General features: G+C 40.0%; 2 protein-coding genes and 2 long non-coding RNA genes across 9 annotated transcripts in view; 1 reads left to right on the forward strand and 3 right to left on the reverse strand.

The window, feature by feature from the left end:
- Positions 1-12,669, forward strand: part of LOC107314376 (uncharacterized) — a 15,826-nt gene extending 3,157 nt beyond the window's left edge. For 2 of the 3 annotated variants that reach the window (XR_014946958.1, XR_014946959.1), the window contains exons 2-8: positions 4,311-4,498; positions 4,588-4,637; positions 9,042-9,187; positions 9,604-9,759; positions 10,619-10,651; positions 11,589-11,679; positions 12,494-12,669. This is a non-coding gene — a long non-coding RNA (uncharacterized LOC107314376). The remainder of the gene's footprint in view (positions 1-4,310; positions 4,499-4,587; positions 4,638-9,041; positions 9,188-9,603; positions 9,760-10,618; positions 10,652-11,588; positions 11,680-12,493) is intronic. The other variant, XR_014946960.1, reaches the window with a different exon arrangement.
- A 17,349-nt stretch (positions 12,670-30,018) lies between these two features.
- Positions 30,019-36,480, reverse strand: LOC146760628 (uncharacterized). Its single transcript, XM_085547893.1, has 7 exons — positions 36,315-36,480; positions 35,326-35,748; positions 34,898-34,945; positions 34,570-34,790; positions 34,089-34,432; positions 33,881-34,010; positions 30,019-30,483 (listed from the first exon to the last, which is right to left on the reverse strand). Exons 1-7 carry the CDS (start codon positions 36,478-36,480, stop codon positions 30,310-30,312), a joined length of 1,506 nt encoding a protein of 501 aa, XP_085404019.1. The 3' UTR covers positions 30,019-30,309.
- Positions 36,481-38,048: 1,568 nt separating this feature from the next.
- On the reverse strand, positions 38,049-45,798 carry LOC146760629 (intestinal mucin-like protein). Of its 4 annotated transcripts, none has more exons than XR_014946322.1 (7): positions 45,592-45,798; positions 45,320-45,483; positions 44,528-44,632; positions 43,916-43,956; positions 41,887-42,017; positions 40,762-40,891; positions 38,049-38,149 (listed from the first exon to the last, which is right to left on the reverse strand). XR_014946322.1 is itself a non-coding variant. In XM_085548192.1 (5 exons), the coding sequence occupies exons 2-5, from the start codon at positions 45,357-45,359 to the stop codon at positions 41,970-41,972; spliced, it is 237 nt and encodes a 78-aa protein (XP_085404318.1). In that variant the 5' UTR covers positions 45,360-45,483; positions 45,592-45,798; the 3' UTR covers positions 41,105-41,969. The 4 variants fall into 4 exon arrangements, 1 of the variants encoding a protein (XP_085404318.1); XR_014946321.1 differs by having other exon boundaries at positions 43,916-43,959; positions 45,592-45,797; XR_014946323.1 differs by lacking the exon at positions 43,916-43,956.
- A 4,512-nt stretch (positions 45,799-50,310) lies between these two features.
- Positions 50,311-51,601, reverse strand: LOC146760630 (uncharacterized). Its single transcript, XR_014946873.1, has 3 exons — positions 51,488-51,601; positions 50,707-50,780; positions 50,311-50,536 (listed from the first exon to the last, which is right to left on the reverse strand). It is a non-coding gene; the product is annotated as an uncharacterized LOC146760630 (long non-coding RNA).
- Between the last annotated feature and the right edge of the window lie 19,954 nt (positions 51,602-71,555).

The raw sequence follows: 71,555 nt of genomic DNA on the forward strand, positions 1-71,555 counted from the left end.
CAAAGATAAATGATTTATGTGGAGAAGTGTAGAGTCTGAGTGGTAACTCTGAGAGCACTCTACCAAAGGGATGCTGCACAACTTGGAAATTCTGAGAATTTGCTTTTGATCTCTTTACAGAGGACAATGGAAAAAAGGAGAGTAAAAGAAAGCAATTACCGAAGAAGCAAACCCCATACTTAGTTAGAACCTGAGAAGTGGTGGATTAAAAAATGTTTTGACATAGATGGAACAGAATAGGATATGCCACACTCCAGCTGAGACTACTTGCTTTTGCAAATTGGAAGTAATCTTCCCTGTGTGTGTAACCAAGGAAAAACTGTAACTACTAGAAGGGAGACAAAGTGTTATTCTGAGGATCAAAGAGAATTACTCATTGAAAGTGCAAAGACAGGAGGTTTTTTTTTATGTTAAGGACCAATATTTTAGAGAATGTTTAGGAAGACTTTGGATCAGAATGCGTGCCTGCAACATGCAGAAAACTCTATTTGTTATGGCATCTCTGTGGCAAGAGTTTGAGCTAATCCTTGTGCCAAGTTTCTGATTGCTCACTTGCTGGCTGATGCTCTGACTCCAGGCTGAAGTGTTCCTACTGTCTCCCCAGGCAATGAAATGTTGGCCCTGTGCAGGAGATGGCTGAAGGGAAAAAGATTGGCGTAACTCCATCCCTTTTTGCAGTGTGGATGCAGCCACAATTAAGTCTCTGAGGAAGACTCAGCACAGTGTCCAGTGAGAGGTTTCAATGTAGCCTGTAATAATGTGTTTCAGAATTGGTTGGATTTGACTTGTAACAAGCCTAAATTTTGAGGAAAAGGTGAAATCTCTTAAATATTTGAAATGTGAAGGATTATCACACTTCAGTCAATCTTCCATAGTTTATTTTTTTAATAATTTCTTTTATTAATATGATCATATACAGATATTGCCTATTGTCTTTTCAGTGAGTAGCTTAAACATCAGTAAAACTGTGATGGATTCTACAGAAAAAGTTACAATTTCTTCAGCTCACAAAACATGGATCGCAAAGAGCAAACCTTTCAATGTAATAGGAGAGTAAACCAACACAGATTATGTTACAATGTTGATATTTGTCACTGATAAGATTTAAAGTGATGGAAATATCTAAATCCATTTTTTATGAGGCAGCTCTTTATCCTGCCTACCATATGGTCTTGCATCTCTTTAATTACAAAATTGTGTTAAGTAAACAAAAAAATTCTATCGTGGGTCATATATCACATTTATCGAGAGAAAAGCCTTGGTGACTTTCTCTAATATGTATTTGTAGGCTTACAAAAATTAAATTTAGGAGGAGAAGATCTGTTCAAAACTAAATAAAACCTAGTGACTTTGTTTCTAATAAAACAGTTAATTGTGGTAGGTAGGTGTTTGTATACTCAGAAATTTTTCAGAGAGCAATAGCAGGTGGTCTATGAGTGCTTGTATAATACGTGTTGCTCTTCCTTCCAGATTTACAGCGCTGCATGATATATTGCAGGAGTTCTTCAATATTGTGCTTAAGTAATGAGCATTAATTTTGTTTTTGTCCATTTGGCTTTCTGATTTTCTGGTGAATTTATAGTAATGTTCCATGTTTGTACTAGTATTTGGACAGCTGCACCAATTGCTTTATACTCCTGGAATTTTTAGTGCCCTTGGATAACAGCATGTTATTCTCAATAAATTTGGACTCAGGCATTGTGACTTTTTTTAAAATGATGACTCTTTGGTAGAGTTTAAGGAGATCTTGATCACTGATGGGAATTGAAGTCCTCTTGGCAGCTTCTGTTGCTGGGATGTGTCATGGTCTATAAGAATTTGTTTTGACTTTCAGCCTCTTTTTTCTTTTCTTCTCAAATTGCAAATTCTTTGAACAGATGGTCTATATTTTTTTTCCTTTCTATTTTATACTATGAAGTATATATTATCAAAATGCATTGCCAAGAAATCTAGCCAATTGTAAGTACATAAGAAAGATCTTACCAGGTTAGATGGAAAGTTTGTTTTCCACGGCAACTGGTCTGTGACAGCAGACTCTAAGGTAGCAGTGGAAGGATCTAACATAGCACAAACATTTTCTTGTGCATAGTCCTGCAAACTTATGAGATTTGCAATGTGTTTGGTATGTTTAAATTAAGAAGTACAAGATCTTAATGTGTCTTGACACCCCAGAACATGAGGGGTTCACTGAAAACAGACAATTTAAAAGAGTAACTTTTGAATCATGCATCAGTTGGAAGTCCTGTTCAACATTTGAGAATATACTTAAGTGTATGGATGTTCCTGAATATTCTAAGATATGCCAGAAAAAGACCTGTATGCATAACAGAATAGCTGTACTGAGCCTGTGCAACAGTGGTAAAAGAGGTGTTCGCTAATGCTAGGGAGAGAAAGATTAAACCAAAACATTTGTACTGCTTTTAAATGACATGACCCAAATCTCAGCAGTAACACAAATCTTCAGCTCCCATCTGTGTTCAATATATACAATTTTTGAAATACACTCTGACTGACAGTTATATCTCTTGGCAACGTTCACCTGTCTTTCAATGAGTAGGCTTTGTATAGCTACGTTATGTGTACAATCTTGCATTTCATAGAATAAGCTGTCTAGTTCTGCCTGCCAGGGTGATAAATAGCAGTAAAGTTGCATCTAGAACTATTGAACGGACACTGCTTCTCTATCATTACATTCCTAAAATTTTAAAAACTGGAAAATGGAAAACATTCAAGTTTTCCTACCCAGGTGTTTCAGCCTCTTCTATTTTGAAAACTGGAGTTCCTAATATTGTCCATTTTACTTGGTCCAGTGACTGATATCATCTATGAATGTTGTAGAACAGCTACAGAAATGCAGGAATAAATTGCTACTTAGGGGAGAGGGCTTCAGTCAGGAATTGTACTTCAGAAGGATTGTTAGAACTGGAGGTACTTTGGTCTTAACATCTTTAACTGTCCCTTAAATTATCCGAGTGACAATTTTCTTGCTTTGCCACCTTTCTGAATTCAAGAATTGTTATCCATTTCTCCCACTATTGAGAAGACATATTAGTCCTTATAGAAACAAAATTCCTCTAAGGTGTATTAAGAAATGAATAAGGTATTGAAAACATGCAATACTGAATAGGAACTACTAAGTCTGGAGAGAAATACTATTTGTTCACAATTAAAGAAGAGTTTTGGTTTGTTAAGGGTGGTTACCAAGCGCTCTGTGTTTAAGGTGCATGTTATCTACCCTAGCTATATTGATTTCAGCATGACCTTCTCACACTCTTGGTGGGAATTTTTCCTTATCCTCAGTGGTCACATTCCCTGTCATATCCAATAAAGGGAGGAGATTCTTCATAGCCCTCTTCTTACTGTTAATACATTTGTAAAGAAAGGTTTTTGTTCTCATATAATACAGTGTCCAGGTTGACATCAGGCTTGGCTTTTGTCTTTCTAATTTTCTACCTCTATATCTTAACATATTGCCCTTACGATGGAACTTGTACATATGCCTTTTCATAGTTTCATAGTTTCGTGCGGGTTGGAAGGGACCTTAGAGATCATCGAGTCCAGCCCCCGGGATTCGAGCCTCTGTGTAGCAGAGCGGCACTTCTACCACTTGCGCCACAGGGGGGATTCGAACTCCGGGTCCCAGTGTTGCAAGGGCCTTTTGAAAGTATATTGAAAAAAAACGCCTACTGGTATGGAACTTTTGTTGCAATCCATGCATTACTGCCACACAGATTCCAGTAGACAAATCCTTCTTTCTTTATTTTTGCCTTTGTTCTTTTTTATAAGAGCAGCACTTTCTAAGCCTAGAAACTGTTGTCCTGATTTCAAAAGTAAACAAGGGAACCATCTCAGGGAACTGTAACTGTTTTGGGAAAGGTGATCAAGTAACTGAGAGTCAGAAATTTCAAACTTATGACATTTTTCAGTGCACAAAATAAATATATCAGAATCATGACGGTCGGGAGGAACCTCAAGAGATCGAGTCCAAATGTCCTGCTAAAGCAGGTACCCTACAATAGGTTGCACAGGTAGGCATCCAGTCAGGTCCTGAATATCTCCATAGGAGGAGATTTCACAACCTCTTTGGGCAGGCTGTTCCAGTTCTCCATCACCATTACTGTAAAGAAGTTATTCTTCATATCAGTACGGAACTTAATATGTTCAGGTTTTAGAATATTAACTCCTTGTCCTACAGCTACGCACCACCAAGAAGAGTCTGGCCTCATGCATTTGCATCCCATCTCCCTTTATAAATCTCCTTTTTATTTATAAACATTTTCCACATCCACTCTCTGTCTTTTTTTCCCCAGGCTGAACAGACCCAGATTACCTAGTCTTTCATCATGTGGGAGATATTCCATGCCCTTTATCATCTTTGAGGATTCCTTCTGGGAGATCTCTATTGTTTGTTTTTGTTTGTTTGTTTGTTTTTTAATTGGGGAGCCCAGAACTGGACACAATCATCTAAATGTGGCCTAAGGAAAGAACTCCTTAAGATGTGAGTATTGTGCACAAATTGTTGGCTTCTCATATGAGTTTTACCCAGACAAGTTAGTCCTCTCTAGTCTTAATGGCTTCTCTATTTAGGTGTTCCCCTGACTGGAGATGGTGATACTTCAGACAGCTGGCAGAAAATCGTAAGTTTAGCATGGGCATTTTGCCTTTTGATATTACTGTATTCCTTTTCTTATCTCTTTGACTGAAAGAATGTGCAAAATAGATCTCTTGAAACTACAGCTTGTTGTTTGCAGTGTTTGATCTTTTCAGTGGTGGAACGTGCTGTCTGATTTCTGCAGTATTTTATAGGAAGATTGTAAGGATTTGAATAATCTCTTCTGTTGCACTTGAAAAAAAAACCAACACACAGCATTGCATATGATTATTATGGACTGTGTGTTTTGAGAATTCTGAGGATTAAACTTAGTGCATAAGCTTGCAAATAGGCTAAATCGGTCCAGCATAAACAGCATGAAATAAGGAGATGGCTTGCTATTTTCAAACCAGGCTGTCCAGCAGGGATTACCACCTACCCTGTTGTAATCTTCACAGTAATAAACAGACTGTGTTTCTGGACCAAGAAGAAGAAACTGTTTTAACACAGACTGTCAGAAAGGGAATTTTAGAGCATTTCATTTCAGTACCACTTTTAAAAGAGAGCAATCACTTATCTTTATCTGTAGAGAATTTTCAGTGTCTGTGTCTCTTTTGCATATGAACAGGATAAGCATTGTGTCCCCAAGTTCTTAAAATATTGAGGGCAGAGCATGTGCTCCATTTGTGTCATTCAAGTGGTAGAAAGGAAGCAGAACTTAACTACATGCACTTTATCAGGTACCTCCTTGTCACACCACACAATGTCTCTAAAATTTTAAATTATTAAAAATGTAAACTTTTTTTTTTTTAAAAAAAAAAAAAGCTTTGATTCTTTTGCATTCCATTTCCTATTTCATAGTCCTGTATTCTGCCACATGAACATCACAGGAATAACTGATTAATAAAAATACCCTTTTTTTTTTTTAAGTACTGGTTTTCAATACTTAGACTGTTTTATACATATGTACATTAAATGGTATATAAACTATATATTTTTAAGGGAGTGAATGAATGAAAGTAACTCGATTGGGGCAGTATCCCCTTGTGTGATGTCAGTAGTTACTAAAATAGATAATATTACGTTTTCCTGGGGAAGACTTTTTTCTAGAATCTAATTACAATTGCTAAAGTGATCTAAATGTTTGGTTTTGGGTGACTTAAGTGTTTCTTACAGACTGATTCAGTGGTTCAGTATGCTTGACAACTGGGTCACAAATCCCTTTTGCGTGAGTATTTCATTTTCTCATTCTAAATTTGAGGACACTATCTTACTGCTTCACAGAAATATTAAGGTGCATTCATTGCAGTTGTTGAAATGCATCAAAGGCCATCAATGTAAAGTTCATGAGCTGTTGTTAATGTGACAAAGCTGACCAACTCAAACATAAATGACAGTACTTTCATAGAAAAAGGGACTTTCTCTTTCCTTTCTTTCTGCCCTCTAGCTTTAGGGCTTTCTTTTTTATTTTATTATTATTTCTGAAGTATGTAAAGTTTGATTCAAAAAACATCCAGAATTCCTCTTGCCGAAGGCTAAGCTATAAATAATTCTTCACTCTTTTTTTTTTTTTTTTTTTTTTTTTAAGTTTAACTGTCAGAATAGGTGTGTGAAGTGTATGCCAAAGTTATGTATTAACTTCCTCAGTTATGAGGAAAAAATGTGCATGCAATTTACAGTTCCTAATGAGAAAACAAATTCTTGATTTCTACTTTGGTAGAAAACTGGATGTCAGTACCTTTTTTTTCTTTAACATTTTTTCAGTATTTGTAATCTACATTCTTAACCTGTTAATGAAAGTGAAAATAACTCATTGGGGACAAATGTTAAAAAGTAACTTCTGCTAATTGTATTTTCAACTAATTTTCATGAGTTTTCTACTTTCTCAGGAATGCTAAAGCCAGATTAATTAAAAATATTCACCTTCAAATATAGGATTGCATGCCATGATTCATCTACAGGCAAACATTGTTGTGAATCCCATAGCACCTTCTACTATCAGCCGTTTGATATGATTTAACTCTGTGTTTAAATTGGTCTTAGCTTCAGTAGAGTACTCTGCTGCTGTATATAATCACAACTGCTAGTGGTGATCCTGAGAGAATTCTAGTGTATTAATTCGTATGCAGAAATAATCTTTCTGATTTGGGGGTCAGTGGTTATGGAATTTAGAAAGTTCAGAGACTGGACCACATTCCCCTGCTGTCCTGATCAGCTTGATGAGATAGGAAGCTTACAGATCATATTAAAAAAATAAGGACAAATACAGCATAACTTGACCTAGCGGAGACAATTTTCTCCTGTATTCCACATTTCAAACCAGATTTAAGGTTAAACGTGTACAGAGGGGCACTAAGAAGTGTATGTTATTAACCAGCTTATGAAGCATTACATTTTTCCTTCATTCAGAAAGAAAGTGAATAGATTTGTAATACCTGGGTAGCTGTCTGTATTTTAAGACAACTCGTTTGTTCAGCAAAGCATTATAAGCCGAAGGCTAATTGTCCAAATCTTTTTTTTTCCCCTTGAACTTTTAACTGAATGATTTTCTTATCAAGAGGTCTGGTGTCCAATTCAAAATTCCAGGTTAATATTAATACCACGCGTAACTCTGACACTAATTTTAGAGCATGTCAATTATTATTATTTTTTAATTGAAGCAGAATATAGTATTATTTCGGGGGGGGGGAAATGTGTTTTTTTGTTTGACTCTTTTTTTTTTTTTAATTTTAATTAATTTATTTTTTTAAACTATTGACAGGAGATTTTGATTTCAAAGTATGATGCTTCAGTGCCTGATAGAAGTTGACACTTGGGATAAGGCTAGTTGTGTAGCTCTTCCCTCTCTAAACATGGCCAATGAATCTGATTAAGTACCATAATTTACTGTGGGGAATATGAGCTTACAAGAGAAAAATTGCAGTTTCCACTGAGACCCAATAGATGTCTTTGACGTCTGGAAGGAGACATCAGATAGCAAAGCCAAACAAGACAAGAAGAGTCTGCCAAATCTGTTCTTATTTTGTTTACTGCTGCCAAAGATATTGAGCGCAATTATAATCCTAGATAGTCCCAATTTAGTTTACAGTGGTTAAAAACAGCGCCTATAGCCCTTCTGATGAATTTGTGGCTTCATTTATTTTGCTTTACAACAGAACAATAGCTCTTTAGCACCACCACCTGTCCCATGGAGGGCAGGCCTTAAAGAAACTGAAATGAAGCAAGCAACAGTACTAAAGCAATTCCCACTAGATGTGAAGAAGGATGGATCTACGCGTGGCAGGGGAGGAGAAAGGGCAGAAGCTGTAGAAAGAGCCTTAGTAGCTTTGGGAATTTCTGCAGAGTGATTTATTCAGCTAGACTTTTAGACCTAGCATTCCAACAGATGTTGCATTTATTTATAGCTCGGGCACTGCAGACAAGGTAATTCATCAGATGGAGTCAGAAGTCAGGGTGAACTGCTGACTTTCAGTTCTTACAAATAAATACTCTAGACCACGAGTGACTGCACTGATGTATTTAGAGTTAACTGCAAACTGCATTCAGGAAGAAACAAGCAACCCTGCTGCCTGAAATATGCAGGGAATGAGGAATCATGCCTATCTATCCTTTTGTTTTGTCTCTCTTTATTTAGGGTCTCTCCTTTTGTTTTGTCTCTCTTTATTTAGGGTGTCCAGAACATACTCCTTACTTTGTGGCCTTGCTGTATCAGATGTAGGAACCCATTATGATAGGGACCTGTTAAGTCCAAACACCTTGCTGTATCTCCTTATATGCTCTAGTGGGAGGATTATTTAATAAGTTTGAGGCTGTTCTAGGAAAGAGGGCTTACAGGAAGTATGGTGATAATATTTAAGTAGTGCTCCCAGGATTGTTGTTTGTGCCTTTTGCAACTTTGATGCTCTGATTAGATACGGGCACCATGCTAACTGCATGGTGAAGGTTCGCCTACAATCATAGCTTACCAGTCATTGCAGTATTTCTGAGCTGATGCCTGAACTTCGTTTCTTTAAAGAACATGGAAACAGAGAGAAAATAAAGGTTTTTGGGGGCCTTGTCCTACCAGAGCCTTGGGTTGCTACATACAGTTTCTAGAACTGCTAGGGCCTATCATTTTCCTAGACGTCACTGCAAGAATGAAGCTACAAAGTAAGAACAAATCTGCTGCTGCGTTATTATGTTTCAGTGCCCTATTTCAGGTTTGGCATCCTGTAGTGTGTTTTTTTTTTTCTCTTGAATTTTAATGTTCAAGACACCAGGTGTAAATCTTTCTGGCATGTAGGTGGCTAATCTTTCAAAGCTCACCTGACTTTTTTACCATAATTTATGTGTAACATATTTTTGCACTAAGCATTTATAAACATAATATCCAAGGTGTCTACTGGCATCTGTGTGGTCTCTTGCACTTTTCTGAATTGCTTTAGTGTTTGTCTTATGGATTCTGATTTAGGATGGAGAACAAATACTAGCCAGTACCTGTAAGGTACCCAGATTCGGAGACTGCCAAGCAAACAGTCCTTAGCAAGCTGGATGTGAAACAGCAACTGACAATAAGCCTGTTCAGCTTCATTAAGGAGGAAATGTTATGGATTTTTGGTACGTAAGTGGAAAACACAGCACTGCTTTTTAACTAGCTTCTGTGAAAAAATCCCCTTTAATAAACATTCATGATATGGTTCATTTATTTCTGTGATTTAACCTGCCTGGGACCACTTTTGCATAGTAAAATAGAAGTATTAAAATGGTTGTTTTGTTTGTGTTTTAAGTAATTTCAAGATCCCAGATGGAATGAAATAAATTAGTATCTTATTCTGTTGTTATTTTGCTCTTGGACAATAAAAAAACATGGAATACATGCACTGATAGATATGGATTCAATAGAGTTAATTTTAAAACAAAAAAACACACAGATATTTATTCGGTATTGGGAATATCTGATTGAATAGCTTTTCCTCATAGCCATTGTAAGCATTTATTTCATAATACATGATTAGAGTTATGAACTGTTTCAGGCCCACAAAGAAGAGCTTAAGAACAGAAGAGATTCCAGGTCCTTCCAGGCCAATAATTTCTTCCTACCATTAGAAAAGGACACTGGGCTTGAAACCTGCCTGTTCCTGTGTTCTGTTCCCCAGCATCCTTCACTGACGTATTATGGATGTTTAAAGGTAAATCTGTTATCCTTTTAATATCTTCATAAATATATGGTATGAAGATAGGTAATATTTTTTGAGTGTTTTAGACATAAGTTTTTTTTTAATCTTCCCACTTTTTCTTGAACTTGCTCATAGTGTCAGTCTCCATAACTTTGTAGTGCATCTTTTCACAACACATCTCAGATGTTCATTCCGCTGTGTGCCAAAAAGTGCTTTTCTCTCTCTTGTTTCCAAAAATAACTGTTTCTTCCTTTCTAGCTGCAAGTATTGGTATCGATCTGATTGCACAGTGAAGGAAAAATCTTAGTGTATTCCCTTTCCTTTTCTCTCTGTTCCTCCCTTTGCTGTTCCCTGGCTACCTTTGGTAGCTTTGAGCATTGTACGTTAGCTCTGCTGTTTTCAACAGAAGTACAGTGTGGTAAGAAGGGGAATAAAAAGGGTGAGAAAAAATATTTCCACTTTCTTCTATATCAGTAATATTTTTTTCTTCTATTTCTATAACAATTTATTCTTCTATATCAGTAATATAGGGGTTTTCATTCTATGCTAGAATGGAAATCAAAGCGTGAAGTCCTTATCTGTCTGAGACACTGTTGACAAGGCAATCTGTACTGAGATAAGGAACATATTTTTTCACTCATCATTGTGACACTGACGCATAAATTTAATACTTAAGCTTTTTATTTTTTTTTTCTGACTGCTATTGCTGGATCAGTTGTATGAGATGGACGGTGCTGTTTGATATAGCTACAGATATAGAGTGCACTGCCAACTTCCTTATCCATCTTTTCTAAAATGAAAAGAACGAGGTGTGATATGGGACTTAGTGGTTCTGCTTCCCCTTCCAGCTCGTTCTCTGATCTCTTTTCAGGCGCTGCCGCAAGGAAGTCAGACAGTAGAAACAGTAAGCATAGTCTTTATCAGTATAAAAGCAACTCAATAGGCATAAGTTTCACAGCTGATCTCTATCTTCTGTAATTATCAGTAAAGAAAGAAGTCTGATAGTATTTACATCCAAAAGTTTTGCAATAGAAAAATGCAGTGCTCAGGATTGGAAAATGGTGTTTTTCTCCTTTTTTTTTTTTTAATTGTTTTTCTCTCTGATTATCTGAACTATTATTTTTTCTATCAGAATAGTCAGAACTGGCAACAACTGTGTTTTTATATTATTATTTATAATAATACCAATAATGGAAGTGCTGTTGGATAATATTCATATGATGTCTTTCATTCAAAGATTTGCAAGCGCCTTTTATTCATCAAACTTCACTGTAACGATGCGAATTATTAGGCAAAAAAATCATCATACTATGTTTTCTGTGCGTAAGTGCATGTGACAGTGTATGTGCAATTATAGAAACATGATCATTTGGCAAAGGAATCAGCTTTGGATAACAATCTAGGCAAAAATACCCAATGATCTTTTTTAAAAATTGTTTCTCCATTTATATACAGGTTTAATGCTTTAGTTGGTATTGGGCAGCTAACCATGAAAAAAAGGATTTCCCTCCATTTGATTTGTTTTCAGTTGTCCTGCAGTTTGCTTTTGTTTTAGAAGGAGATTTTTCACCTGCATAGTAAAAATAGGTTTTTGTGCCTGTCGTTACTTCAACAAAAACTGCTGACAATAGCGTTTGCTGTCTTTGGAAGAACTGTTGGCACTGTTTGGGTCTTACCCAGAGTTAGCCTGTGAAACGCTACAATATAAGGAGCTCTAGTATCATGCAGAAGTAGAGTTAATGGACAGCACTAATGAGAATGAAATCTATAATTACTTTTGAATACAATCTATTCGTGAGATTCCAAGACTGCCGGACTAACAGTTCTTTGTGTTTCTGCAGAAAGCGATCCAGTGCTTCGCCACTGTAACCTTACTACCCACACCTGCCACTGCAACTCCGTTTCCTTTTTAAGAGATCTTACCGGAATCAGGTCAGGCTTTCGTATACTAATCTGCAATCTGCTCTAACCTCTCATCCTTTGCCTTATGTTTTGTAGCCAATAGAGTAGACAGTCTGTCACTATGTGTTTATTTTGTAGCATGGGTGAGGTTTGCAAACACTTCTGTGATTAGTAAATTGAAATTCACTGCTGTGTTATCATCTGCCTGTTGAGAATGCTCATCGGTCTACATTTCTCAGAAACTGCTCCGTGCTTAATGTGCACGGCTTCTTTAATTCCAAAGTGTTCTTAGGAAAGGAAGCGTTTCTGTATTCTGAGGGTAGACTTTAGGTCATCTGAAGAACTGAGAAATGTGTTACGGCGTGCCCAGTTCTTGCAGACCTATTCAAACATATTCTGACATAAAAGTAGCTTGGAATATTTTATCATACAACCAGCGAATTATTTCAGTGCCCATTTCTTCTGCGAGCTCCTAGTTTGAAATACAATAAATAAAACAATCATTGTTATTGCATAGTTTACTGAACATATATTAGTATTTTAAGTTCATATCATATCTGCAATTACAATGCTTAACCAATCTAGAAAATAAAGCAAAAGGGACAACGCTGAAAACCACCATAGATATGAGCTTACAGCTTCAGTGCTGTGTTGCTAACAACACATTAACAGAAGACAATCCAAAATCTGTTTTAAATGTTGGTAAGCTACTAGAATAATGCAGAAAAAAAATGCAGAGGTCATTTCTTCTTAACTGACCGTAGTGATGGATAATGTATTAATATCTAAACTAAAAAAACGTTGAGAGTATTTGTATTGATAACCCTTTATGATTAATTCATAGGATGGAAATGAAAGTATAAAGATAGAATGCTGCCTCATTGAAATTGAAAGCGGAAAAGCCCAATTGATTAATACCTCTTCTCAAAATGTAACTCCTTAATCTTCCCTCTTCCTAGAAACATACATGGTCAGAGCTAAATGGATGCAGTGTTTTCAGTGGTTTTGTCCTCCCATTCAGTTAAACATGATTAGCACTGTAAGCCATTCAGTTAAGTTTTAGGACATTAAGAAAGTATGAGATTTCTTCAGGAGAAAATTAGAAAAATGCGCTGTAGGTACATGCTTACACAATGTAGCAGGATGAGAACTAACTGATCTAACCCATGCTTCTTGTTTGGCGCCAAAAAAATTAATTGTACCGATGCATGTACGAGAGGTGCGTCTGTCAGCCGATGTGAACCCATAGCTTCACCCTTAGTAACTTATATATGGCTCTTCAGTGTCTAAGTATTGTGTACATTCGGTAGCAGTAAGCTTGCAGTGTTTGCTGTGTTATTTCTAATATCCGCAAGTATTGAAGATTAAAATAGGAAGAGAAATTATACTTGAACTCATATATAAGCAGTATTACTCTTCTTCTACTCTGCATAATGTCACATTCTCTTCAGAGTGGCTATTGCCTATGCCTTTGTGTTGGAACGTAACAGTCGGTTTTCTCTAGAGACCCACATGATTTATATCAGAACGGTTCCCTACCAGCATCGAAACAAAGCTGCTTTATAATCCCTAGCACACAGCTTGAAAGTCTCCACATCAGTACCATTCTTAACCCGTTCAGAGAAGTACGCCATTGGTTTCCATTTGAGAGGAGAGAATTGGGGTTTTTCTTGGTTGGTTTTTTTTTTTATTGTTATTATTATTATTATTATTATTATTATTATTTATCATTGCTTCTCTAACTTATTTCTGTAAAAACTGTTTTATCTGAGCCAAGGCAAGGCTATAGTACTGATGGATTCCAGCCTCTGCCTGTTTTTGAATGCTCATTAAGGCCTTGCTAGTGGAAGATTTAGTTATACATATGATATGTTTCCTCTTTATAATTACTTTTTGTTTGTGGATCCCTTTGATAAATTATCCACAGGTTCCTGGAAAGAAAGACTGCAAACATAAAACAACTGAGTGCAGTTCCTTTATATCATAAAGGCTCAGATAGCTGTTCAGGGCCTTCCATTTTTGGATTTAATATAATAATGCATTTTTTTACTTGGTTTCAGAGTATTAACTAGAATAATCTGATTTGTTGTTCCATTCAAAAAAGGAAAACACATTTCATAGTAATCACACATCTCCCTTGTGTCAGGAATACAAATGACTATTGTTCTACTTTTGTAAACAGCGTGTATTACCAGCAGCTGTTTACTGAAAAATCATATCTGTAAGATTGTTAGCTATACATATATGTTATATATTCAAATTACATATATCTTTTAAGGAACTCTTCATTTGCAATCCAGAAGGATAGTTAAATGCAACTCGTTCTGTAATTAAACTGAGGGGTTATCTACCAAAACATTTGTTAACATTTGCTCAATTGAGACCTGACTCCTACTTATTTTTCAGTCCTCTTTTTCAGTATGCTTTTCTATCCGAAAGTATTTTAACAGTGTGCCAGTTCTAAGAAATATGTAGGGAAGTGAAATCATGCCCCATGTCAAGAGACTAATTTAAGAAAAGCAAAAATGTTATCACGACTATATATAGAATAATCCTTTCATTTCATCAGATGGCAGTTTTTTCAGTCTTTTTTATTCCAATTTTTTTAGTTGTTTTTTTAATATTTTTTAAGAACTATGTTAATCCAGTCATGGGATAGATGGGATTATATTGTTCTCATGTATTCAGAATTTCAGAACTGAATGAATGCGGTGCTCCCGAGTAGCCTGTGGTAGAGATGTTTATTCACAGAAATCTCCTTGGTGGTATTCTTTGTGTCTCTTAGAGATCCAGCGCACATCCTGCAAGAACAGGTATGAGTAGTAGAAGCAAGGCAACATGTGGTGCTCGCAAACAGAGATGGGTGGCCAAGAGGACCGATTCTGAGCCCGTCGTGGTCTAATGTCATGACTAAGAATGACAGTGATGAATATAAATAAACATCCCATGGATAGCTGATTGATGTAAGATTATTCGTAGAAAATGTTTTGTGTATTTATAAGGCAGTATCTGTGTTCTGGAGTTAGTAATACCCACTGTTATAGTATATGTGGGTTGATAATAGGAAAAATCCTTGTTTACACAATTGCTTCATTGAGAGGATGTTACGGTTGATTGCAATTAGGAATATATTACATAGAGTTACTGTTTGATTCTTCTCTTGGAATAGCAATCTATAATCCCTTGTCAGCCTAATTTCCAGGGTGAGGACCGTATATGCTAATACCGAGCTTTATTCAAATGGAAATGCTCTGTATTTTTATATGTATATGGAGAGGATAGTTTTTGAAATCCGAGACTGTGAAGTTTTTCTGTTAGTTGGATTTCTCACAATTAAGCCACCAGAACATCTCCAAAGAAACCGATACATTTAGACGTTCTTTCTTCCAAAGGTTGATTAGCAGTTCTGTACTACTGTCCACAATCTGCTGTGACGTCCTTGCAGGAACAGAGAATTTACAAGCTTCCCTTCGCTTGTCCTGGCTGGAATGTTGATCTATGGTTTTCGTGACCTTGAATGGATGAGGTTAAAGTTAGAAGGACTCGCCTGTATTTTTAAGGAAGGTGTACCAATATTGTTTTGACCTTATTATTTCAGGAAGCATATTTTGACTGCTGAAGCGGCTGTGAGATAACCGTTAATGGAAGGGTGTTAGCATGTGGTATCTATTTCTGTGGCATATTAAAGTTGGAGGTATACTTTGAAAGTTCTTCAAATAGCTCTGTGCAAGGACGATGTAAAAAGGCACGTTAAAAAATTATTTTACTCTGGTGAGTTGTTTACAGTAACAGAAAGGGTTCCCGCAAAACTGCCAACTGTAAGAAGCCTGATTATATCGCCTTCATTGCTAGTTGTGTCTCGCAAGCCAGACAGTTCACAGAAAAGTGACAAAGAAGGATCTAAAAGGATTATACTGTGTTTCTAAATCACTATTTGTTATGCTTAAAAGAATATATTCTATCGTTTGCCAACTGTCTTTATCGTTCTTTCAAGATTCACCTGAGGATGTACTTGTGTTGCACAGAAGATAATAGCACTGTGGCTTTGAGATGCCTGATCTTCTTGTCAGTGATTTAAGAGGTCTTAGGGGGAGCACAAATTGTGACACTTTGTACACTTCGTATTTACCGAAAACCTCTTTAAAGGCGAGTACCCCAGCAACTCTATTTCAGGGCATAAATTGGGTCGAGCAACTGGACCGGGTGAACCTCTTGAGGATCAACCGAGTCAAGCGCGAAGTTTTAACTGTGGTCACACCAGCTCTCACTATCAATACGTGCCAGGGGACAAAAGTATCGCGCACGGCCCCGTGGAAAAGGATTTGGGGTGTACTGCCGCACAGCAAGCTGGATGTGAGCCAGCAGTGTGCCCTTACAGCCCAGAAAGGGAATTGTGTCCTGGGCTGCATGGAAAGAAGCACAACCAGTAGGGCAAGGGAGGTGGTCCTGCCCCTCTGCTCTCCACTGATGAGACATCACATCCAGATGTGGAATCCTCAGTACGAGAAAGCCAAGAAACTGTTGAAACACATCCAGAGAAGGGCCTCAGAAACACTTTAAGGATAAAGACCTCTACAACAAGGACAGGCTAAGGGAGCTGGGGCTGTTAAGCCTGGAGAAAAGAGAGCTCCAAGGTGATTTGATAGGTAGTGAAAGGCTGCTAAAATGGGGTGCTGAGAAATAAGGTGATAGACTCTCTGGCAGGGTCTGTTGTGACAGAAGAAGGGGAAATAGTTTCAAACTAACAGAAGGGAGATACAGACTGGATATTAGAAAAAGATGTTTTTAAAATAAGGGTGGTGATGCACTGGAATAGGTTGTCCAGAGATACAGCCCGTTCCCGGAGACCTTTTGAGGTCAGGCTGGACCGAGTAACCTCATCTAGCTGTAGGCATACCTGTTCATCGCAGGGGAGCTCAACTAGACAATGTTTAAAGGTTCCTTCTGACTCAAATGATTCTATAACCCTAGCAATGGATGAGTTTGTCTTCCCAATAATATTCTTGTGGTCTAACCAGCATAGAAAATCATTCTTCAGAATAAGAGTCACATTCTGATGGTTCTATTTATCTATTTTTTCAGATTTCAGATATCTTGAGAAGAGGAAGAAACAAATAGGAAGAATGATAGGGTGAAACTACAAGGATAAATCATTGCTGTTCTTCAGTATCAAACTGTAGGTGAAAAAGGGTTAGTACAGTCTTTTCCTGTGCTTTTTTTTTTTTTTTTTTTTTCATAACATTCTTTTACCTGAGCTCAGGTAGGGGTCATTTGAATCAACTATCTTTACTACAGCTCTGAGGTCAGTTTTTCTGTTTTTTAGCTGAAATAAGTCTGGGGCATGCCCTTCGCAAAGAGTATCTCTGCGGTAAGTAGGCGACGAATAGAACTAGAATACATCCAAACAAACCTTTTAGAAATAGGTTACAGGTTAAGGTATTTGAAAATTCTAAAAGTTATGTGGGCTGAAGTTAAGCTGATCTACATGACAGTTATAGACTTAAACAGTCCTGAATACAATAGGAAAGGACAGTGATTAAAGTAACTCAGCATAGTGCAGTATCTCTGGGAACGTATATTAAATATGGGACGGAATATAAATGGAAATGAGATGACTTCTGTACAGCTCATCTTAATTAAGTGATCTCCCCATGGCAATTTATTTGAATATTAAAAATAAGAATAAATGTTGTCTGAAATTTCTCTCGGCGCCTAACCCAAACCCAGCTGCGCTGTCCTGGGTCCATTGCTTTACGTTCTCCTACTTCATCCAGCTGGCTGTTACATTGCATCTTGACAGTTTTTAACACAGAGTTACATTTTAGTATCTTTCCAAACACTTGGTAGCCAGCGCACGATTTTCCAGTCTGACAAAGGCTTTTGAATATAATGCTGCTCAATTGGATTCTACTATTGTTTTATTAAATTAAGACCGTGAAGTACCACGATTTTGCCAGCCCCTTGTTTTAGTTTGGTTTGTAATCCCCCTGAGCAACGAAGGTCAGAGTGTTTGTTATAATTATTCTCTCTCTCTCTCTCTCTCTCTTTTTTTTTTTTTTTTTTTTTTTTTTTTTTTTTTTTTTTGAAAAACAAACAAACAGACAAAACCCCATCATTTATGTGGATTTCATATAGCTGTGGCTTTGAAAATTCACGATTATGATTATTACGTCCTCTTGGGAGAACTGGTATTGCTAGTGGGGAAACTGTTCAATTTTGTAGTTTGCAGATTAAGTGACAGGAGAGTGATACTAGTTGAGCATAAAGGATAGCAATGTATTCACACGGTATTGTCTTAAAGATGCTCTGTGTCATGAAGGTGCACTCCGCTTAACAGAGGAAAAGCAGGTTGCATTGGGCAAGAAGCCTATATATAGCTAATATTTTTTAATGGCACATGCAGAACACGTATTTTCTTCTCTAAACAGGTAAGCTATAGATTAAATTGTCAAGGAAGTTTCTGTAACTCTTCAGCCTTAATTCTAGATAAGATCAAGGTAATGGGGAACCAGAAGTGTTTGGGCCAAAATCTCTAAGAGCTTCTAACAGTTTGGTTAGCTGCCATTGACACCGAGGCGCTTGCAGCCTTCAGCGCAGCTTGGCCTGCATTCAGGAGGGTCGAGCAGCCTTTCATTTGGTGCAGCCTTTCATTTGGCGCTTCATTTGGGCCTGTAAATAAACGCAGCGTACAGCACAGCTCCCAGACAAATGCAGCAGTTTGTGTCACAATTTGTGCTAGTTGTTTAGCAGGCATCCCTGTCAGGGAAGAAGCTGTGACCCCTGTGAAGGGACAGAAAAGGAAGATTGAGTAAAATGCAGCTGTTACTGATTGAGGTGTGGCCCTCGTGACACGGAACAGAGGAAAGGCTGAGGTACCGAATCCTTTCTCCATTCAGCTTTTTACTTTACAAAACTGACCTCTAGAAATGATCTCAACAGCAGTAAATGTGGAAGAGAAAATGTGAGCTTCAGTTTTAAACCTCTTCCTTATTTCTTTATTCGCAGTGATCTTGTTCTAGTAAAACACTGTTTGTTGCAAGCCTTCCTTTAGAACTTATTACACAGACAGAAAGGAATGTTTAGCTGTTATGTATATACACTCTTGCCTCAAGCTACACGGAGTTCCTGCGAATGTTTTCAGTCGGATATCTTTTTATGCAGTCTTCAGTAATCAAGGTTTTACGTAGCTAAGGAAAAATATACCGACTCATTTATGAGCGGATACTGTGAAGAATGTATGGAAAAGGATTCATTGGAGTTGTGCAACTTTAAAATTTGTTTGTAGGGAAACACAGATGATGACAAAATCCTATTTAATACACAGCTTTCTAATAACAGTATTATTCCTTTGCAGTACTCGGTACTGATAATATAATAAAATCTCTCAGGCACGGCTTTGTCTAACTGCTTTATACGGGATGCATGCAACTATTTTGGTCAAACACTGCTCCTAGGGGTGGTATGTGTACATGTCGTTGCTGTAGTTTGTGGTTTTGTTCATCTGTTTGTTTTTTATTGTTTTGAGTAGTGTTAATGCAGCGGAGACCTCTATATGATACAATTGCAAGGATGATTGACTGCTGCTAACTGAATTAAGCAAGGCCAGTAGGAAGAATACAGTAACAGAACAACAACTGCAAAGCTTGACAGAAATAGCTAATTTACTAGTTGTTGCAGCTTAAAGAAGGTCACCGCCGCAGCCTGCAGCTGGTCTTTATTTTACAGCTGGACTTTGAACCATAAGGACTGCCAGGAAAGAACCATCTGCTAAACCCCTGAGTCGCAGACTGCCAAGGAACTCCGTATGTTTCAAGGAATGACAGGAGGGTGTCGACCGTGGATACACAGCTACGGACTGATGGTAGACTTCAAATAGTTTTAAGTGAGTAAGTGTTGGCCAGAGTGCCTGAGTGCAGTGGCTGCACCGGTGCTCAATATTTGAGATGCCCAAAAATCTACACTGGGCCAAAGGATACCAGTTTTAATATCTCAGACAGTGTGTACTGTATTGATGACAAAAGGGGACAATGGCTCTCACCCCAAAGATCCCCAAAATACCAGGCCATCCCGGTAGAGCAGGGTGATGTAGTATTAATTGTAACTAATACTGTGTACCCAGTATCTTTCCTTAGCAGAACTCCGGGAGAACCAGTATTACATGACCGCTTTGAAACAACTCAAGCTGCGCATTTCAGCCGGTCAGTCGGACCTGAAGGATGAACACTTAGAAGATGCAGAAGACACCCAGTTTACCGACAGCTGCAGTTTTGTGAGACAAGGAGGCTGTAAAGCAGGATATACGGTAGCTACTACTGACCGGGGAATCGGAGCACAGCCGTCAGGTGTGGGGACTTCCTCTCCAAAGGCTGAAATAAGTGCCTGTACGAGAGCCTTAATTAAATGTACAGATGCTAAATATGTATTTGGGGTACCACACACTCACATTGCTATTTGAAAAGAGCAAGGATTTCTCACACACAAGGAAAACATCACAACGTCAATCTACCAATGGCTATTATACGTTGTAAAGGACTTCAGAAAAGTAGCAGTGTACAGGAAACAGAGAATAAGACAATACATCAGGTGGCAGAACAGGCAGTTTAAGAAGGCTTCAGTTCCAGACAGTTAACTTAAAATGTCAGAACTCAAGTCAAAACCCGTAACATATTCTGAAGAGGACGGGAGTCCAATTAATGATTTAGAAGGGAAGAGAGTGAGCTGGCAGAGGGGCACGTGCCCAGATGGACACAGGGCAGTGTTATGCCGGGGCTGCGTATACTTCTCTTTATTAAACATACCTGCTTTATATCCTAACAGGCTATAGAGTTTGATTCCATAATACATGAGAATGATGAAAATCAAAGGAAACAGCGATTAAAGATCATATATTTGATTATTTGCATTGAAATTGTATTCCTTCTTTTTTTTCTTTTTTTTTTTTTTTTTTGATGCCGTTGTTAGAGTAAAACCCTGAAAATCATGTTTTCACCGGAGAAGTAACTCTGCTGGAGGCTGACAAAATGGTAGAACGTTATTCAACCTATGTAATAAAATAACAAACGTTGTGTTTGTAATTAGCTTTCATTTTGAAAAATGATTTGTAGTCCAGTTCACCTGTTCATCACTTGGCCTTACTATTACATGTATGTATACGGTACATCTAAATTTCCCTTTATAATAATATACAAGATAACATTACAATAATTTACATTAATATACAATAATTTCCCTTTATAATAATGATGGCAGAATAAAAATGTCTCGAGTGAAGCACTTTGTAACCTACCTATGCAGAACTGGGGAAGCCTCTGGTGATTTCCAGCATCATAGTTCACTCTTTCTTCTGATAGCTTAGGGGTCTTTTGATTCATGTCCTATTTTATGAATTGGTTTTGTTTTTTGTTTTTGTTTTTTTCCTCATGTGGTTATATGCTGGTTACAAAGTTCATAAAGGACTGGTTTTTGTAAAATGCGATATTTTTCTGGGGACTAACTAAGCTGTTCTTCAGAAACATCCACAACCTGTGTGTTTAGAAGAGTAAAAATGGCAAAAGTTCTCTTGCGCCGCAAGAGACCATTTGTTCAACAGTTGTTTTAAATTGCATGGTACTAAGTAAGCAGTAAAATATACGACCGTCACCAGGAATAAAACCAAAGCAACAGACCTTCAAATTGCCTCTACGAACAGCAAACTTTGCTAAAAAGAGGAAAAAAGATAAAGAGAAGAATGGTGTTTGAAGATGCAGAAGAGAATAGACTGTATGAATAATAGGTATGTGTTTTAAGTGCCACGCGGTTGAGATGAAGCTGTGCATTTGTCAGTATTATTGCTGTCGTGTTTTGATTGTTCCCGCAATTTTAATAAGCTGTTTCCAAAGGGATGCACAAGTTTCACAATCATTTGAGTGATCTAATAGAGGTTATTTAGGCACAGCTCAGAGGAAAAAAAAAAATGTGTTTTGCTTATATGCTTGAAAATAACCTTTCTTCATTGCAATTCTATGTACATAGAGTACTCTGCAGAAACTGCAAAAATTGCCTTTTTAAATTTTATTTGTATGGATGTAGATCAGAAAGTGTGTGTGCCGATGCCTTCCTTTATTTGAAAATTAGCTCGTTTCCCTCTGTTTTTAGTTTGTTTGAGTGAATTATTTCATTAAGAATTTCAGAAGGTATTCCATGAATCTGTAACCTAGTGTGAAGTTAATACAGACTCCTCCTAATGAGAAGCATAATGAAGCTTCACTCACGAGGGTGGGAACTAAATTATTGACTGGTGGAAAATGCGGATGGGCTACAGAGAAGTGAACTAAGGAAACAAATATGAAATGTTATAAACGGTGAAAAAGGAAAAGCTGAGAGGCCCAAGACGGGAAAAAATCGCCAAATTAAACACACAGCAGACTACAATACAGTATAAATTAGTAAATATATAATTTCCTAGTGTCACGCATTCTGGTTGGGCTTTGATTATTTGGAATGTTAGGTTTATGAATATACAACTTAATTTGTACAAAGCGTTACAAGAGGTGCCGTGAGCACCTTCTATAACTGGATAAAGGGCTCCGAATTCGTGCGGTCGCCAAAAGCCATGGCCTAAAAAGGCATCGGAGCCCTTTTTAAATGTTACGACAGGTGTTCCGCAGTTAGAATTTCTGTTTGCATTGTACTGTGAATAACAAAATTAATGTAACGGAAAGAGAAGTTAGGCACACTCAGAAAGGCACGCTCATTTCTTATAATGGTTTCACAAGTCACAGCCTGAAAGCATTTTATCTTTACATAGAAAATGTGATTATATTATACATTGCATATATTGTTTTTAAGGTATGACAAAGTTAATTTTCTCTGTCGGATGGTTGCAAATGCTGACGGGCATCTTTTGCTATGGACAGAATCATTATAATATTAATAAAAGTAACAGTAAGGGCTAAACTGTCCCAGTGTTGCCACGTGCAGTTAATTAACTGGGTATCCTCACGACACCATAGAAGGGCTTTAGTAACTGGAAGCAAGAAGTTTCACCACAGCGCACAGACAAATTTTGTGTCCCCGATATCGGCCAAAAATAAGACATCGCTGGAGATTCTCAGTGGTCCCTTTTTTTTTTTTTATTTTGAGCAAAATTGTAACATGAGTCTGTGGCCTTTGCTAGCATATTAATTAATGTAATGAAATTCTGTTTTCTTGTTTCTTCCTGTGTATATATATTACAAAATGAATGCACATTGCATTGAATTGAAATTTTAAAATGTAAGTTATGATTCTGCACTTAATTTTCCTTTTTTGAAATAAAAGTATTCCATCTTGTTTAATTTTGGATAGTACCTTAATGTATTCCCAGCCTTCTCAGATTTTTCCAACAGAGAAATGGGTCTCTCAATGTGAAAAGGGTATCAGATAACCGGTCCTGCACAGACCTGGAAAGTATTCAACATATTCACCTTGCACACTTCCAGGCAGGTCAGCCGCTGCCACTGCCCATTACCTTATTTGAGTTTTAGGGTTTCTGCCCATTAAGCAGCCACTTAAGTACAGATTGTCACAGAAGCCTGGAAGCTAGGACTGGAGAGCCGCACAAGGACATATATCTCACAGCATCACAGAATTTGGCCAGCTTCCATTTTTCCCAAGGACTCTCTTTTATTAGTTTTTCAAGGACTACACGAATTTCCAACTCACTGTATTAGAAGTCTCAATGGAATAGAAAATTGTGACAGTGAAAGATGACATTACGGCCCACGCCAAGGGTGATATGAGGGACCCAAAGCTTCATTTAGATTCTGGATTGTAGCAGAGAATCTCATGCAGATAAGGAAGTATGTCATTTAATGTAAACATGTTTTACATCAATTCAAACGCATTTTGCTCTGGGTGAGAGTGCAGGAAACTTGTATTTAATGTCCCTCAAAATAAAAAATAAAAAGGAACAGATTTTTATTTTTGTTATAAGTTTGGGTTACAGGTTAAGTGGAGTGTCTTTTCTTATCAATTTTGAGATACTTTTACAGATGTTCATACATGACATAAATGTTACTGTTTTTAAAAATAATTCTGTCTTTAAGGCAATACAATTCACTTTCATCCACACTGCATTTAAATCATAACACATAACAGAGATATAGCATGGTCTGACAAAATAAAGACTACCCTTTACCACTCAGTTATCTAAAAGGACATTTGTACCTCAGTTAGCATTAAGATAACAGAGGTTACCATTAAATAATACTCATGCATAGATGACAAAGCTTAGAGGAACAGAGAGTTCCTTACGCGGTAACAGCAAACAGATGAAAAATCCCCGATACAGAGATGGTAACAAAGACGGTGACAGATGCTCAAAAGGTTACTTACGAGGTGAAACTCATCATTATGGACACCCTCACCGGGAAAGGCAGAGACAATATCCACCAGGGAGCGATCTCCAAGAGATGCTGCCTTAGCGGCGGTCAGACCTTAAATGAGATCTAGAGGAGGTGGAGTCAAGCTCGAACCCCTTCTGGGAGAACAGCTAAATTACTCTCACCTGTCCTCCCTCAGCTGACAGTTGACACTTGCCTCACCCGATTAATCGGAGGTTCAGACCGTGATTACTAATTTCCCATACAGCCTGAGTTATTTTTGTAATGCCTACCGCTTTTGAAATGTATGGAGAGAAGCTCAGCACTCGGCTCAGTTTCTAATAGGTGGTGATTTCACTTGCTTTCTCATAAGTGAATATATTGGGACTGAGCTGAACTTCTTATTACCCATCATCTAGACAAAATATATTTTTTTCTTGCAGTACAACTGAGATCAATATGCTGTCTGACCCAAATTTGCCTCCCGGTTAACGTGAACAAATGTGACAGAAGGAATTTCAGGTGCCAGTTACGGCGATGAGAAAACCTGGTATGTTCTGGGCTACGGTCAGAATGTCGGTTGCTCTCGTGAGAAGCGTTTGACTTTTCATCAGGCAACCTAATGATTTTCCTTTCAAGGCATGAGCGCTGTTATTTTAGTATATCCAGATTTATATTTTATTTCAAAAGTGGTTTTATTGACATTTTTAGTCAAATGTTCTCAGCGTACCTTCGATGAGTTGAAAGTATGAACTTTTGACTTTGATGTAATAACGGAGAAAATAAATAAACATAATTTGTTTTGAGTAACCCGGAGATCTTGGGATACATGCTGCGATGTAGCCAAAAGAGTCATTCGGTTGAAGTCCGTACATATAGAACATGAATCTGGACAGCGTTATCTACTGAAGATTGAACTGAATCACCGAGGAAGCAATTTGTTCACGGCTCTTAGGGTCTGCAGCTGAATTCTGTCTGGAGTAAAGGTTGTGACTTGACATCTGGAAACATAATAAGTTAACGGAATAAGTTAACCGGAATTAGCATTGTATCTTAATATCACGATTTCTTCCAGTTACCTGTAGACTCTGACTACACTGAGAGTATGATTTTCGCGCATGGATTCCGACCAGGAAAATATCAAACCGTGTCTTCATTCACGAATTAGGAATAGCACCGATTAACAGTCTGTGACCCAGGACCTAGATTATTTTGTTAGCGGAGCTGCCGGTGAAAAGGAATGTAAGAAAGTTCTGAAAGAACCGCGTTGCGGTTCAAGCAGGATTTTACAGAACAGCAGCTACGGATCGAGAGAAGGATTTCTCAGAGCAGCGACCGCGGAGCGGGATAAACAGCGTGAGAACCGAGGACACCTCTAGGAAAAGAATGAACGGCTCGCATCTTTGACGAGGGGTTTTAGGATTGTTATTGCGGTAGCTTTCCTCCAATTAGCGTGTGTGATTTTCAATCACCCTCGTCCGTCTGCTTTCAAAGTGTGTCTTTTTGAGCAATAAATCGGAAGGTTGTTTATCACTCATGCCGAGTCGGCTACCCGCTTCCCCGCGCTTAGTTTGGCGGCGTTTCTCCTCCGGCAGAACCGGACGGGGATACGACGCGAGTGAAAAGGAGCGGGGGGATCGTGCAGGTCGGAGACGGACACAGACAATTCACCCGAGAGGAGTCACTTCACCAAAGGGACCGCCGCCCACCGACGAGCGTCCGCCGAATCGGGTACTCCCCAAAGGGACGGGGAAAAAGGAGGGAGAGGGAAGGAACGGTGGGGAGAAAACACGACATAATCTGTCAGTATGAGCACAACACACGCCCCATAACTTAAGATAATAAGGAGGTCCTTCGTGAGAACTGCAGCCCAGGAATCAGGGAGAACAAAAGCGTTTTCCCAAAGAATATATATATATATTTTTCCATTCTTATTTCCCACTACTCAAATCAGTATTTGTTTCTTTTAATTGACAGCAAAGTAATGTTCCCTAGCCGAGCCTGGTTTTCTCAGGACAGAATCAGTAAGCGATCTGTCTCCCCGTTCTTTTGGTATCAGTGCTTTTTACTTTTAGTTCGCGATGAAGAGAGGCACCGAGAGAACGGCCAGACGGGAGCGCGTCCTGTATCCGCGGCCAACTCACCGCAGCATCAGAAACCATTCACAGACACTCAGCCACTTCTTTGGAAAGAAACGGAGCGATCAAACGTTGCTTTAAGACTTGTTCTAGTCGTGATGGAAGCTAGTTCACTTTTAAGTACTGCCAGATTGAACAGATTCACGCTTCTTGTCATCTGTCTCTGTTAGAGTAAGTAATAGGTAGCAGTTAAAGACACAGGTTTTAATTCTTCTAACTTCGTTTACAATAATATTTTGAGTTTGACTGAAGTGGTACAAAAATGACAGCCTGGAAATAAGAATTATTAGCCATTGCCGAGAGAATCAATTTTTATAAGAGAATACATCAAGAAGAAGGTGAGTGTTCAGCAGCCGTGTACACTTATATACTTCCATGTAACCTGGAACCCGTTTCACAACGAAGCCAGAGAATATGACTTCCACAGTAACTGATTACTTTCTGCTGCGCATCAGTAACGTGACCTATGCGATATTAAATCCCTCGTGTAGGTATATCCTAGCATTTGCGGTGTTTAACTTCAAGGCAAGTAAGCGCTCTGTATTTTATTACTTGTTTGTGAGAGCATTAGTGACAAGAAGAGTATTAAACAGTACGTGAATGCAGCGACGTGATCATCAGAGGTAACGACACATCACTTGTACAATGGATAGTTTTCCTAAGCTGAAAGAGAAGTGTTTTCAAGGGCGCTCCAGATCAAAAACTACACGTTACGGTTTTGTAATTTGGTTGATGTTGCTATTCCACATCAGAGCACCGTGTGGGATAACGGGAGTTAAGGGGACACGTATTTTTTTCTCTTTTCTGCTGACCGCCTTCATTGGGCACGGGGGGTGGGGCTGCACCGGAGGGGAGGTCGGGACGGGGACGGGGTTTTTTATTCGCCCAGTTCCCCACGAGGAGACGGCGCGGTCGGAACTTTCCTTCTCCGACATCCCGCCGGTGAGACTGGGACTCGGTTGTGTCCTTGTTGAAACTCTCTCGTTATTGTTTAGTGATATTGGGTTTATTGAACTGCCGTTCGTTCTCAGATCATTCCCTTCCCCTCTCCCGGAGCGCGCGTGTCCGGGCCGCGCCGCACCGCGCAGTTCGAGAAGGGAGGTGCCTTTGTTCCTTGTCTCCCTGCGTTTGTTCCCGCTGTCACGGAGCGAGCTGTTGAGAGAACTCCGTGACACCACATCAGTGCTTCGCTCTTCACTTAGGAACGGCTTACAGTGTGTGTGCCATTATACACTGTGTTTGTTTAAAAAAAAAAAAAAAAAAAAAATTAAAAAAAAGAAAGGCTCAGCTGGAAGCCGTGATTGAACACCTGGTGGGAAGGCAGGGCCAACCCAGGGCAGCTCAGGTGTACGCAATACACATTAGTGACGGGAAGGGGTGGAGCCAGGATCCACCGCCTCGCAGATCTCATTTTAGGGTCGGCGGTGGAGGTGAGAGCATCTTATTTGTGATCGTGGCCCAGTAGAGGTTTTCTGAAGGTAAGCGGCTTTTTTTCTTTGCATCAGCAGCTGTAGCAGCTCCCGCGTTTGGGCTCGCTGTCGTTTGTTGCAGCCCAGGACTTTGTTGTGCCGCTCTTACTGCTGTGCTTTGTATCACGTAGCATTACACACACAGACCACATAAAAGGCAAGTCCCTCTCATGTTTATAATCTCCTCGCAAGTGCTAGAAGCCTGCAATGAGGCCTTTTTTCCTCTGAAATAAATTAACCCGGTTCCCTCAACTTTTTTTGTTAGGAGAGGCAGTACCAACTGGTGAAATAGGTTTTCTATCTAAGAATTTGTTCGACCCATTCTTGTGTGTTTTTGCAAAGCTAGGCGAGTTTATGGGATTTCATGTCTGGGGAAACTTATTGAGAAGTGCATAGAAAACTGGTAATCACAGACCGAACCTGTGATTAAGCACCCGAGGCAATTGTCGGGTCAGCTGTGGGAACGTGGGTGGAGGCAATTCAGCTCGACTCCACCTGTCCTAGATTTCATTTAAGGGCTGACCACCACTAAGGCAGCATCTCTTTTGGAGATGGCTCCTTCGTGGTGTTTGTGTGACGAGCTTCAACATTTTCCATCTAGACCGAAGGCCTCTGACTTGGTGAGTTTTTTTCTATAATCTCTGGCTACCTTTTTTCCACCATTCTTGTACTATTTCCAGCTGTACATTACTATTGTTGCATTATTGTATTGTTCGAGAAGGATGAGCAATTTATCTTCCCTCAGGGAAGCAGTTCTGTCTGATGTCTGTAAACAAGACAATTTCAACATCTTATAAAAACCATAAAAGTTTATTATTAAAAAAAAATAAAAATAAAAAATAAAAAAAGGGGTGGGGGGTGGGAAAGAGCCAGAACAAAACACACACACATACAAAATAAGCCAAAAAAAAATAAAAAGAAAAAGAAAAAAGACAGGAAAACCAAAGTAAGACTTGTTGAATGAAGATTAGTGAAGAGGTTTTATTTTAATGCCTCAGCTAGGAACAAAATAAATTACATACACCTTCAAAATGACTTGACAGAGGTTAACATATTGCTTTAGTGTGACTAAACATAAAACAACATTCTGTGACTGATGGTGCTATTTTGAGAAGTCTTGAGACTGGTGACCTGGAAAGTCTGGGGCACATCTAATAAAATTAAAAAGGACAGTGTGTCTCAGTCTAAATAGCTTATACTGTAAGCAGTAACATTTGCATGACTGTAAGGGAACTGCTGAGTCAGGGCCCCAACCAGCCAGAGAGCACCTGGAAGAAGAAATCGGGTCAGGCTCGGGGGCGCAGGTGAAGAGGATTCAGCCAAGCTGAATTCAGCTGGATTCAGCTCTGCCTCTCTTAAGCCTCATTGAAAGGCTGACCCCCACCGAGGAAGGATCTCTTTTGGGAGATTCCTCCTCTGCAGAGTTACTGTGTGTGCCTATATAATCTTTGGAGACAGATGAGCATTCTTCTTCTAGGGTCATGTTCTCTGCAGCAGACCGGTGCAGTTACAAAGATGAATTCTAAAGCATTGCTGCTCCCTTACTTTTTTTCTCCTTCTTCTGCTGGCTTTTTTTTTTTTTTTTTTTTTTTTGTGCATTGAGTCCTTAAGAACCTACAAAGTGCAGAGGAAGCCTAATGCAGGTAAAGTAGTTTAAGACCTCCTATTGTCCTTGTAATGTGGTTTTTTTTTCTGTTTGTTTTGTTTTGTTTTTTTTTCCCTTCTATTTTTAAAGAAAAAAAATCCCCTTAGTTTGACATTAATTGCATAGGTATGGGGGTAAAGGCTTTACTTCTCTGCTCAGTAACCTAGATTGGTGTGGAAGGGAGATTAGTGTGGATGTAATTACCACAGGTGAGAATAAATAGTGGAAAAGGTTTTTTTTCTAGCTGTCTGGTGAAGGTTTATTACTCCACATACACAATTATAGGACAAAAGTTAGGTTAGATTTTTAAAGCTGCTCACTGTCTAATGCCATTTGTTCTTGCTTAGCTCCCACACACTAAGGGATGAGGGCTTTTGTTTCTGATTTATCATAAAATTAAAAAAGAGAAAGGAAGTCCCTTTTTGTCTTTGCTGGCTGAGGGATACAATTGTACAGTCTGGCCCTCTAGTCAAAGTGACTGGGTAGGGAGAGCAGGTAGCTCTGTTTGGAAGGGAAGACAGTGCAAGGACCGGTTTCTATGAATGCAGGCACTCAGGAAATATATTATGACCCCCCAGAGGAGTGTGAAAGGTGGTGTTTCAGTGTTTTGGTTTTTTTTTGTGTGTGTGTGTTTGTTTTGGGTGTTTTTTTTTTTGGCAGTTTTTGGCTTGTATAGCTGCAACACAAAGTTGTTGTTCAGCCATTATGCATAATAATATTATTAGTATGTAGAAAATGTGATCAGTGAAATGATACAGATTGTAAAACTGTTCAAGTTCAGGGTAATTCAACAGGTTTTATTCCATTCCACTATTAGAACAATACAACAGTACATCCATTAACCTCAGCTGTCTAATACATTAAGTCAATAAATGGCTGTTATATTAACAGAACATAATTTAAAGACAACAATAATGCTCTCAGGCAGCATCCAAAGAAGGGCTCAAACTCCTTCCATTCAACTTAGCTGAAAGGGAGCACTTGCAAGGTGGGCTCAGCTTCTTTTCCCAGGCAGCTTTTCTGTTTGTTAGGTCAGAAGAAGCACAGGCTGGAGATGAAGTAAAAGCTCACTCTAAGGAAGGCTGAGATATCAGAACAGGCTTCCTTGAGGCAGCAGTCACAGCCCAGGGCTGACCCACTTCACAAAGTGCTTGGATGCAGCTCTCACCTTGAACAGTTGAAGTCAGGGCAATCTCACGTAGATGTAGGAGTCGCATGTCCATTTCAACCAGGTTGGCTTTCTATAAACAAAAAGACATTTAATTAGTGGATTTGCTTATCCATAAAGTTTCTCTCAGTAATATACATTTTAGACATCCCTATTTAAAATAGCACCCCATTCTGTTTATATCAGAGAGCAACACCACAATTGCCTACCACCATAATAAGGAATTAGTGAGTAAAATTACCCTGTAACTCATCAAAACTGTGCTGCAGTTTAGTCACTAGTGTTTCAGTTACATATGATGCTGCTTCATTAAATTTCTCCCTTGAATTACCCACAAGTTTCACTTTAGTGGCAGCACCAATAGATCCTTAACTAATTGGAAGTGAAACCAATTAATAATTGTATACTCGCATAGAGATAGAAATGCTTGTGTGTAGTATATTCATGTATGGCAGAACCACAGTGCAGTTCTCTTAGTTTTGTTAAAGCACACAATGCAGAGCATGATGCATTTCTATAGTTAAGTTTGTATAGTTAAAGTTAACTCTCAGCATGTGACAAAGGTTCACAGGCACTAACTTCAATGTTGGACTTAAAGGGTCACACGTTGAAGCACTAGCTCAGTTTACCTAGTGAGAAAGCAGAGATTGTTCTCAGTGAGCTCTTTTTTAAAACAAAAAAATAAAACAAGTTTGGTTTTTTTTTTCTTTATTTATTGTAAAACAAGGCAGTCACTGAGCCATACTGAGCTCAAGAAACAATTCTATCTGGAAATACAGCTACAACAACACAAACACTGGCAACACAGTCAGCCATGACACTGCACAAAGCAAGTCTGCTGCACAGTACCTATGCCATAGGTAACTTGTAAAAATATTTGTTATTGATTGAAGTCTCACTTTGTCTTTTACAGAGCATGCAGTGCCAAAGAGCCAATCACTTCAGGGATCATCCCTCTTCCTCTTCACATTCCTCAAGATGAAAACCTTCAGCAGCAAACAAGCGAGGCCCACGCACAGAAAGAGACCGCACACCCACATCTTTGTGAGGTATGTAAGGAATTACTGTTTTAAGTTAGAGACAGACAGGTATCCACTCCACCACAAACCCTCAAGTGAGCTAAGCCTAGTCCTTCCCCTACAGGGCAGATAGTCTCAGGCATCTCAGATCCCACAGGCAACGCAGAACAGTAGCGCTCCCATCAGAAATAATCCCAAAGAGCCTTCAGGAGCCAATAATTCTGCAAAAAGGAATTATCACTCACTTAGTTACCAGTATTTTAGAGGTAGGCATTGAAATAATAATAGAATTTTATCCTGAAGGCATCCTTCACAGTTTTGCTCTAGTGAGAAGATGAAGCAGGAGACAAGCAATTGAGGGAGAGCTAGCTTTTCACTATTTAAATCCAGATCTTTTTAAGTCCCCCATCTAGCAATTGGGCACATTGTACAGGGGGCACACTCTTACATACCAAGTAGAGTGTACTGTATCTGCCCAAAGAGATAGCTTAATTTTTTTTATATATATAAATCAGTTGTCCTCAGAGAGCTCTCAGAACAGCTTTCACCAGCATTTCCATTTATTTCCCCATGTGGTTATACTTTTTCTTGCTAAGAGGAAATGACAATAAAGCCCTAGAGAACATAATAGCAGCTTCCCTCCTTCATAATCACTCAGCCTACTTAGAGTGTTGATAGTGAAAACCACCCATAGCACACACAGGACCAACATATGTGGCAAGCAGCTCAGTCTAGCTCACCTCCAGCCACTTCCCAAACCTTAGTAACCAGGAAATTTCCTGTACCCCATAAGGTATAAGTCCAGAGCCATTCCAAAGAGATCTTACCTGATGCTTGTAATAAAGTCATCTTCTTCAGCAGGATACAGAACCCAGCTTCTCCTCTCTCCAGCTCATTCCTGCAGGACCAAGACCACCACCACCAAGGAGTCATCACCATCCAGGAGCCACTCCAAGTCCCACAGAAGACCCCTTTACCATGGAGGGGCTACCCCATCACAGCCCCACTCAGGGGGAGCCCCAAGGGGAACAGGGGGACTTAGCCTCCCACCACACTCAGGGGGGCGGAGGGAGTCCCAGAGGGGGCAGGGGAGGGTGGAGGGAGGGGCCCCAAGGGGGCAGGGGAGGGTGGAGGGAGGGGCCCCAAGGGGGCAGGGGAGGGTGGAGGGAGGGGCCCCAAGGGGGCAGGGGAGGGTGGAGGGAGGGGCCCCAAGGGGGCAGGGGAGGGTGGAGGGAGGGGCCCCAAGGGGGCAGGGGAGGGTGGAGGGAGGGGCCCCAAGGGGGCAGGGGAGGGTGGAGGGAGGGGCCCCAAGGGGGCAGGGGAGGGTGGAGGGAGGGGCCCCAAGGGGGCAGGGGAGGGTGGAGGGAGGGGCCCCAAGGGGGCAGGGGAGGGTGGAGGGAGGGGCCCCAAGGGGGCAGGGGAGGGTGGAGGGAGGGGCCCCAAGGGGGCAGGGGAGGGTGGAGGGAGGGGCCCCAAGGGGGCAGGGGAGGGTGGAGGGAGGGGCCCCAAGGGGGCAAGGGGAGGGGCCCCCAAGCGGGGCCCCCAAAAAAATGCCACTGACATGCCCACCCTCCCGCCAAAAAAAAAAATATATCTCTTTAGAGATAGTGCAAAACCCGGCCTCCAGCACCATTACAAGGGGGAGAACACAACTCAGGCTGAGTCTAGACTCAGCCTGAGTTGTGTTCTCCCCCAGAAAAAAAACAAGAAAAACTTAGAAAATAAAAATAAATTTCAAAAAACTTAAACTTTATAAAAAACAAACTATAAAAAGTCACAAAAAAAAACAAGAAAAACCTAAAACAACTAAGAAAAACCACAAAAAAAACCTAAAACAACTAAGAAAAACCACAAAAAAAAACCTAAAACAACTAAGAAAAACCACAAAAAAAAACCTAAAACAACTAAGAAAAACCACAAAAAAAAACCTAAAACAAGAAAAACCAAGAACCAAAAACCAACTAGAAAACCACCAAGAACCAAAAACCAACTACAAAACCACCAAGAACCAAAAACCAACTACAAAACCACCAAGAACCAAAAACCAACTACAAAACCACCAAGAACCAAAAACCAACTACAAAAACCACCAAGAACTTAATTTAAAAAACCAAAACTACAAAACAAACTTACTAAAAAAAACCTACTACAGAAAACCAATTGCTAACAAAAACCAACAAATTAAAAAACCAACTACTAAAAAACCACAAAAACCAACAACTTACTAAAAAACTAAGAAAAACCACAAAAAAGAGCTTTAAGAAACCAACTACGAAAAACCAACACATTACTAAAAAACCAACTACAGAAACCAACTACACTAACTTAAAATAAAACCAACTTAAAGCCAAACCATCACGCTCCAAAAAAAACAAAAACAAAAAACCAACAAACCACATCATCCCCTGACAGCCAAAGGCAACACACCCCGAACGACTCAAAGACACCCACCTGACTCCACGCAGACGCATCCAGACCGTGCCGACTCTGCTCCTCAAACTGCTGCTGAGGGGATGCTGCCACAGCCGGGCCGCGGGGCTCGCTCGTCCTCGCTGCCGAATGCTCCGCTGCAGCGCTCAACCTGGAATAAAAGCAGCAAAACGTGACATCCGGAACGTGCTGTCCCGACACCGTGCCGCCAAAGGAAGGGGACGCCTACCGGCCGCTGTCACGCCGCCTGTCCTTCTCGCCCTCCCTCAAGGCTGCTCTCACTCGCGCTGTCCTTCCGTCCTCGCCCGCCTGGCCTGGAACAAAGACAGAAAACGACGGGACGCCAAGCTCTTCCATGCTCGCTTCTGCCGGCTTCCTCGGCACGCCTGGGCTTAGCTCATTACGATCCAGGGAGAAAGACGCTAAGGGGTTACCCTTATTGCTCTCTTCTGCTATCTCTGAGGTGCTTACCGTGAGGGCAGGGCTACTGACTAGTCTCTTCTCACTGGTGACGAGATGACAGAAAAAACCGTCCCAAAAAAAGACCTCCGCTTGCCACGAGGTACCTTTAGGCTGGAAGACAAAAAACGCTGCTTTACGCAAAGGACAGTTCAACGCTGGAATAGGCTCCCAAGGGAGGTGGTTGACTCCACGCCCTGGGATCTGTTCGGAAGCCCTTTGGATGTGGTGCTCCAATAGAAGATACTTACTGCCTTGCGTCTTCCCGGTCTAATCCCGAACTTCACCGTATCGCCCGCGAGCCCTTCCCAGACCGGGAATACGAGCTCCGGCAGCGCCTCGACTGGGGTGAGGCGCCCCGGGGCTCCCCTGCTTCTTCCTTCATCCTCAGGCAGAGCCCAAGGAGTTCCGGAAAAGAACACGGTGATCCTCAACGGCGGTCCGGTCGTGCGAGCCGTGCCGCCGCGTCTCCCTGATGGGAAAGAGATCGCGCTCCTCAAGTTACAAATAAAGGGCAGGGGGTGAAACTAAAAAGGCCGAAAGGCGGCCTGACAAGGGACTCCACAACAAAGAGCTTACCTAGCGGCTTCTGAACGCTCGCCGCTTCGGGCTGACGAGAAGCTAGGCCTGAAAGAGAAGAAAACTTGTTTCAGCAGCGCTTTGCGTTGCTGCACCCTCGCCTTCCCAGCCGCCCCGAGGCTGGAACAATACGGCCCCGTCCCGCTCGCTCCTACCGATGACATCGAGAGAACCCGAAGCCCTCGATAAAAAGCCCGGAGGGGGCTGAAAGCGCCCCGGGACCCCGCTACGACTCGGAGAACGGAGCGGCGGCCCGCTCCGAAAACGGGACGGCAGCCGGGCGACAACGTTAACCCGGCTCCGAGAAGCCGGGGGAGCTCCGCGCCGACCCCGGACGGAGCGCGGCGAGAGCCCGGCGGGCTCCCGCTGCGGGCGGACGGCCCCGAACGGCTTCCCGGAGCTCGCCGCGTCCGCGGTCCCGTTCCTACCTGAACGGCTCACCGGATCGGGCTCATCTTCACCGGGAAACGTCCCACCGCAACCTGAAACAAAACGGCACAACACAAAGAGAACGTTACAAGACAAATCCCAAACCCAAGGACCCGTTTCAAAAGCAGCCCATCGCGGTGCTCCGCAGCCCCAGCAGAGCCCAAACCTGACGAAGGAGCGGAGCCCACGCCGACGTCCGCACTCTATGAGATCCCGGAGCCGTCTGATGGCTCCCTGCGGCCTCGGGAGGAGCTTAAGAGGCGTTCGGGCCGGAACCCGCCCCCGGCCGCCAACGAGGCGCAGCTGAGCCCGGGCGGCCGCGGCCCCGCGGCACCTGGCGGTAGTTCCCTCGTTAGCGCCGGCCGGGGGAATTGACAGCTCGACACGCGGACTGCAGATCTGATCTAAGGATCCGAATTGCACTTGAAAAAGAAAAAAGAAAAAAGAAAATAAACAAAGATTTGTTGAAACAGTAAATACTTGGTATCTGACACAGAAGATGTGGCTGAAGGCAGCAGTGGAAACATGGGAGCGGGGATGTGACGGATTCCCCGGTGGGTCGGTGATGTGCCGGAGAAAATTCCTGTCAGGTACAATCTGAAGCGCAGCTTTGCCAGCTGTTCCGTACGGTGTCGCTTGGGATTACGCTCGTGTGTCACAAACAACAACTGCAATGCTTGTGGTGACATGTCAGTTACCTCCAGTTAAAGACACATGGACTCTGTACACACTTCTGTCATCAAATTCACTTTTCGTGACATTTCGTTCTTAATTTAAACTCCTGAAAGTTGGACTCCGCTCATTTTCAGTTCTTACGACGGTAGAACTGTGAATGTTTTTATTGCACGCTGACACACGTATATTTTACGTCGGATCCCGCTGAGGGCGCGCCATACGTTGCAAAGCTACTGCCGAACTACCTGTTACTTAGATCAAACCGGCCGTCTGCTCGGCTACGTTTCAGGGTGGGACTTGTGAGTTAATATACTGTATAAAGCAGTGCCGTCAGAGCGCTCTGTCACAGCTCTAAACGAACGGCCTGAGCGAACGGGGGTGCTCGGCGGAGGTGGACGAAGTGGGAGCAGGCGTACGGCTTCCGCGCCCCGCCCGGCTTGAGCGATCCGCGCTTTGTGAACTCGGCTGAGAAGGATCATGTAGTTCCAACCCCCTGCCTGGCAGGGCCACCAAACATACACCTTTACTAGATCAGGTTGCCCAGGGCCCCGTCCAACCTGGTCTTGAACACCTCCAAGGACGGGGCATCCACAACCTCCCTGGCCGGGTCCGCGCACTCTCGCTCCGTCAAAGTTTCTCTCTCACTACCTCGTCTTTTTAATTTGTTTCCGCCCACTACTTTAGGAATGCTTGGATCAAGTGTTATGCGGTAGCCAAAAGAACGCTATGGTGAGGCACGTGAAATACTGAGATGACTGCTCCCTCACGTCACAGATGTGCTGATAGAGTGGTCTTCCAGAGCTGCTGTGTAATTTATTTCTTACTCGGAGCTCAGGAAAGACAATTTGGGGCATATTATAGTAAAATATCACTTACATCTGCATGAAGCTTAAGCAAGACCGTAACGTTTTGAGTTCTCTAGATCTGTACTTATGCAACAATTAAGCAGGAAAAAAGCTACAGCCTGAAGTGAGTGTGATGGACGATGCTGCTCGTGCGTAACAAGTGAATATCCCAGCGGTACGGAGACAGCATCTTTGTTCCACAGCCGCCACGCAGGGCGTGCGTGTATTTCCCTCCAGAAACTGAAAATGTCAATAAAACGGGACTCGTGCTGATTCGGTAGTGCCCAAACTTCAACCCGACACAGGAAAACGGGAAACCGATTGCAAACGCCGGATGCTCTCAGCGAGTGGGATTTCAGATACGTTTTCAGCAGGGCTTTCTCCCCTCCCCATGAAAACAGACACGCGTTTGCATTTAACAGCTAACTGTTTTATTTAACACAAATTTCTTTCTACAGCATGTTTTAGAAGAGAGAGTTTGAGAAACAAAATTAGCTTTTCTTTTATTCCTTCTTAAAGTTTAAATGTTTATACAAAAACAACCTTAACTTCAGTATATATAAAATTTACACACACACACAAAACAAAACTACATTAAAAAAAGAACAGAATCACGACAAACCAACCAAAAAAAAAAAAAAACCAAAAAAACAACCAAAACAACAATAAAACAGAAAAAGAATAAGAATTCAGTGTAAAGGATCCAATTGCAAGGAAGGTGAGATGGGGTAATGTTGACGAGGCATCACGCTTGTTACACCTCAGTAGAGCTGAAGTTGTCAGTACAATACAAAAACAAAATACATTGCAGTTGTAATTAAAACCTGTCTTCATATATACATATATATATATCGTATAATTTCATTATATAAATATCTGTAAATTATGCAGGCAACATAATTAACACATTAAAGATATTGTTTGCTCTTCGCTGGAAAGTCACCGGAGTGGCATTCGAGCGCTGCGCAGCACAGCGGTGCGCTACTGGACAGCGGTGAGCAGATCGTACACGTCCATCCTTGATGCGATAGTCCCTTGTCACTTTGCTGACCTGTGCTATTTCTCACACGTTCGACGACATGGTGAGAAACTCCAGTCACCGTCGGCAGTGATTTCCAGCGCTTCATTTCCTGGCATTAGTCTGTTATCTGACTTAGACGCAGTCACCTGCCAGACCCCCTGCTTCTCATTCCCTTTGGCTCTTTATAACCTGAAGTCTCAAAATATCTTGTAGCTATCAGAGAGACTGGCTTCTAGGTTGAGATATTTGGGATACGCAGTTCTTCAAGCCACCTTCAGGAATCTGTTGAAATATTTAAAGCAGGGCAGACAATTCATGAACAAGTGTTGTGATACAGGGAAAAAAAAAATAAAAAGGAATCTATATAGCAACGGCTAACTTCAGATTCAATCTTTAACATTTTTTTCTATTGCTTTATTATTAACACTTAACATTCATTTTTCATATATTAAGTGACCAGAGCATCCTTCTGATGGAAGTGCTACGTTTCCTCCGACAACGGCGGGCAGTAAAGGGGATAGTAAACTTTAAAAACAGGTGTATATTTAAAAAATCTGTTAAAGGGATCAAATCTCTTTAAAACACCTAACAACTGCTGAAATGTTATGCACAAAGTTGGTGGTAATTCTATTTCCTGGTATTTTGCATATGCAAAACTAATTTACTTCACATAGCTTTACCCGTATTTGACATTAGCTGAGCTTTTCTTTATTGTTAGCCACCTTGCTGGTTACTATGTAAATGGGAAGCTGGGTGAGGTATGCAATTGCTGACGCAAGATTTGGCAGCAGAACTTCCGGATAGGTTGACTGTAATACAAATTCAGCATTCAATCGATCACACACTGATATTTCGCTGAACATTATCTTTGGAGAACTTAAAGCACTTACTCTTGCTCTACAAAATGTATCAGGGAGGAAAGAAGAGAGGCTATTTCTTCTGATTGTGACTCATTTATAAAAACCGGAATAGTTCAAGGAATTAAAAATCACAGAGTCATAGAATGCCAAAATGGCTTGTGTTGGAAGGGACCTCAAAGATCACCCAGTTCCAACTCCCTGCATAGGCACGGCTGCTGATCACCCGATCGGGCTGCTCGGGACCCCATCCAGCCTGGCTGCGAGCGCCTCCAGGGATGGGGCATCCACAGCTTCTCTGGGCAGCCTGGGCCTGGGCCTCAAAGCCCTCTCAGTGAAAAATTTCAAAAGAGCATCTTAAGGAAAAATGGTACTTACTGCAGGAGAAAATAGGACAACAGCCATTCTCAGATATAGGTTTCCAGCCAGCGGTAGCTAAGTCACATGCTGTTTTGTTGATAATGCAGGTTTTTATATCACCGTGTTGTGCATATGTATAAATTCCTACCAGAAGAATTTATTTTAATGCTTACTAAAAGTGTACAAGTCTAGTGTTGAAATATCAGCATCTGCTATTTTCAGAAGTAAAACTCTTCACCTGATAAAATACAAACTCCCTGTTGTAGGCAGCAGGCTTTATAATGCCTCTGAAGTCGTTTTATATTCCTAGCCTTACACTGCCCTGCAGTGGCAAAACCAAAATCTGCAGGGATACTGTTTACACAGGATCTTCTAACTCCTGTAACTAGAAGGAGTTTGCCCATTACTAGGAGGGACCATTACACCCTGCAGTGCCATGGTTTTTTCTTGTAAAAAAATATTTTTCTAGTAAAAAATATTAAGTGTAGGTCCTATTGAAGAAATGCAGTGAGTTCTAGGAGTTCAGTTTCCTAATATTCCTCTCATCGTCCCAGCACAGACAGGTGTTAAACATGCTGGATCAAATGACTAAGGGCAAATGCAGCCCTGAGCTGAGAAAGAAAACTACAGAGCCTTGTGTCTACAATGCCACTTACAATAACATCAGACCTATCGGCTACAAGAGCTACAGTTGTATCAGATGAATCCTAGGGTGTATTCCAAAACAAGCAGCGTTAACAGAAACAAGAACCTGCAGCTCATTCTGTTGCTATCTCACAATAGGGACTTTTCTGCAGCACTCTGTACATCACCTTCCTAAATACCAATGCTAACATGCAGAATCTGTCAGTATCGGCCCATAAACTGCATCAAGAGCCATCTTTTTCTTATGCTTGCAGGCACAGGCAGCTCCAGCAAGACTCTAAGACTATGAGGTATTTGAAAATGTTAGTAAACCCCTCCGGTTAACTGGGGTTCAATCTCAGAGTAAAGGCCGGTTTTCTTTCATGTAAGGTGCCCAACGGAATATGCAGCAACAGCCAGCAAGTGACAATATGGGGATTTAGAATTATATTATTCTAATGTGCTCTAATAGCTCGTTATCATGTGTCACACTAGCCACTTTCTTGTAGATTTTCAGGGTATAACACAATGAAATCACTCTACCTACACTACTACTAAGGCATTTGTTTTCTCACATCTTTACCTTATAAAAGTTATGCGTATTTGAAACTTTCATTAAAACATATGTATCTATTTCATTTTATATGTCAATGTTTAAGTTCATATGCTAACTGCTGAGAGGCAGCTCATCAGCTTATGAACATCAAGATCGGTTTCTCTCGGGTCTCATTCATGTTAAAGGAAATAATTCATATTCTCTTACAGTGACTTCTATCCAAGACAGTCTAACATAAATGAAAGACGAGTCATCTCTTAACACAGACAGAACTTGCCATAGCTGTCTTAATTCCAATGCAATACACTACCCTTTTCTGCTTTGTATTAAACTGAACCAATTTCTGAGTCAGAGATTTAATGATTTTGCGCCTAGGAGTTTGGGAGCTGGTAGTTTTAAGTCTTCTGCTACTCTGTAGTCCATCAATTTTTTGTTCCTTTTACATAAACAAGGTCAGTGGCAGAATTCAAATCTCAGCATCCGGTCAGTTTACTTACAGAGAAGAAGTTGCACGTGTTCCTTCACATTCAGTCAGGACAACTCTCTTCAGAGAACGGCAGTTCTTATAGACAATAAAGTCTTTTCTCTCACGGACAGAGCATGGCGTGGTGCTATCAAGAGGTACGCCTGAAGGGAAAGATCAGAAAATGCTTTTAGTGAAATAGCTCCATTTTGTCCCTGAAGTTCAGTACACTTGGCTCTGCTAGGGCAATGAAAAAATGGTCTCGAGAGCTCTTTCTGCTTCAGTTTAAGCCCTCCCAGACAGATTGGGTGCTGAATGCTTAGAGTAACAAACATAAGCACAGGTGCATCTGTTTAAATACAAATGTATCAGTCTCTGCGTGATAGAATGGTCTGATTGAAGAAGCAAATTCATTTTCTGTGCTGTTATTTCAGATACAGCAACATACCTATAGGCTTTGCAACAACCGTTACATAAGAATGTAACAGTTCCCTAAAAGAACAAAATAAAAGACAGGAAAAATAGTATTACTTTCCTTTCCCGTGTTAAAGACATTTGTAGGTCAATAATAGAGGAGAGCAAATATTCAATGGCAGGAAATTACTAGCTAAAACTCTAGCACTTATCAGAATAAACAAACATCATGGTCTATAACAGACTTGAAATCGATCAATTTTTACAGGGGACTGTGGAAATACAGGTGAAGTTTTGAAGGAAGTCTACAGTAACCATCAAACCATCACTCCAAAAAAAATATATATATATATATTTTTTTTCTCAGAGACTTTTCTCTATTTGTATAGTACATGGCACTACTGCCTACTGACCGGTCAGCTTGTATTTCTGTGACATTCAAAAAAAACCGTGGTTCTTTCTTAGGCACGACCTCTCACAAAGTAATTGACAAGTACTTTCATCTGAATTCTGACCGGTTTTTTGGCTACCAAGAGAGTTGACGGAAGAATCATAAACTCTCTGTCAAATATCTTATTTAACATGCTCTGTGGGTCTGTAGGTGAAGCAGAAATCCGCACCGGTGGGACAGAGAAACTTTGGAGATGATCATCAGAGTCAATGAGATATCATTCTATTAGGTGATTGAACTAAACTGAAGCAATTAATGCATTACCTAGGTGGTTTGTTTTCCATCTCTACTTACAGTTTAGCAGTTCTCCTCTTTGAATGCAGGACATGTAATTTCAGATGTGGAAGAGATAAGCTGGTTCTTGAGATGTGTACATCTCAATAAATGGTGCAGTTGTTGTAAGGATCGTTAATGAACTCTCCAGGCTGCAAGTGAAATACAAAATGTGATAGAAAGAGGTGAAGGAAACTCAGAGAAACGTTCCTCTCCTCTGAAAATGACTTTCATATTGTTTCTCAGTCAATTATTTTTAGGTTAAGAGCAATTTTGAATACATAATTTTACATACATTGCAGTTTGCCACAAGCGGAGAGAATCTCGTGGGACTTCCCTAGAAAAAGAAAGTGCCCGGAGCACTTAAAGCACATTAACAATACAAACAAAATCATCGGCGCCCGTGGATTTTGCCTAGGGAAAGCTAAATAGCGGCAGTAACATTGTTTCACGTGCAGGTGTTTCTAACATTCTTCAGTGCACAGAAACTACATAACGGAGAAAATTTCAAGCTTATAATCATCAACATATAAGTAACTTAATAAACAACACAAAAACTTTTCCATGATATTACAGGCTTATCATTCCAGAAAAAGCCTAGAAGAAAAATTGATTTCATTAATGCTTCCCTCATACCAAAATACTGTAGATTGTCTTTGCTTCAGGTTGCTGACATTTCAGATGCACAGTTTGGTAGAGAGGTAACATGTAGAGCATATTTACGTTCAGAATGAGACTGGAACTGTGAGATGTATGTATAATACACTTAGTCTGCACTCATTTTCCACAACACTCACCCTCTACGTGTTGCTGTTCATATCCCTAGATATTAAAATTAGATAAAAATGACAGCACCAATAGATGCATTGTGGATAAATAAGTGAAAACACACTAACCCAATAATTGGTTATGCCTCAAAGCATACTCTAGAATGGTGCTTTTATGGGTTACACTACTCCAAAAAGAAGTAAAAAAAAAAAAAAAAAGCAGGCTACAGATGGAATAAACTAAAGATGGTGGTAAGCATGCCAAAAACCTAAGTATAATTCCATTAAATGCATTACTACAGACATTTATTAGCTACTCCTCCCGAGGTGAACTGTTGGTTATACTATCAAACTACACAAAATAGACGGCTCAGGGACAGTTGGTGTCCACACCGTAGCCAGGTTCTCGCTTTCTGCCCCCCATACATAACATATGTAACTCATTGACCATAGCATCTGTCATGGACACGGGTATTATATTTGTTTGCTAGTTCTGTAGTTTAACATTAGTCACTTACTGGTTCACAATATGCTTTGCATGGAATATGTTGACAGGAGATGACATTCAGTTGAGTGCTGGAGTTAACTTAGTGAGTGCAAAAGTGATCGTGACACTTATCAATGAAAACTGAGGAATTAGGCTATCAATTTAAAGAAACAAAGGTCCACATATTAATGAGATATGACATGTGACAGACATTTTTTAATTCCCCAAAAACCTCAAAACCAAGCAATGGAATAAGAATCCACTGTGAACATAACTGGAAATATATATTTGTCTAGCTATTTATGAAGACAAATAATACTGAATTAAACTTCACATGTCTTGATTGAAGTCCTACATAACAAAGATAAATTCGGATATTAAAAGCAAAGGAGTCATATAAACATACGTAAGTAAATATTTACTAGACCTTAAAGAAATTACTAGGGATCTACATCTGCTCAGAATATTCCTTCTTTACAAATCTTTTCATTTCTGAATGCATTAAACTTGAAATGAAGAGCTGACAGTAAACACAGACTGACTTTCTAAAATGCATAAACGCTTCACCCTAAAACCAAATCGCTCTCTGGTACTGACATTTAAAAACAACTCTCTACTCACATAAACCTTTTCAGAAAATATTTAAACAGTGTTGAGTTCATAAATCCCTGAAAAAAAAAATCAAAGATTTCTAAAATATTGCTTCTACTGGATAAACTTCCTCATAGCACTTCTGTTTAAGTCTGCCGAATGGCCTTTTAGGCATTTTTAGAAGACTGATGAAAGATTCACTTACCAAGAACTCAGCATTGTAATGTACACAAACCTTCTTGGGAACTGCTAATAAGAAAGGAGTTAGGCAGTTACACTGGTGAAAAAAAGCCTTTGCTCTAGTCACAATCATTTCTTCAACAGCGAATAACAATGCTCACGTTCAAATACTTTGGTTATTCTGCATTTCTGGTAGCAGATGTGGTGTACATAAAGTGCAAGAACAAATACTGAGCGTGCAGCAAGGGAGGAAGATTTAACCCAATATAGGTAGTTCAGTTCCTAACCGAGAATGTCAATGTAACAGAAACAAGAAGTTCTCTGTATCAATTATCATCAATCTGTCTTCTTCTAGATACATTAGCGAGGACATTTTGCTCAGTTAAAGCTGAGACCGCTATCTCAGTTAATTCTGTAGCTGTCTCTACAGGCACCTACCAGCACAAAAAACACTTGAGCAACATGAACTCTAATTTCACAGTTGTATTAACATAATAGTAGTAACCACAGTTAGCAGTAACCGATTCATGGAATCTGACTTCTTTCATTAGGGTACTGCATGCAGTCTCATTAAATCTAAAACTAAATTACATTATATATAAAGCTAATCATTTAAATGTATTTCCAAAGGACTTACCACACTGGTACACGGGACAGCACTCATCACCGGGAATATAAGAATAAACTTCAAATCCCAGCGTAAACTTGGGGGGTTTAGTTGTGCTCAAACTTGTGTTGCATACTGGAAAGGAGGAAATAAAAATAAAAATAAAAATTAAACAAACAAACAAAACAAACAACAAAAAAAACCCCACAAAAGTAAAGCACATTAAATTACAGGAAGGAAAAGGAAAAAGTATTTCTCAGAGTCCCCATTTAAGCAACATTTCCTTGCTGGGAAATATTCCAAACCCTCCCCAAAGAAACAAAGGGCACATGGAGGATGCATTTTTCCTAGTGAATCCAGGCACTATACACTGGATGAGGAACTGCATTCATTTCTTTTTTCTAGCACCTAATTACCAAGTGTACGAAAAGTATCACAATTCTTTGGAATGAAATCATGAGTAAATGTTACACTATTCTCTCTTTGTCTCCAACATTGTAGGTAACTGTTGCATAATGAAAACCACACAGCCACAGAGAACTCTGCTATCCAGCTGATTGTTATTTGAAACAAATAAAAAAACAAAAAATAAAAAAAAATTGATTCTAAGCTGAAGAACTGTAGGTGCAGTTATGTTGAACCCTGGAACAGAAAATGTGTTGTGTCACAGCAATATTAAAATACATTTTATTTAACACTGGACACACAGATATAAGAAAACATTTCTTGGCTCCCTACTACGTGTCTCTGATGCTTAACTAATTATTTTCCTTTCTGTCCCTAAAGAATAAATGAAGTCTAGAAACAAAAGCATTAACTCACTGCAAGCAGGGATCTTCAGACTTGACTTCAGTGACTTCATAGAAGCCTTTCCCAGAACGAGTCCTCTTATTTTGTTCGGGACATCTGTGAGGTTCGCATACGATGCCACTTCCACCTTCCAGGCAAATGCAGTCCTGACGGTCTGCCGCTAACTTTTCTCCAAACTGTCATTAAAAAAAAAAAAGAAAAAGTGAGTGATCGCATAATTAGGACAACTTTCTTCTCCCCCTACCCAACCTTGCCTTAGAATACAAAAGCAAACGGCAGCATACCTCTCTTGGTATCGTATCCAAACCAACACAGCCTGTGAAAATATCAAAATAAATTTCTGTTACTACTCACATAACAGTAGACATCTTCACTACATGTTGTATGAATACCGCATACGGTCAGATCAATGCTGTATGCATCAGAACAAAACAAAGAGGAAACAAGTAAGTACTCAACTGAAGAAATAAAATTCACCACAGGTATTTACACAGACATCCACACCGTAGTCAAACAGCATTGTACCATTAGGACAGAAACAGCCTTCCACTCGTTTAACTGAAGTTTCATAATGTGGACCGCACAAAACAAAATGTTCAGAGGAAAACCTTTAATATCACGGGCACACAGAAGAAGAACCATTAACTAAAGATATAGGTGCAAATCATTTGTACTTCTGAGATTTAGAAGTTGTCGGTGTTTGCATTTAGTTTAGCTGAACAACATAAAAAGTACAGGCATCTATATTCAGAATCAAGAGAGCAGCACAAACAAATAAGTGACGGGAGGTTGGTTGATTTCTCTCAGCCACATACGCTTCAGATATTGCTGAACAGTTGTATGAGATGTAAGTAACGGTGGAGGAATTCTTGACCTTGACTTGCAGGTTGTGTCTCGAGTAGGACCACATGCTCTATATTCTTTATGTTTGGGACATTCATAAGCTGGATTGGGAGAACTGCTCACTAAGAGTATCACACAAAGTTCTCATGACCTTATGGCAAGAAATTAAACATTAAGTACTCATTTGCTATGCGTGCTTGACAATCTTGAGAAGCAGAGAGGTTAAGTAGATATCAGACTTGTGCGATTTTGCCACATAACACAACTGTTTATATTTAAGGAAATAAAGCCAGGAAACTATATCTTGATTACAACTTTTTTCAGAATTTACATCTTTTTTGTACAAGCTCTTAAAGGGGAATGTATTCCTACCCTTCCATTCTCTTCTGATTATGCTAAGTAAATGAGTCATCTGCCAGTACCGGCAAAATACACAGCTGACCGTGTGAAAAAGAGAGACACATCTAATACAAGTCTTTCTGATATTGAAAATAGATGTATATTTTTGCAGACTCCCTTATTACTTCTATTGTTAAAAATATAACTGAAAGTAACTTAAAAATGCTACATTTTTAGTGTGATTTAATGATGTATTTATAGCTATCTAAATATATTCTATCACTAGGATATTAGCATAGAATTGTTTGGGTAGGAGGGACCCTTTATGATTATGCAGTCCAATTCCCTGACATGGGCAGGCACATTTTTTACTAGATGGAGTCATCCTGTTAAAACCAGCTTCAAACACTTTCAATAAAAATGCAACCTCCGCTTTTCTGGGTAGCCTGATCCACTGTATCACCATACTAATCATTAAAACTTCTTTATTATATGCACTCTCCAGCTACCATCTTTCAGTGTAAAATTTGTCAGTGCTCAGTTGAGTTAGAGAGCCCTCTTAGTTTCTTGTAGCATCAGAACCGTGTGTCTTTATTGTATTTAACATAAGTCTTATATACCATTTACTAACAAACAAGACATTCCTGTTCCTCTAACAGTTTCTCTAACCAGTTAATTAGCCCCAGCTTCTCCCAACCAACAGTGATAAAGGATGAAAGGTTTCTTAAGAGCAACACGATTAACAAAACATATCAGTGGAACCTCCTGTCCACTCTTAGAAGCAAACAGACATTGCTTGCTCTTTGTCTCACAGTCTGGTCTTCCAGGTTTTCACAGTAATAAGGTTTGCTAAAGAATCTGATAAACTCTTTGCTTACTTGCTTACAGTTACTTGCCCATGTCTCCCCCTTCTTTATTAATAGAAAATGCACAGTTTATAGTATCCTGTATCATTTTTTTGTATACACTGCAACAAAAATGGAACAGAAACAAAAACACAGAGAAACAAAATAAAACTAACCCTAATTTTAGCAGATTCTGAATCCATCCCACAAAACCTCTAAAAAGATCTCCAAATACATTCCATCTTGGACCCATTCTTTCCTCCACAGAAAAGCATGTCTGCACACAGGGTTGCTTTCTTCAGTGAAGCGCTTCTTCCAGCGTGATCTTCAGTTCAGCTTCTATGCAGCATGAGTTTCCTTCCAGCACTCTTATGCCAGCTGGGTCCTTGTTTGGACTCAGGTATGAATGATCCAAATAGTTTCTTAAAAACTATCCTACATTCACAAGTTTCCTTTTTCAGCTTTTCTTCCTTCCTTATAACTCCCCCTTTTTTTGTTTATTAGCAAGAAATTACCACACTATAAAATAATAGCAATAGTTATCTTAATAACATAAACATCATCACTGAATCAGAGCCTTGATTGATAACACACTAAACATAAGGTTACATGTAAGGTCATAATTTTTTAAGTATATATATATATATATATATATACACACACACACACACTCATACAGGCATTTATTTTAGCAAACCACCAAAAGGAGAGAAAAGGAACACGACAATGGTGGATGCGATAGGCAGTGCGAGCAGGGCATCCCCTGCTTCAAAGTGCACTTGGCCTTTCTCAGCCATCACTGATCCTCTCCAGTTTTTATTCTTGTCAAGGACTGCAGGGATTTTTTTCCCCCCACTTGGATTCCACATCTGCATGGCCTGTGCATGATACAGAGCCCAAGTGGAACACCTGCTCACAAAATAGAACAAACCACTATATTAGATAACTGTAAAAAAAAAAAAAACTACTCACAGAAAGTTATTTACACCTATAGTCACTTACTCCCATTATTACCTGCCTTATCCTTAGCTCCCTTTTTTATTTAATTGGTAAACGTTTTCTTGTTGATTTAATAATGTTACAAAAATCATCTGTAGGTAGTAATTCTTGATGCAGTACCCATTTGAACTGCTACTAAAATAGAAGAAGCACACAACCAACTGGATTATGCCTAAAACTCTAATTCTTGTGAAAGCATTGGTAACACAGAAAAAAATCACACGCTATGTCAATCATTACTAATATTATCTATAACACAGCAAGTTGCAAAGCAATACCACTAGGTAAGAAACACATAATTCCAGTTACTATAAAGGCTGGATGCTATTTTCTGCCTCGAGATGAGGCTAAATATATCATACTGGAACCCACATAGGGCCAGTCCGTGTGAAAATACGAGTATATTCACAACCCCAAGTTGTCTGGGACGGTCCCCTACCACTAAGTCCTGTGCCCATATTCCAAACATTAACCATAGGCCATTCCTTGAGCACTGGGGAGGCTCCTAAATAACAAACCACATGAGCTTTATCTGTATGATCACGATTCAAAAAACACAGCACAAGCAAAGCCTTACATAATTTTTCTCATGGTGCATCTCCCATATTCCCCCTTTTCTGTTTAATAACAAGAATGGATTTCAAAGTTTGATAAATGCGCTCAGCGATAGCTTGTCCAGTGGGAGATTGAGCAATGCCTGTAGTATGTTTAACCCCCCATTTTTGGTGGAAAGTTCGAGCTGCCGGTCCATCCTTGTCTTTAGCAAAGTTATGAGCAGGCTGCAGGGACGCAGCAATAGGCGATGCAGGCGGGGCGGGGAGAGACAGCGTCGGGGCAAACGACGTGGGCGGGGTGGAAGGCGGCAGCGGCATCGGCAGCGACGGGGCCGGAGCGGCACCCGGAGGGCGCAGCTGACGTCGGGGCCGGAGCGAAGGGAGGGGGTGCGATTTCCCTTCTCCCCTGCCTGGGGGGAGATCGGCACCGCGGATCGAATCCTGGCAGGGCCCGTTTCCGGCACCGAGGAGCAGCGGCGAGGGTCCCCTCCTTGACTGATTTGTTTAAAGCCCTTCCGTCCATTCCTGACCAAACAAGTATTCTGATGGCGTTAGTAACAACCGCTCAAGATAACAAGCATCTAGTGGCATTTGAACATCCTCAGTGAAAATACATTGAATGATTTGCTTAGAAGCTTCAGATTTTATCCCATAGCCAGTTAGTCTTAAGAGCCTGTTGTAACAATTTCAAATCATGCACTTCCCACCGAGCAGCTTCCTGCTGATTGAGCCAAAACACAGCTTGCCACTGTCCTACCAATATCACATCTCTAATAACCGCAGATCAGCGCGAAGGTGGAGGACTGCTACGCAGGGAGGAAGCGGCATAGGCAGGGGCTGTAAAGACACTGGTGAAACATTCAGAGACCGATGGCTCCTTCATACATAGTTCTAAGTCTTGCAGCTTCTCAGTTAATGTTTTAATATCTTCCTCTAGCATTTTCTCATTCCCACCATCATCTGAGTCACTTTCACTCTCAGGAGCTTCTTGCTGCTCTGCACACCCTGCAGCCTCCTTCACTGCATCTTCCTCACTAGCTGTCACTGGACTTGCCGGAGACATTGAGGAGGCAGAGGACAGGGGAGTAATTGGGGCTTCTACAGCAGCCCTAACTTGTGAGGCTGATGAGCAAACAGAGTATGAAACTCCTGGTAACAGGAAATCAAGTTCTAACTGTGCTTGAGCACTAGGTCTGGATAGAGCTTGTACCACAGCAGTGATCTGCCAATAGGCTTGCATATTCTTCAGTGTATTTATAATAACCTTCCACATAGGACACAGGCCTTGCAAGTACTTGTATTCCTTATTTTCAGACATAAGAGATAACATATGGTCCCCTATTTCTCACCATTCAGCTACACTGAACATCAGTGCCACCTCCTGAAGATATCCGCTCTTAAGAGCCCATTTTAATCAGCTCAGATACGCTTCTAGGAGATACCTGCTCCCCTCTCTTAAAATACATTTGAGCATTTCCTCCACAGCTTCCCACAACACTGTGGCTTGCAGAGAACAGGACGCAATCCCGATACCAGCTACCGCAACACTTACAGCTTTGTTCTATGCTGTCTGCTGCAATGCTGTCCTCTTGGAGTTCACCCACTGTTTATGCTCCAGACTTCCAAGACTGTGAAGCTTAAGCATGAACCTGGGGGAAAAAACAACAAAACTTTTCATAATATTCATCAACATGTACTCCACCTGGCAGGGGTGAATGTAAATCTAATAAGAAAAGCTCCAGCTTCCACTCTCTTACTTCTGAAGACAATGATTTAACCCAGCAGATAGGCTTAGTCGACAGCCTCACCTGATCCTTACCTGCAGCAAGCCACCCCCACTGGAAGCCATCATTTCCTGAGGCCAGATGTCCCTCTTCATACTCAGCTGTAGCACTGTTTAAAAAAGAATAACCAGCATCACCAAAATGAACTGTCTTTCAAAGAATGACCTGAGTTGGTGCCATGGGTTACCTAGATTTACCTGTGCTCTTGGCAGGGGGAGCCACATCATAGGGCCCCCCAGCCCAAAAGGGAAGGGAAAAGGGGAATGAGAAAAAGAGAACAGTGGCAGCAATCCAAGGATGAAAACTTATTTTACTAAATATGATATCAGAATACAAGACAACACAATGTAATACAGTATGACTAAGGCTAGTAAATCGAACAAAACAGGGAGTCCCCAAAACCCGAGAGCCTTACTGTGAACTCTAGGTGACATGGCTGGAATGCTTCCCACTCTCCAAGAGTCCGAGAACTACAGCCTGGGAGCAAGATTATGTATGTCCTCCTCTCGTGCCTTATTTCTGGCTGCTAAGTCCTCTGGGACTCTCTCTCTCAGAAGAAAACCGAATATTCGGGACATTGTTATTCCACAGAACTGGAGCATGAATGTTTCAATGATCCATACTGCACGTGATGTTATGATGTGGAATATTGACAGCAACATTACAAAACCATGGCAGTTGGAAGGGACCCCGAGGATTGTCAAGTTCAAACCACCCCCAGCCACAGGGCATGGCCACCAACTTTTCCATATAATTTTATATTGTTTTTAATGTTCAAAGAGGCAGTGACTCTGCTCTGTGATTTCACACTCTCACCTTGTACTAGCTGGTTGTTCAACACATTTGCTCTTTGCATTGTACAGGCCAACTTGGCAAGTGCAGGACAAAGCAGATGCCAACAATGTAGCTTACACAACAGAGAAGCTGTGCTTTCACACTGACTACCCTGTCCTGCAGCATCCACCTGGGATAAGGTGAACCTAATAGCTTCTTCACAACAAGAAGAGGGAAAGCACAAGGGTTCGGTATGTGCTTCTGATACTGCTTTCATTGTATCAAAGACATCGGGTGCTCAGATAATGCAGTCACATTGTGATATCTTAAGACACGAAGAGAAGCAATCGGGAGAAGATTAAGTTGCTGTATTGCCTAATACCAACCAACTGAGATTAGACAAGTTTGCACCCTTTCATAAAGGGGCAGTCTGTAAAGCTGGACCACCACAGGAAATGTGCTCACTCCATCCCTGCCACAAGAAAGCCAATCCACTTCATCAAAAAACTGAAAAAATCATAGAAATGTGTGCAAATGAACATGGAAGGAACAAGGTTAATCCTGCAAGGCTTTGCATCTATCCCTATGAGTTCTCTTTTCTAGTTTGACAGAGCACTTCGTATCATTTTTGTCAATTAATTAAAACATCAGTGTGGTTAACCCACATATAAATGCCAGATTAACACCACTTGTTAAAGTCATTTAGATGCTCTGCATTAACATAATACTAACATTAAGAATAGAACAGCAATTCAACAGATTTTCCTATTTTTAACAGGAAAAGCACAACGATGAAAGGACTGGCCCAGTAGAGAGGTGCTATAAGGGAAGAAGACTGCTCACCCATATCAGAAAAATCAAGACCACAGGAGAAATCTTCACCAAAGAAGGATCACCAAGCTTCCCCCCAGCACCCCCAAAGTCCCACCCTGGAATGTGAATCTCAGGCTGGATGAATGGAACTGATCCAAACATGCATAAGCGAGAGCAGGCTCACTACAGAGTCACAAAAAACAGGCAAAGAAAATACCTCGCCAAGAAATCCGGTCCGTACCCCTGCCCTAGACAGGAATATCTGTACCTGTATCATGCATGACAGGTGTTTGTCTAACATCTTTTTAAAGACCTCCAAAGACAGAAACACCAGCATCTTATTATCCTGTTAAGAAAGCTTTTTACCATTGTTTAACCTGCATCTATCTTCCTGTAGATTAATGTCACAACATTCTAACACATAAGACTATTATTTCTGTCTAGTCTTTTTAGGAAAGACTATCTCTTTCATCCTGCATACTTCAGGATGCTTATGGTAGCCCAATTCTACTTTCTCCATATTTAAGGATTACCCCGAGTGACCTGAAGTCTTCTCTTCTTACCTGCCTGGTCATATTTGAGACCTCTTATTATACCCCCATGTTTCTCTTTGAATTCTTTGCAACTGGACCACATCATTAACTGCAGCACCAGAGGAGTCCAACGGATGCTTTTCCAGTGCTGAAAATAACAGAAAGGTGACATAAATATATTTTGTATGCCTCAACATTTATATCAAGCAAGCTACATTCCTCTTTATGCATTCTGGTATCCAAGATTGCAATTTTTATTTTCCTTCACCCACAACAGCATGACTTATTTTTGTCTCATTCAACTCCTAGAAGAAAACTTCAGCTTGCAGAGTCCTCTCCCTCCTTTTATATTCCCTCAAAATATAACCGCTAATTGAAAAAAACACTTTTTTTCCTAGCGCTGAGATTACTGCCAAGTGCTCAACTGGGAAGGAATTAAAGAGAACCTGGAAAACAGTTAATTAGAAAGGCATGCTCTGATTAGCAGTTCTGCTTCCTTCTTTGCCCAAATTTTACAGCAATACTGAGAATCAGGAACATCAGGGACTGCTGAGAAATTATTTCTGGAAGATCTTTTACATGTTGAGCCACATTCCAAGATATCTCGATTCAAGGGGATTTTCCCTGGTGACTCCTTAGAGTCACACCAGCACACTGAGGTAATCAATTAACACACTGTACATGAACTACAAAACACAGAGACAAGATGTAAACATTAAGTAGCATACAAGTCATTTAAAAAGATATCCCTTTGCTCCTTCCTTGAGAATAGGTTTGTGAAAGCACTCAAGCCAAAAAGTACAGAAGCAACTTAGTAACAGATGAAGGTGACCAAAACGCACAGAGCTTGCTGACCTCCAGCAAGAACAGCCACAGTAATGGAAGTGCTTCACTAAAACATAGGTGACAAACTTCTACCAGGCTTCTGCCTGAGAATATAAAGCTTAAGAGTACTCATCCTTCTGTGTCAGTTTAACAGTATCTCAATAATGAGTTAAATGCTGCTGAGCAGAATTTTCCAGATCTGTGTTTGAGTTAACCATAGAGTAGCCTCTAGCAATAACTTTGATGGGTAGTTAGGACTAACATAGCACCAACATACATTCATTTTTATTGGAAGAATGAAGCAATATTCAGCTTTCTAATTCAGGGTTAGATTTACTTATTTTCCCAAATTAATTTAATGTGCCAAAACTTTACTAAGCAGCCAAAACAAACAAACAAAAAAAACAAAAAAACATGTACCCAACATGAGCCTTAGTTAAGCCTCACCCCAGCCCAGAAGAATCAAAACTGAGAAGTGCCTGCTTGGCCATCTTTACCTGCACTCTAATCCTAGGGCAGGCCTATAGCAATTGGACAGATTAATATGATGGGAAATGGTGTTTCACCAGAGATTAAATGATAGGGTTGATACAATAGAAAAGTGCTATAACAAAAGGGAAGAAGATTACTCACCCATATCAGAAGACTCTAGGTTCACAGAGGAAAGCTTCACGAAGGAGGAATCTGCAAGAAAATACTTTTCCCCAGTGGCAGTCAGCCCTTAAACGAGGTCTAAGAAGTGCAGCCAGGCTCCACCCCTTCCGCTCACACAGCTCAAATGCTGTCACCTGTGCTCTCAGGGCTGACTGGGTCCTTTCCCCAGGTGCTCAATCAGTGGTTCAAGGCCACAACTCAGCAGTTCCCGTTCACAAGCCTTTGCCTGTAGCTGAACCAAAAAAGCACACCTACCCCCAAAGGCAATACACAACCCTTATAACATTTAAAATATTGGTTTGCTTGCAGGGGAAACTCCTTTTCTGATCAAAAACCAAATTAAACATTGGGAACTTGACACTCGTGTAGTCTAGAACAAGACAGAGCAAATCAACAGAAGGTGGTGTAACTTGAATCAGTTGTAACTTTGCAGGTAACATGAAAAAATAGTTAAAAAAATATCATGATGGAAAAAAACCCCACAAATGTTTAAAGAAGTTTGTGACCATGATGGTGGGTACATGTTGAAAACCAAAGCAGAATACAGTACTTGGTTCTTTTTAACAACAAACAGCATGTTTCTAATTGCTAGCATCAGAGTCAAGCTAAACACTTCAAACCACAGCACCAAAGACAGTAAAATGTCGCATTCTGATGTGTCTCACTCAGCAGACTGTAATGCTGCTTTATGCACCCCTCATCAGTTGTCCTGTCAACATTTTTCTTATTACCAGCTTCTGCTTGAAACACCACTTTTTAGAATCACTCAATAATTCATGTTTAGGTAATCATTCAGCTCTCTTAAGGGACTCTGTATAAGAAATTAAGCAGAAGAGGCAGGAAACGAGTACGGCTGAGCAAGGACCTGCTGGTCAAACTGAGGAAAAAGAAAATGCAGAGGGAGTGGAAGCAGAGACATGCAGCCTGAGAAGAAAACAGGAATGCCATCTAAATATGCAGATATGGGATCAGGAAAGCCAAGGCACAGATGGGACTAAATTTAGCAAGGGATCTGAAAAGGAACAAGAAAGGGTTCTACAGGTACACCGGTCACAGGAGATAAGCAAAGGAGAGTGCACCCCCTCTGATAAATGGAAAAGGAGAACTGGTTATAATTGACATGGAGAAGGCCGAGATACGCAACAAGTGCTTTGCCTCAGACTTCACTGCCAGTCAGGCTTCTCACACCTCTCACATCCCTGAACCTCTAGGTGGGGGTTAGGGAAGCAAAATGCCTCTCTCTCTAAAAGCAGAGCAAGTCACAGACCACCTCATGAGACTAAATGAGTACAAGTGTATGGGACCAGACAACACGCACCCAAGGGTCTGAAGGAACTGGCTGTTGTGGCAGAGGCACCTACAGCTAGATTACAGTGCTCAGAGCCCCATCCAGCCTGACCTCAAATTTCTCAAAGGACAGGGCATTCTCCACATTCCCAGGCAACCCATTCCAATATCTTGCTACCCTTATTGGAAAAAACATTTTCCAGAATCAATCCCAAACCATTTACCCTTGACCCATCAGTATAAGCCCTGCTAAAGAGTCCATCCCCTTCTTACTTGTAGGCTCTTACACATGACCTCTGAAGTCCCTTGTAACCTAAGCCATCATGTCATTTACAGTTTGTTCCCTTTAGAGAACTTTGTCAAATAACTAGTTATTCTGGAGTGCTTAACACCAATAACTCCCACAGACACATCACTGGGGAAACTGCATTTGAAATCTATAACTAACTGGCTTTCTTACAAAAGAAACAGTTTAGTAATTTCATAGTATTCCCCCCTCCCCTTCTCTTTTTGTTAGTATGAAGCTGGAGAAAACCATAATAAATACCAGTGTCTGGCTGTATCACTTCAGCCTGTTTTTCTCATTAAGAAAAAAAAACCATTAGTCTCTGGTGTATGCAAAATAAAAGATGCTGCTATCTTACAAGCTACCAGCCTGCCTACCTGCAAAAACTGCTAAGTCATACAATGCTTGCATGATGAAATCTCAACAACTTTAAGCTTTAGTATGTAGTAATTGATATTGCCATGTGTAGAACAAATGCACAAAAGACTCTGATAGATGGCTAACAAACATTTGTCTTGCTGGCACTCATTAGTAACACCCATATATACAGAAATAAGTGAAAATGAGTTAGAATATTCATATATTGGAGCTTACTGTAATTTCAGCATTCAACACAATGATTTTCTACTTACAGAAAGAGAAGACTCTGCAGATGAGTCCACTGGAGACCAGTTGGAAAAGATTCTTGGCTCTTCCCCTAGCTCCCTATATAATCTTGTCTAGACTATTCTTTTCTTCCATACCTCTACAGAGACAATAATGGTAAGATGTTAGCTGTAAATACCCAAAAGGATATTTATAAGAAAAACTCACCCATATGGAAACCTTCAGTCTGCTGAGAACCACTGAGACAATCTCCACAAAGGAGCAATCTCCAAGAAATGCTGCCTTACTGGTGGTCAGCCCTTAAATAGGGGGCCTAGAGGAGGTGGAGTCAAGCTCCACCCCCTCTGGGAGCACAGCTAAATTACTCTCACCTGTGCTCCCACAACTGCCCCAACACTTGCCTCAGCCGATTAATCAAAGGTTTAGGCAGTAATTACTAATTTCCCATACATATACCTTAAGCTTGTGTCTAGCTGTAAAGTGCACCCTAAGCCTCTCTTAGCAAAACAAAAGTACAGCACTTAGGTCGCATAAACCAATTGCACAAATTCACCACTGAGAGCAATGAGCTAGGGTTAGACCTATTCTTTTTCACAACAGATCTTGGAAGTTGAAAGGGATCACCAGCTGAGCACAAATCAGCCTTGTAATCTGAAATACGCTAACAACTCACTAGGACACAAGCTGGAGCAGAACATGCAAGTGTGCAGGAGTCCTTCATCTGCATGCAATGCCTTCGCTAAAGAATTAGCTTTTCACTTTGGGTACTGTAAGGGAAACTGTTGATCACAGTTTGAACCTCTGATTAACGAGCTGAGGCAAGAGATGAGTCAGCTGCAGGAGCACAGGTGAAGGTAAGCTGTGCTCCTGGAAGGGGTGGAGCTTGACTCCACTTCTCCTGGATCCCATTTAAGGGCTGACCACCGCTAGGGTTGCATTGTTTTCTGGAGTTTGCTGTTTTGTGGTGTTTTTGTGATGGTCCACAACACTGCTGTGGATTTGTTCTGGCTGGAAGCTTCAGCATTGGTGAGTCTTTTCTTATATACTGTTTGGTTTTCCAATTACTCTGTAATTACTACTATACAGGGTAATCCTAGGTATGTGTACAGGCTGGTAGAAGAACTCCTTAAAGAGGATTTAGAGGGTGGAGAGGGGGATCTGCTGGGTGAAAAGCTGGGCTTGAGTCAGCAATACATTGTTGTAGCTTGGAAGGCCAATAGTGTTCTGGGTTGTATTAACAAGGGGGGTGGCAGCAGAGAGAGAGGGAGAGGATTATCCCTCTCTTTTCTGTCCTTATGAGGTTTCCTCTGGAGTGCTGTGTCCATGCCTGGGACTCTTAGCACAGGAAGGATGTGGATCTGTTAGCGAGTGTCCAGAGGAGGGCTGCAGAAATGATCGGAGGGCTGGAGCAGCTCTCCAACAAAGAGAGGTTAAGGGAGTTGGGCTTGTTCACTGTGCGTTGCTTACAACATGTAACAGTAAAATCACCGTTGCCGTTAACTCGGCAGATGCAGCACCATCTGCAGCAGCAACATGGTCTCGCGCCGACCATCTCCCCCTACCCCCCACTGAGCCGCCCGGCCCTGAGGTGCGGCCCTCCGCGGGCAGGGAAAGCCGGGGCCGGGCTCCATGGAAGGCGGGGGGGTCTGAAGACTTTGTGGTTGTTGTAGCAGCTGGAAGGCGAAGCATGGTCGGGACCTTCGTCTCTGCGTTGCTCTCCGTGTGTGGTACTGCCCTGGCGTGGAGCATTTAAACGTAGATTCGCTTTTCTTTGCGGTGTGTGCTTGTTGCTTTGCTTTGGTGTGACTCTCGGCCTTTATTTTAAGCTGCGTCGATCGTGTGGTGAGAGCAGAGAGAGCGCTGTGTTGGTGCCTCCTAGGCAGGGGACGAGAAATGCAGAGAACTGGGATGCAGAGCTCTGCCTTAGTGTTATTCTGTTACTAAACGCTCTTAGCTTGGTTGTGGGCAGAGCACACTGATAAATGACTGCAGGCAAAGCTCTGCTTCCCATGTAGTGCAGAGCGCAGTTTTCAGTGTAAGGTGTTGCCACGTGGTTGGGTGTCTGCCCCAAGTGTTGGATGTGAAGGGGATGAGGGGATTAAAGCTTCCTGAGCTTGTCGTTCAGCCTGCATTAGGGTGAGGTTGGCATTTTTTAGTTACCTTTAAAAGCCTCTAAACAATTGGCAATAATTTGAAGGAAAAAACAATTGTACTTGAGCAACTCATTAGCACAACTCGTGGTGGGAGATTAGATCCGTTAAGCATCTTCAATAGCCTCCTACGATGAAAGGTGTGCTTATACTCTTTCTAGCCTGCTCAGGCATTTGGGTTTGTTATCTGCAGCTTGCTTTGTGCTGTGAGCTCCAAGGCTTTCAAGAGATGAAGAAGTTCACTTAATATTGTGCCTTAGCTGCTGGGAAAGCAGTAGTGTAGCCCAGTGGTTACAGATAATATAGTGAATCCTGCGGACAGATTACAGTTTCATAGGAAAACACAACTAGCTAGGAGCCCATAATATACTAGCTAGGAGCCCACAAAGCTCTTTAATATTTGTTATTCACAGCCTGTTTGTGAAGTAGTCATAAATGCTTCTAGTACAGTTTGGTAGAGAAATTATGTTCAACTTCTGCCTCCTTCTGGCTCTACTAGGCATAGCTTTGGGAAAAGTGCTTGAACTCGAAGTGTTATAATATTATAAATTATATGATCACTCATAATTTCCCTAAGTTAGCAACTACTTTTTGAGATAATATGGCACTGAGGTTTTTCCTGTGTTTTTGAATGGAAAGGAGGTAAATTTTCTTTTGCATGTTTTTTGACCATTTATTTTTTTGACTGCTGTGAGCCCTTAATCTATAATCTCTACAGCATCCTACAGAAGGCTCCAAGTATCCAAAATTATACTATTTGTTTGATTCAATAAAAATCATGCTCTCGTTCAGTTTTTGGATGTAATTCTTAATTGATGTATACCTACTGTGCTTGTTTGTTTTTAAGTCATTGATATTTGGTGAGATGTACATGTGTTGCTACAATGCAATCTGAAGATGCTAGAGTTATACCTGAAATCTTTTCTTCAGAATACTTTATCTAGTGCTGCACTGAAGAACTAATCAATACATAGCCATCTGCAAATGAAATCTGGCCAAAAACATGACCCTTTTCTCTCTGCTTTTCCCCATCTATACAGAATGTATGTGGATCTAGCTCTGAATTTGTCCAACTTTACAGATTAGTTTTTGAGCCCAAAGACATAACTAGGAACCAAGGCATGAATTCCACAAACTATTAATGAGATTTTGCTATGTGTTTAGCCAGTGAATAAAAATACAAATTTATATGCCAACTTGAGCTTGCCATAATTTGAGGTTAATTTGGACTCTTTTATTGTTTGAAGTAGTACAGAATAGTTTTCACCTTGGAGATGTATGTTTCTCATTTTAAATGAGTCATCAAAAAATGAATTGGAAACATATCACAGATTATTCTATGCTTGTTAGGAGTTTTCTGAGATACTAAAAACTACAACATTTGTCAACACTACATATGTATTGTGGAAATTTCTTTCTTAATTAAGGTGTTATTTTGTTAAATCACTTACTAAATTAACACACGTGGCTTTGTATTCAGCAATGAAAGTTCGGAGAACAGTAGTGTTTGCCTTTTCCAGTAACAGCTTTCTCTGTTAAAACTCTGCTTTCCAAGAAGTGGTTAAACATCTGCCTGCCAATAAGAGGAAGTGAATTAATTCCTTTTTATGCTTTGCTTGTGTGCACAGCTTGTATTTCACCTATTAAACTGTCGTTATCTATATCCATAAGTTTGAGCCTTTGTGCTATTTTCTCCACATCTTGTAGGAGAGAGGAGTGAGTAAGCAACTGTGTGGGTGTTTGGCTTGGGTCAACCCACCACTTACATATAAATATTTCACATCTTATATCCTAGATTTTGATGCTAGTGAGATTGCTGTCTATAAGAATGTGAAAATCACATTATATTTACGAAAATATTTCAGAGGCACATCTTGCTCTCAAGATGTACTGTTAGATACTACTGATCTTTTCAAACATGAATGAAAAACAGGAAAATGCTAACAGAGTTCTCTGAAGTCTTAGCATTCTGCTTTCAAGTTTTTGCTTGAATTCCAAGGCTCTGAAATCATATGGTGCAGTGTTCCATAATGATATTCACAATCATAATTTAGATAATCAGGACATTAAAAGTTTGAAAACTTGTTTGTTTTGGGTAGAAGAAAAAGATTCCATAGTTTGTTTAAAATCGTAATAGGAGTTATTGCTCTATGTTGTTTACTGTAAGGAAGTTAAAATCTCTAGAGATTAATGCAGAACGGCTCTAGGGTATCAAATAGTTATAAGACAAAACGTTCACCAGTCTCTGGGTCTCAATTTTAAAAAATTTCAGTAACTTTTTATGTCTTATATTGAATTCAAAGCACATTTGAATTTTAGAAATGATAAACATGCTATTAGTAATCACAATCACTTGCAAGTCTGGGACAAAGGGGAAGCGATGGGCTGCTTTTTAATTTTTCAGTATCTATGTCATGGCACCCTTCAAATATCATTAAATCATCCCAAGACCATGCTCTTCAGAGTGGATAATTACTGTATGTCTGACCTCATTAAGGTGGTGGTGGGTGGTAGCATTAAGCTCACCTATACTTCATAGATGTACACTGAATATTTGCAGTTAGTGCAGGAATCAAATAAGTTCATTGAATGAAGTTTATCGGAAGTAAAGTTTAAGCCCTACTACAGGGATGGGGGGAAAAACCCACCGAAGTATTAGTATCAAAAGGTGATAGGCTGTTCAAGCTGATGTCGTTCATACCCAACCCTGCTCCTTTTATACGTGTAGAGAGCAAAGTTTATTGAGAAATGCCAAAAGTTCATCAGGCAGTTTATTTTCTGTGAGCTGCTGTCTACTAGTCACTTCATAATTGATCATAACCATCACATTTATTTTTCCATGCCACTTAGCTATAAAAGAAATTTGACAGTAGTAGTAAGTTAATCTGAAAAAAGAAAAAACAAAAACCTACATCAAAAATTCTTTTATTTTCATTTTTTAAGTAGTAATTTACATTTGTGTAACTTCTGTGAACAGCGCTACAATCAACTGCAATAATTTCCTTGATAAATCTGTTTTTCAGTTTTTCAGAGATTCATCATTCATGTATAAATATTTACTCCACATCCAGATGGTTGTGAGAGAGAAAGGCATTGTGATGCAAAACCAAATTTGGAAGTATTGTTCGTTTTACCATGAAGAAACGTTATAGTGCAAGCTATATATCAGCTCAATTAAGCACATATAACCCTGAAGCTCCTATGTTAATCCCTGTGCTTATAAAACAGTAATTGTTCTGAGAGAGTACAAGCAAAACTGTGACTCAAGCAAGGACATGTTGTTCCATTTGATTGTGGTTACTGCCATATAACTAATTCCTTTGTCCACCATCTCGATGCACTGCTTCACTTTCCGTGCTCTTTTATGCTGTTGTTTTTGTGTTGATCTGTCAGTATCTAATCTGCATTTCCAACCAAACTGAAAAAATTGCCTTGATTTACCTGATGATTTTTTGGGATCTCTATTTATTGCAGTATTTTAAATGCTTCAGTTAGTTTCACATTGATCATTAATTTGGTGCACCTTTGAATACTCAGATTCTACATTTCACTTCTTTACTTTTTTCCCTGAAGTACAGACTTCTCCCAGTAGGCACAATTAGTTCATGGTTTGTAAGGAATTCACTTTGCCATGGTCTTGCAGTCTTCAGAAGTGATACTCTGGACATAGATTTTCAAGGAAATAATATTATCATAAAATTAAATAATCCTAATAAGATGAATATATTTTTAAGTGCAACCAGTTTGTTTGTTTCTGTATGTAATGTGTTATTTAGTAGTTTTAAACATGTTGTATTCATATTTTTCTGGAAATTTCTTCCTGGAGCTCATTGTGCCATTCTGACATGTTAACAACTTCTGTTTTTCTCTCTGTTCAAGAGGTAATTGATAATACAAATCACACTGCAATCACTGAAAAGAATGGGTGCGCTTTTGCTGACACTCACTGCACGATAAGTACTTAAAAGCAAGAAAATGAAAACACTTATTTCAGATATGCATCTCATTAAACAACTGCCCTAACATGCAGACGAATAAGTTATTATTGTCAATATGTGCAGATGCTGTTTCTAAACTCATTCCGGGATAAATGAATTTGCCAGCAAGATGGAAGATGTCACTTGAGACAGAAGTACTCAAGTGAAACTGCCCTAAGTGTCGAGGCTGCCATCAGTAAGTTTTTTACATTGTCTTTATAATTAATGCAACAGTTACTATGTGTGTGAGGTGAGACTTGTTGCCCATTCTGACCAGAAGGATTTGAGGAGAGAGTGAAGTAGGCTGGAGAGCACCTAGAAGTTGTATTTGACCAATGAGGTAGAAAGGGAAGCCTGTGATGCCATTCTGTAAGGGTTTTAAACAGTGACTCACAATGGATGGAGGCTTAAGGTACTGTGAGTTTAAGTACCTAGAAAAGACATCACTCCTCCTCTTTGTGGTTTATGTCACATAACAGTGCCTGGCAAAACAATGGAGTGAGAGCAATATTTTGCTATTCAAACACAAAGTAAGTATTTTTAACTAAGAGGTTTGTGTACAGCTGCATGAAAGGGTGAATGTGATTAGAGAAATTAATTGCCCAGGATCTGCAACTATTATAAAAAAAAAAAAAAACAAAAAACAAACCTAAAATACTTGTCAGTTGACTTAAAAGCATCTGTAACAGGCTGCAAAATAAATGGTTACAACTTCTGAATTATGATAAGCTGTTTTCACTGGCAGGAGTAACAAAGATGGTAATATTAGGGCTCTGAAATACATCAGACATGAAAGAAGAAAAATATATATATATATTTTTTGTACTTAAAAATATTTTAAGTGGTTTCATTAGAATTATCCTTTACAGTCATGGGAACAGTTATCATTTAAAGGATCAGCTGAGATGTCTAAGGACAAGTTGATAAAATTATCTTAAAAAAACCTGGCAGGACCAATGATTTACAAATAAGACTGGTAAGGCAATCAAATATGTAATTGCTTCTGTTTGTGTGCTTTTTTTTTCATTGAGGCTGCTTAAACGAGTAGGTATTAGCATAATAGTGAAATAAATATGCTGACTTCAAAAAGGATTTGAGGAATAGAAGGGGTTTGAAAAGCTACAGATCTACACTGTGTAAAGATATGAAGCTGTAAAATGAATTAATCAGTAGATACTTAAATAACAGCGACTCAGTAGGGGAAAACATAACTTCTGCAGGAGGGAATCTTTCTTTTAAAATTTATCAGAAGTTTCTGAAGAAATCAGTGAGTGTGTGAATATGAATAAATAGCTCACACTCTTATCAGGTACCTCATGGATGCTTGATACGGTTCCTCACGGAAGAAAGGAGGAAATTCTGAGCAGAGCAAAAGATTGTGCTGACTCAAATATTACACCTTGGATACCTCCTTCACTGAGAAACAGTACAAAAGCCCAAACACACAAAACCGGCCACCAGCAAAACTTAATTCCACATTGGTTATTTTTATCAGGAAGTCAAAATCGACTTTGTGCCTGGTTTTGAGCTAGCTCTATCCATATGAATAAGAGCAAGCTAATTGTTTTGGAGTGCAAGCTTTAAGTTTTCATTAACAGCGTTACAGACGAATTCAGAACCTTGTTAGAATAGTAAGACAGAGTGGATAGAATGGAATAGCCTTGCACACCCTCTAGTGGTACGTACAGGTATTAAGGCTTTGGCCAAATCTCTGGCTTATAAGTAATTTTTCCATGCATCTGTATTTATCATAGATGTTCAAATTCTTCACAGTGGAGTTTGACACGTTTTGTTAACCATCCTTACATCTTGACTTCTAGCAGTAACAACAGCAATAAATAAATAACAGTAAAAAATAAATGGCGTATTTTCAAATGTTATTTGTTGTCTGCAGTCACATAAATCTGATTTATGAAGACATGGCATGACATGTTCTCTTAGAATTAACCTTATCGTTCAGGCAGAGACTTGAAAAAATATTGGAACAAATGGCTTCCTCATAGTGTTTTGTTTCATTCTCATGTGTATGCAGCTCAGTATATTTCTTAATAGTTACTAATTGTTTGAAACATAAGCATATGTGATTTTCATCTGTCACACCAGGAAACATATTAATCAATTAGACTCAAATTGGTTGGGATTAAGAGGGTGTTAAGTACAGGACTGTGGAGAAATTGAGAGTGGAGAACAGGTTTATATTTCATTAACAGCCCTGCTTCTGTATCTTAGCAACTCTTAATGTATTTTCAAGAACTACTGCAGCTCCAGGATCTGTCTAACTAAGGTATCAGAGGATTAGTTTTACTGCAGAAAGTTTCAGACCTGGGAACACCTACTGATCTTTGAAATGTCCCTAGAATGTGTGCTAAGAATAACAACGTCTGATTTTATGCTTTTTGAACAATTAGGTTATCAAATCTACCTGTATTTATCACAATGCTAGTCACAGTGTGAGTTTGGTGAATGTTATTTAACCCAGCATTCAGTCTGAATTCTGTCTCTTAGGATGCCCTATGATGCAACTTCATAAATGGCTGGAGAAGAAGTGAAGCGTTCTGCTTAAGGCTCTGAGTCTTATGGAAGCGGTCACTTGGCATGCTTTTAAACTCTGTGGCTCAGAGCTAAGGTATGTAAAGATCATAAAGCATTAACTCCTTGCTTTCCAGAAAGCATGGAAAAATTTCCTGTTAGTTGACTTAGCTGTGGGCCATGGAAAAGGTGTAGCCTCAGCCCAATTTATACAGTGCTGTAGCTAGTGCTTTAGCTGAACTGCTTTTGTAGTTCCCGTGGCTGCAATGAATCCTCTTGCTTCTTCCTGTTTTTTAGCACATTAACTAGAGCTGGCCAGACAGCTCTGAGCAGTGCTGTCTGAAATACAGGCCCAGACCTAGGCGGGTCAAGGGACAGGAATGGTGACTTAGATGGTGTGTTATGGAGAATAAGGGTAAATGTTATCTGTATTGATTAGCTAGCATCAGAATTTTATCCCGCCACTGTTGCGTGTTGTGGTCTGATTCTGAAATAAATGAACGCTTATAATGACTCTTAATAGCATCATTACAATCTAAGCTACATTGCTAAGTAGAATGTAAGGTAAGATACTGAAGTCAAGCCTCCTGATCTCTTGCAGACTGTTTGCTGTTTCATGTAAAGTTATCAATGTAGAAAAAGGATCTGTATAGTTACATTTTCTTTGCAACGTATCTGTTCTAGTTACTAGTTCTCTCAGGAATGCTGAACATTTGTTGCTTCTTGTGTGAGTTCTTTTGAGGGGGTAGCACTTTTTGTTCTGATCCATAGCTCACTAGGGAGCCTGTATTTCCATGCAGGCTTAGTGACATAAATGGTACAGTAGAGTGCAAGAGATCACTTATAGTGTTTTTGGTGATTGCTGAATAGCTAACAACCTATCTGGTCATGCACTCTTCTTGAAAGTAACTTGAAAGAATGAATCTCATTGAAACTGCGAAATAATTTTCTGTAGTGTTTCAGTGGGGAGCTATAGTTAGCAGTTTTAAATAATTTAGTAACATTGGTTAAAAGTCTTTTGGTGTGAGAACGCAGTATGTGTTTACCTACAGCTTGAGCTGTAAGTCAGAAGAGTTTCTTAAACTGTTGTGCTATAGAAATTATACAAGGAGTGGTAAACTAGCAACATATTTTAGTCTCCCTACAATGTTGCTTTAGTTTGTACAAGTTTCATCAAGATATTTTCAACTGGAGAATATGAGGGTGCTGATGAAATGCGTTGATACAAGGTGATTCTGAAGGGAATAGATGAAATAAATGCTGTGCTCTTTATTTCCATTTCTTTTCACTGTATTGTGCATGTGCTTGATCCACCTATGAAGGAGTCCTGAATTTTCTGTCAGGATTGGGCCATTGGTCTTAGTGGTGAGAATGCTGTGAAACAATATGACATACTGGAGATAGATGATTCGTCACATTATTTGATGTAATTGTTAAAGTGTAAGTACTCCTGTTGCTCTTTCTATCCTTATTGTATTTTCTTGTTACACTTTTACGATAAGCGGCCCATTTTTGTTTATTACTAATCTATGTAGGTGACTTTGAAAATAATGCTTCTCATGGAATCTACAAGAGAACACAGAATTGCAGGGGCTGGAAGGGACCTCTACAGATCACTGAGTCCAACCCACCTGCTAAAGCAGGTTCCCTACAGTAGCTCACATTGGTAGGAAATCAGGTCTTGAATATCTTTAGAAAAGGAGATTCCACAATCACTCTGGGCATCCTGTTCCAGTATTCTGTCATCTTCAATGTAAAGAACTTCATCTATTCCAGTTTTTGGCCATTTCTCCATGTCCTATCACTACACACCACTGAAAGCAGTCTGATCTCATCCAACTGCCTCCAGCACTTCAGAGATTTATAAACTGATCAGATCCCCTCTCAGTCTTCTCTAAACTGAACAGACCCATGTCCTGCAGCCTTTACTTGTGCAGGAGATGCTCCAGGCCCTTTACCATCCATGTCACCCTCTGCTGGACACTGTCTAGGAGATCCCTGTCTTTTCTGAAATGGTAAGCCCAGAACTGCACACAGTATTCCAGATGTGGCCTCATCAAGGCAGAGTTTGGGGGGGCAGGATCACTTCCCTTGAGCTGTTGGCCGTGCTCTTCTAAATGCATCCCAGGACACCTTTAGACTTCCTGGTCACAAGAGCACAATGATACTCATTGTGAAGGCAGATGCCACTAATTGGTTCCATGTGACCAAGCCTGAAAAACAGCTTATAATGGCTATGCAGATATGTCTATGAAGCTGGCAAACTCAGCCTTAACTTTGACATTTTAGTACCCTAGAGAAGATTTAAGTGCTATTTTTGATGAGCTATATTTAATATATTGATTCCAGACCTGTCTACTTTTTTTTTTGTGTGTTGTGATCAAACTTGAAAACTGCTACTATTTTAAGGATAATTCCTGGAATTTAGGGATGTTCTTTCTTTAGTGTAGAGCCTGGGACATGAGCAATGCTCATGTTTGTATAACTTTAAAAACTGTACAAGTCTTAAACATGTTTTAAACAGCATCAGTCCATTCAAACACAGACAATTTGACCTTTCAGCTTCCTTTTTTATCTCAGTGATAGGGCTCAGAAGTTGTGCTTGTGGGTAGTTATTCTCTTCATCCTTTATTCTCTGGATGTCTTGCAACAGTGCAACAGTTTGAGTTCTTGATGCAAAGAGGTAAATACATAATGTCTGGGGATGAGGGTGACCCTGTAGATAGCTGTAAGGGAAACTGTTGATCACAGCCTGAACCTCTGATTAACCATCTGATGAGTCAGCTGTGGGAGCACAGGTGAAGGTAATTCTGCTTTATGCTTAAGGTATAGAGCTCGACTCCACCTCTCCTAGATCCCATTTAAGGGCTGACCACCAGTAAGGTAGCATCTCTTTCTGCAGATCTCTTCTTTGTGTAGTTCTTTGGTGAGCCTTGACATCCGTGAGTACCTGTCTTGAAGGCCTCAGAGTTGGTGAGTTTTTTTTCTTAGTTATCCTTTGGCTCTTTATTTCTGACTATATTTGTACTATTCCGTCTGTACGTTATACTTGTATTATTTCAACTGTACAATACCATACTGGTATTATTTCCACTGTACAATATCAGGCACAAAAAGTAGAAAGTAGCTGATTAAACTGACAGATTTCTCAACTCCTGTGCATGGGTTAAAAAACTGGAAACGTTAGCAGTTGCATATAAACTATGTGCTTACACTGCTGCTCCTTAACCTCTAGTTTATTTGCTCTCTTTTTATCCGGCCCCTCTGATATTCAGCCCACGGTGACTTATCCAGACATATAGTTAAGAGTGTAAAGCCAGGTGTTGAAGCTGGGCTAATTGCTATTTGTAGGAATCAGCATACTGCCCAGTTGCTGATTAGCTTTGGAGTATCTCCACCTGTTACTGAGCACTGCCACTTTTTCTATTATCTGGTATCTGAAATATAAACTATATGCATATATATATATATATATAGTTTTTGATTTGCCTGCAGTTTCAATTATCCTGAGCTAGTGCAAGTACAGGCATCGAGGAGAACTGTTATAAAATGACAGTGAGGCTTTTGAGGTAAGAATTTCACTAAATATCGTTTATTATTATTTCTGCCCACATGATGGCAGTACATGTTAATCCAAATGAAGAAAGTTAAAAGCAAATTGCATCTTTTCAGCAACAAAGTTCTGTTGCTCCCCACTCCCAAGACTAAGAATGTCTGAGAAATTTCTAAGAGGCATTATGAATACATATGAAAGGATAACTCCCCCTTACTGTAAAAGCCCCCAAGTCTTATAAAGCAGTAAAGCACTGCTTCATGCATGAACCACACGTAACTATGAATGTGTATGGAATGGTGCTATGTTATAAATAGAAGTGGTCAGTAAAGCTTTGTCAGTCATGCTTGGCTTAATCATTTGAAGTCAATAAAGTCTTTGAAGTATAATAGCCACTCCCTGGCATTGGTTTTGCAAGTGCAGAACTGGAGTTTTGAGCTCCTCGATGCTGATTGTTTAATCTGTTGTAAGAGCATGGAAAGTCTAAACAGACAGTCTATTGAGTTATTAGCTGCAAAAAAAGTTCAGGCATTACTTCAGAAGAGTTACAACCAGGAACAAAGTCTATTGAATTTGTCAAGCTTCATCTGTTTGAGTTGAATCAAGAGAGTTTGAGTGTGTTTCTGTGTTTGCTGGGTAGAATCGAACGTCGTTGCCAGCATTTACCATTAAAGGTTGTAATGCTAAAAAGACAAAGAAAAAAAAACCCCAAACCACTTGTTTTTATAAGCTTTGACTTATCTCAAAAAAAAAAAAAAAAGTACTTTTTTTTGGTTGTTTTTTTTTTTTTTAAGGTAATTAAGAAGTGTATTAGACTTGACTTTATACTTCATATTTCTTTTATGCTAAGATCAGATAAGGAAAAGAGTAAAAATTTGTATTTACAACTACAAAGCTAGAAAACTAAGAATAAATACTCATTTCAGCTCAAATGCATAAAGCAAGAGACTTCTGCAAAGCTCAGCAGGTTTCTTTGATTAGAGTCCCAGGTGAGCATGATCTCATAGAAGCATAGAATAGCTCAGGTTGGAAAAGACCTTAAAGATCAGCAAGTGCAACCAGAGCTTAACCATACTACCCTAACTCTAACAAGGCCTTATGACCAATTTACCTCTTGAATCCTGTTACAGAACATGCTGGACTTGCTGATATGAGCTGTTTTGTGATATGTACCTGCAGATAAGAAGCATGAAAGAAGTGGGAACTGAAGCAACCAAAGTGAGTAATTTGTTGCTATTTTTGTTTATTATAGTTTTTATTTCATGAATCCTAAGGATTGCTACATTAGTTCCTATGGTTCGTATTGTAAGACTAAAATTATCTTATAAGATGTCTCCTTTTGCTACAGTATGTACTATACTATGTAAATCCCTGCCCTTGTTTGCAATCAGCAGGTATGTGGGAACTTATTGTGGCACGTAATGTTTCTGTATGTTTTGAGTTACCACTCAAATTGCACCTGAAAATGCAATGCCAGAAGGCATTAATGGTAACTCACTTATGCCTGTGTCCACAGTAGTGGAAAGGAGAAATTCATTTCTTGAATGGCTAGGGAACTTAATGACTCTGAAGTCCTGTAGATTTAGAAATTGATCGCTTTGTTTTAATCTTTCTCATGTCATGTCTGCAGTAACCTCCATTTTAAAATATCTCACTTTCTTCTCTGTGGGTAGCCTACAAATACCACCTACCTCTTGATATTGCCTATCAAAACTGCGTGTTTTTTATTCTTCCCACACTCCACCTCTTGTATTAGAAAATAATCTCAATATACTCCTCTGTGTGGCCAGACTAGATTGATTAAACTGGTATTTCTCTCGCTCACTTGTTTAACTGAGCTGATATGTAAGGTAGTTTTCCCATTAATTCTTTAAATTGCGTGGTTTAGTAGAAGCCAGGGATTGTCCAAGCGTAGAGTCCCTTGTACTAGGCCCTGCTCATGTGGAGAATAGGAGAGAATCTCTTGAATGTATTAACTTGAGAACTTGAAAACAGTATTTCTGCTGCAAGTACGGAGAGTGTGGCGGTTTTGGAATGAGGAAAATATGGTGGAAAAAGAGGTACATTGTACTGGAGGGAGGGAAGAATGAAGAAAACAGAGCAGTTATTTCCTACGTGTCCAAAAATGGTGCTGGAGTTCAATTAAAAAATATGTAGAGTTCTCAGAATATCCAGTCTTTGATCTGTGATTGTTCCCTCAGCTCTATGCCTTGTTCCCAAACTGAAGCAGGTTCTGTGTTAACTAACACTGTGAGGAAGGATAGGGAAGCCCTGCATTTATTTCATCCTGGCATACGATTGCTGTTTGTGGCATGTCTGATGTTGTAAGCTGCATGTTAAGATGAGTTTTCTTGTGACTGGAAGATTATGTATCCGATGGGACTCTTAGGGCATTATTAATCTTATTATCTTGAGTGAGAGTGCACTGTGCTCTGGGCTCGTTGTAGAACTACTTTCAGGGCATGAAGCTAACTTTAACGCTTACACAAAATAATGCTTGGGCAAAAAATAGATACTCTGATAAAGCAGCATATTTTATGCCAAGCTGATTGGTAATTTTGCAATATTATGCTACTAAGATGGCTATAAAACCAAAAGGTACTACAGTAATGTTGACTGTGATGCTGTGTTGCCTGCGGGTAAACAGCAAAGTTATTAGGAAAGGAATGTAAAGAAAATACTCCAGTTTTAGAAGAGCAACCTCTAGAGTTATATAGCTGTTCAAGGTGAAGATGACATTGCCAGATGCATTCTCTATTGTTAGTTTCTTGTTTTCCCAGTGTTGTAGTGTAGAAGATTCATGGGTAAACCTAACTTAAGTTGGTTCTCACTAGGGAGAGCCATCAAAGTTGCTTAAAGGGAGCAGACTGGTATAGTCTTGCTAGAGAAAGCAGTTG

The sequence above is a fragment of the Coturnix japonica genome, chromosome 5 (assembly GCF_054131305.1).
Source record: "Coturnix japonica strain WE chromosome 5, WE-NBRP24, whole genome shotgun sequence".
Lineage (NCBI taxonomy): Eukaryota > Metazoa > Chordata > Aves > Galliformes > Phasianidae > Coturnix > Coturnix japonica.

Bases quoted from the DNA above. Each gene is read 5' to 3' on its own strand.
- LOC146760628 (XM_085547893.1), bottom strand. From the start codon at position 36,480: ATGATCCTTCTCAGCCGAGTTCACAAAGCGCGGATCGCTCAAGCCGGG. The intron at 35,749-36,314 runs GTATATTAACTC...TTCTTTTTCAAG, and splicing joins TGACGGCACTGCTTTATACA to TGCAATTCGGATCCTTAGAT. The intron at 34,791-34,897 runs GTAAGCTCTTTG...CTTTCCCATCAG, and splicing joins GAGCGTTCAGAAGCCGCTAG to GGAGACGCGGCGGCACGGCT.
- LOC146760629 (XM_085548192.1), bottom strand. From the start codon at position 45,359: ATGAAGTCACTGAAGTCAAGTCTGAAGATCCCTGCTTGCA. The intron at 44,633-45,319 runs GTGAGTTAATGC...CCTCCTTTCCAG, and splicing joins TCTGAAGATCCCTGCTTGCA to TATGCAACACAAGTTTGAGC. The intron at 43,960-44,527 runs GTAAGTCCTTTG...CTTTCTTATTAG, and splicing joins CTGTCCCGTGTACCAGTGTG to CAGTTCCCAAGAAGGTTTGT.